We start from the raw sequence: 72,089 nt of genomic DNA, 5'->3' as shown, positions 1-72,089 counted from the left end.
GCAGCTTATTGATATTCTGATGCAGGTTTATAATGTTTGGGAGCAGCTTATTGATTTCCTGATGCAGGTTTATAATGTTTGGGAGCAGCTTATTGATGTCCTGATGCTGGTTTAAAATGTTTAGGAGCAGCTTATTGATTTCCTGATGGTGGCTTAAAATGTTTATGAGCAGCTTTTTGATGTCCTGATGCAGGTTTAAATGTTTAGGAGCAGCTTTTTGATGTCCTGATGGTGGTTTAAAATGTTTATGAGCAGCTTATTGATATCCGGATGCTGGTTTATAATGTTTGGGAGTAGGTTATTGATGTCCTAATGCAGGTTTATAATGTTTGGGAGCAGCTTATTGATGTCCTGATGCTGGTTTTTAATGTTTGGGAGCAGCTTATTGATGTCCTGATGTAGGTTTAAAATGTTTAGGAGCAGCTTATTGATTTCCTGATGGTGGCTTAAAATGTTTATGAGCAGCTTTTTGATGTCCTGATGCAGGTTTAAATGTTTAGGAGCAGCTTTTTGATGTCCTGATGGTGGTTTAAAATGTTTATGAGCAGCTTATTGATATCCGGATGCTGGTTTATAATGTTTGGGAGCAGCTTATTGATGTCTTGATGTTTTAACATGTTTAGGAGCAGCTTATTGATGTCCTGATGCAGGTTTACAATGTTTGGGAGCAGCTTATTGATTTCCTGATGCAGGTTAATAATGTTTGGGAGGAGCTTATTGATTTTCTGATGCAGGTTAATAATGTTTGGGAGCAGTTTATTGATGTCCTGATGCTGGTTTATAATGATTGGGAGGAGCCTATTGATTTTCTGATGCAGGTTTATAATGTTTAGGAGCAGGTTATTGATGTCCTGATCCAGGTTTAAAGTTTATAGGAGCAGCTTACTGATGTCCTGATGCAGGTTTATAATGTTTAGGAGCAGCTTATTGATGTCCTGATGCAGGTTTATAATGTTTAAGAGCAGCTTATTGATGTCCTGATCCAGGTTTAAAGTTTATAGGAGCAGCTTACTGATGTCCTGATGCAGGTTTATAATGTTTAGGAGCATTCTACTATCTTCTGTTGCAGGTTTATAATGTTTGGGAGCAGCTTCTTGAAGTCCTGATGCAGATTTCTAATGTTTGGGAGCAGCTTATTGATGTCCTGATGCTGGTTTAAAATGTTTAGGAGCAGCTTATTCATGTTCTGATGCAGGTTTATAATGTTTGGGAGCAGCTTATTGATTTCCTGATGCAGGTTTATAATGTTTGGGGGCAGCTTATTGATTTCCTAATGGAGGTTTATAATGTTTGGGAGCAGCCTATTGATTTCCTGATGCAGGTTTATAATGTTTGGGAGCAGCCTATTGATTTCCCGATGCAGGTTTATAATGTTTGGGAGCAGCTCATTGATGTTCTGATGCAGGTTTATAATGTCTGGGAGCAGCTTACTGATTTCCTGATGCAGGTTTATAATGTTTGGGAGCAGTTTATTGATGTCCTGATGCTGGTTTATAATGTTTGGGAGCAGCTTATTGATGTTCTGATGCAGGTTTATAATGTTTGGGAGCAGCTTATTGATTTCCTGATAAAGGTTTATAATGTTTGGGAGCAGCCTATTGATTTCCTGATGCAGGTTTATAATGTTTGGGAGCATTTTACTATGTTCTGATGCAGGTTTATAATGTTTGGGAGCAGCTAATTGATTTCCTGATGCAGGTTTATAATGTTTGAAAGTAGGTTATTGATGTCCTGATGCAGGTTTAAATATTTAGGAGCAGCTTGTTGATGTCCTGATGGTGTTTAAAATGTTTATGAGCAGCTTATTGATATCCGGATGCTGGTTTATAATGTTTGGGAGCAGTTTATTGATTTTCTGATGCAGGTTTATAATGTTTGGGAGCAGTTTATTGATGTCCTGATGCAGGTTTATAAGGTTTGGGAGCAGCTTAGTGATGTTCTGATGCAGGTTTATAATGTTTGGGAGTACGTTATTGATGTCCTGATCCAGGTTTATAATGTTTGGGAGCAGCTTTTTGATGTCCTGATTTAGGTTTAAAATGTTTGGTGGAGTTTATTGATGTCCTGATGCTGGTTTATAATGTTTGGGAGCAGCTTTTTGATATACGGATGCTGGTATATAATGTTTGGGAGCAGCTTATTGATGTCTTGATGTTGGTTTAAAATGTTTAGGAGCAGCTTATTGATGTTCTGATGCAGGTTTATAATGTTTGGGAGCAGCTTATATGTCCTGATGCAGGTTTATAATGTTTGGGAGCAGCTTATTGATGTTCTCATGCAGGTTTATAATGTTTGGGAGCAACTTATTGAAGTCCTGATGCTGGTTTATAATGTTTGGGAGCAGCTTATTGATGTTCTGATGCAGGTTTATAATGTTTGGGAGCAGCTTATCTATGTTCTGATGCAGGTGTATAATGTTTGGGAGCAGCCTATTGATTTCCTGATGCAGGTTTATAATCTTTGGGAGCAGCTTATTGATGTTCTGATGCAGGTTTATAATGTCTATGGAGCAGCTTATTGATTTTCTGATGCAGGTTTATAATGTTTGGGAGCAGTTTATTGATGTCCTGATGCTAGTTTATAATGTTTGGGAGGAGCTTATTGATGTTCTGATGCAGGTGTATAATGTTTGGGAGCAGCCTATTGATTTCCTGATGCAGGTTTATAATCTTTGGGAGCAGCTTATTGATGTTCTGATGCAGGTTTATAATGTCTATGGAGCAGCTTATTGATTTTCTGATGCAGGTTTATAATGTTTGGGAGCAGTTTATTGATGTCCTGATGCAGGTTTATAATGTTTGGGAGCAGCTTATTGATGTTCTCATGCAGGTTTATAATGTTTGGGAGCAACTTATTGAAGTCCTGATGCTGGTTTATAATGTTTGGGAGCAGCTTATTGATGTTCTGATGCAGGTTTATAATGTTTGGGAGCAGCTTATCTATGTTCTGATGCAGGTGTATAATGTTTGGGAGCAGCCTATTGATTTCCTGATGCAGGTTTATAATGTTTATGGAGCAGCTTATTGATTTTCTGATGCAGGTTTATAATGTTTGGGAGCAGTTTATTGATGTCCTGATGCTGGTTTTTAATGTTTGGGAGCAGCTTATTGATGTCCTGATGTAGGTTTAAAATGTTTAGGAGCAGCTTATTGATTTCCTGATGGTGGCTTAAAATGTTTATGAGCAGCTTTTTGATGTCCTGATGCAGGTTTAAATGTTTAGGAGCAGCTTTTTGATGTCCTGATGGTGGTTTAAAATGTTTATGAGCAGCTTATTGATATCCGGATGCTGGTTTATAATGTTTGGGAGCAGCTTATTGATTTCCTGATGCAGGTTAATAATGTTTGGGAGGAGCTTATTGATTTTCTGATGCAGGTTAATAATGTTTGGGAGCAGTTTATTGATGTCCTGATGCTGGTTTATAATGATTGGGAGGAGCCTATTGATTTTCTGATGCAGGTTTATAATGTTTAGGAGCAGCTTATTGATGTCCTGATCCAGGTTTAAAGTTTATAGGAGCAGCTTACTGATGTCCTGATGCAGGTTTATAATGTTTAGGAGCAGCTTATTGATGTCCTGATGCAGGTTTATAATGTTTAAGAGCAGCTTATTGATGTCCTGATCCAGGTTTAAAGTTTATAGGAGCAGCTTACTGATGTCCTGATGCAGGTTTATAATGTTTAGGAGCAGCTTATTGATGTCCTGATGCAGGTTTATAATGTTTAGGAGCATTCTACTATCTTCTGTTGCAGGTTTATAATGTTTGGGAGCAGCTTATTGAAGTCCTGATGCAGATTTCTAATGTTTGGGAGCAGCTTATTGATGTCCTGATGCTAGTTTAAAATGTTTAGGAGCAGCTTATTCATGTTCTGATGCAGGTTTATAATGTTTGGGAGCAGCTTATTGATTTCCTGATGCAGGTTTATAATGTTTGGGGGCAGCTTATTGATTTCCTAATGGAGGTTTATAATGTTTGGGAGCAGCCTATTGATTTCCTGATGCAGGTTTATAATGTTTGGGAGCAGCCTATTGATTTCCCGATGCAGGTTTATAATGTTTGGGAGCAGCTTATTGATGTTCTGATGCAGGTTTATAATGTCTGGGAGCAGCTTACTGATTTCCTGATGCAGGTTTATAATGTTTGGGAGCAATTTATTGATGTCCTGATGCTGGTTTATAATGTTTGGGAGCAGCTTATTGATGTTCTGATGCAGGTTTATAATGTTTGGGAGCAGCTTATTGATTTCCTGATAAAGGTTTATAATGTTTGGGAGCAGCCTATTGATTTCCTGATGCAGGTTTATAATGTTTGGGAGCATTTTACTATGTTCTGATGCAGGTTTATAATGTTTGGGAGCAGCTAATTGATTTCCTGATGCAGGTTTATAATGTTTGGGAGCAGCTTATTGATGTCCTGATGCTGGTTTAAAAAATTTAGTAGCAGCTTATTGATGTTCTGATGCAGGTTTATAATGTCTATGGAGCAGCTTATTGATTTTCTGATGCAGGTTTATAATGTTTGGGAGCAGTTTATTGATGTCCTGATGCAGGTTTTTAATGTTTGGGAGCAGCTTATTGATGTTCTCATGCAGGTTTATAATGTTTGGGAGCAACTTATTGAAGTCCTGATGCTGGTTTATAATGTTTGGGAGCAGCTTATTGATGTTCTGATGCAGGTTTATAATGTTTGGGAGGAGCTTATTGATGTTCTGATGCAGGTGTATAATGTTTGGGAGCAGCCTATTGATTTCCTGATGCAGGTTTATAATCTTTGGGAGCAGCTTATTGATGTTCTGATGCAGGTTTATAATGTCTATGGAGCAGCTTATTGATTTTCTGATGCAGGTTTATAATGTTTGGGAGCAGTTTATTGATGTCCTGATGCAGGTTTTTAATGTTTGGGAGCAGCTTATTGATGTTCTCATGCAGGTTTATAATGTTTGGGAGCAACTTATTGAAGTCCTGATGCTGGTTTATAATGTTTGGGAGCAGCTTATTGATGTTCTGATGCAGGTTTATAATGTTTGGGAGCAGCTTATCTATGTTCTGATGCAGGTGTATAATGTTTGGGAGCAGCCTATTGATTTCCTGATGCAGGTTTATAATCTTTGGGAGCAGCTTATTGATGTTCTGATGCAGGTTTATAATGTCTATGGAGCAGCTTATTGATTTTCTGATGCAGGTTTATAATGTTTGGGAGCAGTTTATTGATGTCCTGATGCTGGTTTATAATGTTTGGGAGGAGCTTATTGATGTTCTGATGCAGGTGTATAATGTTTGGGAGCAGCCTATCTATTTCCTGATGCAGGTTTATAATCTTTGGGAGCAGCTTATTGATGTTCTGATGCAGGTTTATAATGTCTATGGAGCAGCTTATTGATTTTCTGATGCAGGTTTATAATGTTTGGGAGCAGTTTATTGATGTCCTGATGCTGGTTTATAATGTTTGGGAGGAGCTTATTGATGTTCTGATGCAGGTTTATAATGTTTGGGAGCAGCTTATTGATTTCCTGATGCAGGTTTATAATGTTTGGGAGCAGCTTATTGATGTTCTGATGCAGGTTTATAATGTTTGGGAGCAGCATATTGATGTCCTGATGCAGGTTTCTAATGTTTGGGATCAGCTTATTGATATTCTGATGCAGGTTTATAATGTTTGGGAGCAGCTTATTGATGTCCTGATGCAGGTTTATAATGTTTGGGAGCAGCTTATTGATGTCCTGTACTCATGCTCCTGGATACCACAACGTTTTTGCTCCAGGGACTGAGACATTTCTCACAATTGAACTGCCAGAGAAGGGAATGGAGAAATCTTCCCATTCCCACGCCTCACACAATTCATTGAGCCTTTTATGGGCCCACGAGTAGCAGGATAGTGTAAGCCCACTCCTCCCGGCGATAGGTCCAGACCTCCCACAGCAGTCAATGGCCTGTTAGATCCAGAGACAGGGACAGGAGCCAAACTTGATAACGAAGCCCTTGCTGGAGTCAGCATAAGCACCGCCGTCGCTGACACAGGGAATCCCAGCGATGAAGGTGCAGATAGATCAGGCACCAGTGCAGCGAAGGTATTCTTATTTCAATCTGCTCCGAACCTCTCGCAGTCACTCCCTGTCGCTGCCTTCGGTTTCCACGACTTGTAACCAGCGCCGATTGCAACATTCTTCTAGCTGTTCTCCATCTACTTCATTACAGGATGGAGGAGGAGAAGCAGATGGAGATGACTTCCTTGACAGGCAAGTTCCAGGTAGCAGAGGCCATTCGGATAGGGACAGATGACAAGGCCGGGAAACATCCATCAGGCCCGAGCGGCGTCCAGCTATAGGAGTTGAGAACTTAAAAGTTCCTAGTTGCGTTTTACCCATAAATTCGCACAGAATTGACATTTCTTTGCTAAGCATAGTCACCATAGTCACCAATTGCCGCGTTGGAACTCCGGATTGTCAATTTGTCCCCGACAAGAGCGTAATATACAGCCACTACACCTCTGGAAATGTTCATTAGCTATTCCAGGCGAAGCAGGCTCTATTGCAACCTTGCTGGCTAGTTGGTAGCAGGACGCGCGCACTACCCTCTGTAGCGCCTTGTGGTAGGCTGCCGAGCAGTTATCATACCAAGTGGTGATGCAGCCAGTCAAGGTGCTCTCAATGGTAAAGCTATAGAACTTTTTGAGGATCTGAGGGCCAAATCTTTTCTGCCTCCTGAGGGTGAAGAGGCATTGGCGTGCCCTATTCACGACTGAGTTGGTGTGTTTGGACCACAATAGGTCCCTAGTGAGGTTGACTCAGAGAAACCTACACCTCTCAAACCCCTCTACTACAGACTCATCGATTTGAATGGGGGAGAATTTGGCCTTCCATTTCTTGTAGTCCACGATAAGCTCCTTTGTCTTACCCACGTTGAGGGAGCGGTTGTTGTCCTGGCACCACACTGCCAGGTCTCTGACATCCTCCCAATCGGCTGTCTCATCTTTGTAGGTGAAGAGGCCTACCACCGTTGTCGTCGGCAAACTTAATGATGATGTTGGAGTTGTCCCTTGTGTCTGTGCTCTTGTAGAATACGGGTTGAGGGGTGGAGATGATGTAGTTATTTATTCCTTGTCCACAAACATTCGACCAACCATCAGAGATGATTGAAAAACAGTCTGCTTTCTCTATGATTTGCTTGACCTTCATTTGAATTCTGTTGAACTCTGCATCCAGCAAATTATTAGATAAAGCTTGTCTGGTTGGAGGGGTGTATGCTGGTCAAAGAACATTCAGAAATCTCTTCCTATACATATTGCCTGTGAGCATCAGAGCTGAACCAATTGCATACACAGCAAGACATTCATCTGCATTTCTCTGACTACGTTCCTCCATTGAGTAAAAAAAACTTCAGATTCCAGGAGGACCGTGAGCTGTTGCCATCGATAAGGTGTTTGATTCATCATTTTCATAATTTTTTGGGGGCGGCAGGGTAGCCTGGTTGTTAGAGCGTTGAACTAGTAACCGGAAGGTAGCAAGTTCAAACCCTCGAGCTGACAAGGTACAAATCTGTTGTTCTGCCCCTGAACAGGCAGTTAACCCACTGTTCCTAGGCCGTCATTGAAAATAAGAATTTGTTCTTAACTGACTTGCCTAGTTAAATAAAGGTAAAATAAAATTCAACTCGAATAGAAGTAGAGGGACTTTTGTCAAAGGTTGCTTGTTGTGAGCGCTGAGGGAACTTTATGCACTTGGCTAGATGATTCTGCATCTTTGTTGCATTCTTCACATAAATCAAATAAAATCACATTTTATTTGTCACATACACATGGTTAGCATATGTTAAAAACCTCTTATGGATAGGGGAGACGCTAGCGTCTCAACTGGCCAATTGCCAGGGGAAATGCAGAGAGCGAGATTCAAATAGAATGCTATAAAATTCAAATTTTCATTAAATCACTCATGTACGATAGTCAATTAAAGCTACACTCGTTGTGAATCCAGCCAACATGTCAGATTTTAAAAATGCTTTTTGGCGAAAGCATAAGAAGCTATTATCTGATAGCCTGCACCAGCAGTAAACAAAGGAGCTAGCATAGGAGGCGCTATACAAAACGCTGAAATAAAATATAAAATATGCATTACCTTTGACGAGCTTCTTTTGTTGGCACTCCAATATGTCCCATAAACATCACAATTGGTACTTTTGTTCGAATAATTCCGTCCATATATATCAAAAATGTCCATTTATAAAGCGCGTTTGATCCAGAGAAAGACAGCTTACAAAAACGCAACGTCACTACAAAATATTTCAAAAGTTGCCTATAAACTTGGTCAAAATATTTCAAACTACTTTTGTAATACAACGTTAGGTATTTTTAAACGTTAGTAATCGATCAAATTGTAGACGGGGCAATCTGTATTCAATACAGGAACGAAAACAAACCAGCACTGCTGTTCACGTCTTGCGCAACTCACAAAAGTGTCCCCAGTTCCGAGTTGGCCTTCTTCTTCATAGAACAAAGGAATAACCTCAACCTCAACCATATTCCAAAGACTAGCAACATCGTGTGGAAGCGGTAGGAACTGAAAATGGGTTCCTATTAAATATCCAATGGCAAAGACAAAATAGTGAACAGAGAGGAGGCAAACAAAAAAAAATCTGAACAGTTAGTCCTCGGGGTTTTGCCTGCTACATAAGTTATGTTATACTCACAGACATGTTTCAAACCGTTTTAGAAACTTCAGAGTGTTTTCTATCCAAATCCATGAATGATATAAGATATGCATATTCTTGGCATGAGTAGCAGGAAGTTGAAATTGGGCACGCTATTTATCCAAAAGTGAGTGTAGCGAAATGCTTGTCCATCTAATTCCGACAATGCAGTAATAACCAACGAGTAATCTAACCTAACAATTCCACAACTACTATCTGATACACACAAATGTAAAGGGATAAAGAATATGTACATAAAGATATATGAATGAGTGATGGTACAGAACGGCATAGGCAAGATGCAGTAGATGGTATAGAGTACAGTATATACATATGATATAAGAAATGTAGGGTAGATAAACATAAAGTGGCATAGTTTGAAGTGGCTAGTGATACATTTTTACATACATTTCCATTATTAAAGTGGCTGGAGTTGAGTCAGTATGTTGGCAGCAGCCACTCAAATGTTAGTGGTGGCTGTTTAATTGGCTGACTCCGACCACGGTAAAGGAGGTGCAGCGGTTCTTAGGGTTTGCCAATTACTACCGGAGGTTTATCCTGGGCTTTGGCCAGGTGGCGACCCCTATCACCTCACTGCTGAAGGGGGGGCCAGTGCGTTTGCAGTGGTAAGCAGAGGTGGACGGAGCTTTCCGTCGTTTGAAGGCGCTGTTCACCGACGCGCCAGTTTTGGCGCATCCAGACCCTTCTTTGACATTCATAGTTGAGGTGGACGCATCCGAGGCTGGGGTTGGAGCTGTGCTCTCCCAGCGCTTGGGTACGCCACCGAAGCTCCGCCCCTGTGCTTTTTTTTGTTGAAGAAGCTCGTGCCAGCGGAGCGGAATTATGATGTGGGGCCATGGTTAAGGCCCTGAAGGTGTGGAGACACTGGCACCCTTTCCTCATCTAGACTGACCACCGTAACCTGGAGTATATCCGATCAGCTAGGAGACTGAATCCTCGTCAGGCAAGGTGGGTCATGTATTTCACCCAATTTCGTTTTACGATCTCGTATCGACAAGGTTCCCTCAATACTAAGGCCGACGTGCTGTCCCGCCTATATGGCACTGATGACCAGTCCATCGATCCTACTCCCATCATTCCGGCTGCCAAGCTGGTAGCACCGGTAGTATGGGAGGTGGACGCAGACATCGAGCGGGCACTATGGGAGGAACTTGCACCTCAACAGTGCCCGGAGGGTCGGAGGTACGTGCCGCTCGCTGTTCGTGATCAATTGATTCGATGGGCTCATAGTCTACCCTCGTCAGGTCACCCGGGTATTTCGAGGACGGTGCGAAGTCTTAGAGGAGTCTTCTCGAAGTCTTCTCGAAGTCCTGCCGTCTTATCCCGTTGCCCGGTCTTCCTGCGGCCCTACAGACTGCGGAGGCACTGTTCACCCATGTCTTCCGGCCCTACGGGGTGCCCGAGGATATCGTTTCTGATCAGGTTCCCCAGTTTACATCCCGAGTATGGAAGGCGTTTACGGAGCGTCTGGGGGTCTCGGTCAGCCTGACCTCGGGTTATCACCTGGAGAGTAATGGGCAGGTGGAGAGAGTGAACCAGGAGGTGGGTAGGTTTCTGTGGTCGTATTGCCAGGACCGGCCAGGGGAGTGGGTGAGATACATCCCCTGGGCAGATATGGCCCAGAACTCACTAAGCCACTCCTCTACCAACATGTCACCGTTTGAGTGTGTGTTGGGGTACCAGCTGGTTATGGCACCATGGCATCAGAGCCAGACCGAGGCTCCTGCGGTGGAGGAGTGGGTGCAGCACTCTAAGGAGACCTGGAGAGCCGTCCAGGAGTCATTGCGTCAGTGGAGTGGACGGCAGAAGAAGAGCGCTGACCGTCACCGCAGTGAGGCCCCCGTGTTTGCACCGGGGGACAGCGTCTGGCTCTCGACCCGAAACCTGCCCCTCCGCCTGCATTGCCGGAAGCTGGGTCCGGAGTGAGTAGGGCCATTTAAAGTCCTGAGGAGAATAACAAGGTGTGTTATCGATTGTTACTCCCTTCGTATTATCATATTAACCCCACGTTTCATGTGTCTATCCTTAGGCCGGTGGTAGCTTGTCCCATGCAGGAAGGTGAGGTTCCGGAGGTCCCTCCGCCCCCTCTGGACATCAAGGGGGTCCCCGCATACACGATAAGGTCCATCCTGGACTCCAGACACCGGGTGAGGGGCCTGCAGTACCTCGTGGACTGAGAGGGGTACGGGCCGGAGGAGAGGTGCTGGGTCCCGGTGGGGGATACATTGGAACCAACTATACCAAGGGAGTTCCATCGCCTACATCCGGATCGCCCTGCGCCTCGCCCCCCGGTGTCGGCGCGCTGCGGGAGCCGCTGTCACGAATTCCACCGAAGGTGGCTCCCCTTCCTGTTCAGATGGCGCTCGGCGGTTGTCGTCACCGGTCTACTAGCTGCCACCGATCCCTTTTTCCTTTGTTTTTGTCTAATTGTTTTCACCTGTTCCTTATTGGGGTTTTGGGATGGGTGTTATTTAAGTTAGTTTTGCTCACTGGTGTTTGTGCGGGCTTGTTGTTATTGTTACATTTGTGGTGTATCGTTGTCTTTTGGGTTTTCGCTGTCCGGGTTTTGTAACTAAGGTTTTGGGTTTGTTTGCACTTGTGTTTAGGGCTTCACCCATGTTTGGACCTGTTACTTTGTAGAGGACATTAAAGCGTTTTTTCCCGTTTACTTTTGCTCTCTGCGTCTGACTCCACCCCCATCACTCACCCACCGTTACAACAGGCAGCAAAATATTGTGTAGAGGACTTCTAACGGGTCTACCCCTGTTTTTTTTAAATATTTTTTTGTAATATGTATATATATATTTTTTTTTATTATATATTTTTTTTGTGTTAGAATTGCTTTTTGATATGTTGTATATAGTTATTTGCACTGTTGTATATAGTTATAGGTAATTTCACCAATTCGGCCATTTGGGAACATTTGGGCAACTTGTGTGGGACACCTGGGTGACTTCATGCTATATGTCATGCACCTCACCCATTCCTGAAGTTATCCGTCTGAAATCAGTTTGCACACCTACAGTTGCCCTCTTGTGTTATCCATCAATGTGGCTATTCTTGTACATGTGAAAGATGATGCTACAACAATAAAAAACAGAAAACGTATGCTCTTTCTTTCTCTTTTCTTCCAACAGATCTGTGTTATATTCTCCTACATTCAATTAACATGTACACAAACTTCAGAATGTTTCCATTCAAATGATACCAAGAATATGCATATCCTTGCCTCTGGGGCTGAGCTACAGGCAGTTAGATTAGGGTATGTCTTCAGGCGGAAATTGAGAACAAGGGATGCAGCCATAACAAGTTATTTTAGTTTGGTCAGGGCGTGAGTTGGGGTGGGTAGTCAATGTTCTTTTTTCTATGTGTTTGGCCTAGTAGGGTTCTCAATCAGAGGCAGGTGTCGTTCGTTGTCTCTGATTGAGAATCATACTTAGGTAGCCTTTTCCCACCTGTGTTTTGATTATTTTCTGTTTATTGTTTACAGCCGCAAACAACTTTTCTCTTTTAATTGGATATTATTTTCATCCAGCTCCTGTGAAAAGTTTGGATTCATCATGTGTGATGACCATTGAATGAAAGATGTCAGTGGCTGAGTAGGAAACCTACAGTGCCTTGCAGAATTATTCATCGCCCTTGGCATTTTTCCTAGTTGGTTGCATTACAACCTGTAATTTAAATGGATTTTTATTTGGATTCCATGTAATGGACATACACAAAATAGTCCAAAATGGTGAAATGAAATAAATTACTTGTTTAAAAAAGAAACCATGTATTCACCCTCTTTGCTATGAAGCCCGTAAATAAGATCTGGTGCAACCAATTACCTTCAGAAGTCACATAATTAGCTTAAGTCCACCTGTGTGCAATCTAAGTGTCACATGATCTCAGTATATACAGTGGGGCAAAAAAGTATTTAGTCAGCCACCAATTGTGCAAGTTCTCCCACTTAAAAATATGAGAGAGGCCTGTAATTTTCATTATAGGCACACTTCGACTATGACAGACAAAATGAGGGGAAAAAATCCAGACAATCACATTGTAGGACTTTTTATGAATTTATTTGCAAATTATGGTGGAAAATAAGTATTTGGTCAATAACAAAAGTTTATCTCAAGACTTTGTTATATACCCTTTGTTGGCAATGACAGAGGTCAAACGTTTTCTGTAAGTCTTCACAAGGTTTTCACACACTGTTGCTGGTATTTTGGCCCATTCCTCCATGCAGATCTCCCCTAGAGCAGTGATGTTTTGGGGCTGTTGCTGGGCAACACGGACTTTTAACTCCCTCCAAAGATTTTCTATGGGATTTATTTTTCTAATTTTGTCTGTCATAGTTGAAGTGTACCTATGATGAAAATTACAGGCCTCATCTTTTTAAGTGGGAGAACTTGCACAATTGGTGGCTGACTAAATACTTTTTTGCCCCACTGTATATGCACCTGTTCTGAAAAGCCAACAGAGTCGGCAACACCACTAAGTAAGGGGCACCACCATGAAGACCAAGGAGCTCTCCAAACAGGTCAGGGACAAAGTGGTAGAGAAGAATCACTCTTTTTCAAACAAGCATTGCAGAGCTGGCTACAATTTCAATTTCTTCACCCTGAAAAGATAGAACAAATATTATGGCTGAACTCAAATGTGCTGGTTGATAAAATACCTGTATATATGTTTGAAAATTGTATTTTGTTCTTAAATGATATTGTAAATTGGAATGGTAGAGTTATGGCCTTCATGTAGTTCAGAATTGTACAGGAAGGTCTGCTGAATCCAAGAGTACAACCAATTGATTATAGCATTACCCCAAAAATGCAGGAGGCAGGAGGCAGTGGGAGGAGGTGGTGGCTGAATATAAATAGCATATCTAGGAAAGTATACCAGTTTCATTTGAGGACCAGGATGTTGACAACTGTGCCATACAGATTGCAAAATAGTTGGGAAGAGAATTTTGATGTACCGATTCTATGAGTTGATACTTAAAAAAAAATGTTTAATCCAAGATGGCGTAACAGTCTTTGACCTGTTGTGTCCCCTTGTATATATCGTTTTACATATTTTTCGTCGCCTATCCTTTAAAATATTTTGCTAAACCTCAACATCTAAATACTCTCCTGCAACCCGCCTCACCCAGTGTGGCGAAAATCTGCTTTTTTTCCCTAAAGTATTTATATTTACTTTGGATCTGGAATCCCTCAACTGAAGCTAGCCAGCTAACTACCAGCTACCAGTCAGCAAACCATTGCCAGCGGTCATCAGCTAACCTTCAGCTCGGAAAGCTCTCGCCAGTTGGAACAACGTGACTCTCACCAGAGCATAACGGACCTGTTATTTTTATCCCCGGATTCCTACCGCAAACTGAACATTTTCATCTGGATGTTCACAACTAGCTAACCTCAATCCCGGATGACTACTCCTGGCTAGGATACAGAATCAATAGACCATTTATTTTGGTTTTGCCCTCAGGTAGCCTGTTTCTGGTCTCCGTTCTAGAATGGCTGAAAATGCATTGATCTAAAATTGACCCTAGAAATAGTACTGTAGGAGATCTGGAGGGACCGGGTCAGTCAATTACTAATACTCTTAGTAAAAGTATTTATCTTCAACTCTGTGGAATCTATGTGGATTCTATTTGATTAGATGGATTGAAATTGAATCATCACAGCATAGTTGAAAGATATGTGTTGCGTAGAAACCCGAAGTGGGTGGCCAGCAGAGATAGATGGGATGGGCTGAGCAAAGCAGAGGGTTGGGATGTGGAATTGGAGACAAGTCACTGTGCGGGAGATAGAATGATGGTCAAAGATAAAAGTCTAAATAAAACATAATAATAAATAAAAAAGTATGTTTGAATGACACTGATGGGCAGTGTTTTTACAACTGATGCCGGTTTGCCTGAGGCTGATGTCGTGCAGGTGTTTGTACACATGCATATACACACACTCTCATTCAAATAAACACATACAAGAACACACACACACACACACACGTAATAGCGCCAGACATGCACACAAACATATACAGTTGGCATTGCTGTTATTATTTTAGTTGTCCTTCAAATCAAATGTATTTATATAGCCCTTCTTACATCAGCTGTGCTCAAAGTGCTGTACAGAAAGCCTAAAACCCCAGCCTAAAACCCAAAACAACAAGCAATGCAGGTGTAGAAGCACGGTGGCTAGGAAAAACTCCCTAGAAAGGCCGAAACCTAGAGAGGAACCAGGTTATGAGGGGTGACCAGTCCTCTTCTGGCTGTGCCGGGTGGAGATTATAACAGAACATGGCCAAGATGTTCAAATGTTCATAAATGACCAGCATGGTCAAATAATAATAATCATGTCCTAATGTCCTTTGTTTTAAATGTATTCATTATTATTTATTTTTTTGCAATGTTTGCTGTTTTCTTCTGTCTTTTTTCATTTTTCTCTTTTGTTCATTCTCTTGGTTGTTGGTGCATTGGGGGGTTCTTGGGGGTGGGAAAAATAATTGTATTTTCTTTTTTTCTTACTTCGTGGAGGGAGGGACTGTGGGAGGGGTCTCGAATGGTTGAGGGACAGTTTTGGGGGAACTGTGGGGTGATCTTGGAGGGTTCGGGTTCACATTTCTGGCCTGGTGGGAGATCTATCAATGCGCCCTTAAGCAGGGCATTGACCCTGGATGCTTCTATGTGTCGCTCTAATTGGGAGTCTGTTGTATGACTGGTGTGATGTCGCTGAGTGGCTTCACTGCAACAATATTGTATGTTTTGGATATTCAATAAAATAAAACAAATGTAAAGGTTGTGGAGAAGTACAGAGCAGGGTTGGGTTATAAAAAAATATCAGAAACTTTGAACATCCCACGGAGCACTATTAAATCCATTCTAAACAAATTGAAACACTATGGCACCACAACAAACCTGCCAAGAGAGGGCTGCCCACCAAAACTCACAGACCAGGCAAGGAGGGTATTAATCAGAGAGGAAACAGAGAAACCAAAGATATCCCTGAAGGAGCTGCAAAGTTCCACAGCAGAGATTGGAGAATCTGTCCAAAGGACCACTCCACAGAGCTGGGCTTTACAGAAGAGTGACCAGAAAAAAGCCATTGCTTATTTAAATAAAAAAATAAACAAACATGTTTGGTGTTCGCCAAAAGACATGTGGGAGACTCCCCAAACATATGAAAGAAGGTACTCTGGTCAGATGACACTAAAATTGAACTTTTTGGCCATCAAGGAAAACGCTATGTATGGTGCAAACCCAACATCTCTCAACACCCCGAGAACAACATACCCACAGTGAAGCATGGAGCACAGCATCATGCTGTGGGGATGTTTTTCATCAGCAGGGACTGGGAAACCTTTCAGAATTGAAGGAATGATGGATGGTGCTAAACAAAGGGAATTCTTGAGATAAACCTGTTTCAATCTTCCAGAGATTTGAGACTGGGACGAAGGTTCACCTTCCAGCAGGACAATGACCCTAAGCATACTCAAGTGGTTTAAGGGGAAATTTAAATGTCTTGGAATGGCTTAGTCAAAGCCCAGACCTCCTTCCAATTGAGAATCTGTGGTATGACTTAAATATTGCTGTACACCAGCGGAATGCATTCAACTTGAAGGAGCTGGAGCAGTTTTGCCTTGAAGAATGGGCAAAAATCTCAGTGGCTAGATGTGCCAAGCTTATAGAGACATACCCCCAAGAGACTTGCAGCTGTAATTACTGCAAAATGCGTCTCTACAAAGTATTGACTTTGGGGGTGGTGATGAATAGTTATGCACGCTCTTGTGTTCTGGTTTTTTTGGTCTTAGTTCTTGTTTGTTTCACAAAAAAATAATATTTTGCATCTTCAAAGTGGTAGACATGTTATGTAAATCAAATGATACAAACCCCAAAGAATCCATTTTAATTCCAGGTTTTAAGGCAAAATATGAAAATGTGAAGGGGGGTGAATACTTTCCTAAGCCACTGTATTTAGAAAAACATCAAGTTGTTAAGAAAACATGGTTTTGTTAAATAAATAATCTCCCACTGTCCTCCCACTGAATCCATTGTCTGTGGTGCTGAATTTGATGTTAATATTTGGGTGTTTGTTTAACTTTACAATTCTTCAAAGTCACCATACAACTTATTAATTCACGTGACTCTTTCTGCTAATGCCAGCTGTTTTGCCCATAATTCCCGCTGTCAAAATAGCAACAATATTTCTGACACATCCACAATGCAAAAGTTTTACATTTGCATTTGTGGAAGATGCTCTTCTGTAGCTGTTGGGTGTTGCCCTTCTCATTGAGTCATCAGCGGGAGCAAGCTGAAGGTGAATGTGATGGGCCAAATTTAATGCTCCATTATGCAAATTGATCCTCTCAATTGACCATCACTCTCATAATGAGTGGGAGTCTTTATAAGTCTCTGGAAAAACATCAGCCTAACGTTTGGAGAGATAAAATTAATGTCTGAGTGAAAGCTTAAAGAAATGCCCGGGATGGGACTGCCGCAAATGATGCATAAAGGCAGCTAGCTAATGGTTGCCTTGGCGACACACTAGACAAATCACTTTTAACTCACCTGTTATCTCTTCTTAGAGAGTTGTAAATGAGAAACGATAATCTTATTATTCAATCTGAGCGTTACATGCAGCAACAATGTTATTCTACTCTACCAGATTATTTTTTCAAGACAACTGAGGCTTAAATAGATAATACTGCGGTCAAACACTGCATATGAGTAAATTGAGTTTGATTCCCTTGTTTAGGGGACATGTTCGACACATAGATCCTAGATGATGCCAAGAATGGCGGGACATGCTTGAGTCTCCCCAGGAACAGCCTGGTAAACCCCATGATATGGGGGAATTCATTTTGTCAGAGCATAATTGAAATTATTGGTCCTTCTCACATCTCCTTGGATTACGATGATGCATTATCAGCTGTGACTGCTGTTTACAAGGCATTTATCAGCACATGTCGACATAATGTGATGAATTCCACTGATTGGCACTGCCATGTCACAGCTGAGAGGGAATGCCGACTTGGACAGGAAGCATGCTGAAAAACTGGTAATATCCTCCATTAGAGATTGTACATACACAGATTAGCCCTTAATTAAATATATCATTGTTAGGCCAGTAGTGAGATTGACTTTGTCTTAAATTGAATAAACCGTGATGAAATGGGGAGTATAAAGATAACTAGGGCAGGATTGTGGAATTGTATACATGGTTGGGTATGTACACCATAATAAATAATTCCAACATTGTATCAATTAGCCTATTCCAGGCCCTCAGTTTCGTGCACCAGTGAGCTTGGGACAGACAGCTGTTTTTGCGCAAGGGAAAGTGTTCAGGTATTTTATGATGTTTCCATTAGATCATCAGATCATGATATTTACAGTTGAAGTCGGAAGTTTAAATACGTTTAGCCAAATACGTTAACTCAGTTTATCACAATTCCTGACATTTAATCCCAGTAAAAATTCCCTGTTTTAGGATCACCACTTTATTTTAAGAATGTGAAATGTCAGAATAATAGAAGAGAGAATGATTTATTTATTTATTTTATATCCATTTCATTTTTTATTTCTTTCATCACATTCCCAGTGTGTCAGAAGTTTACAAATACTCAATTAGTATTTAGTAGCATTGCCTTTAAATGATTTAACTTGGGTCAAACATTTCGGGTAGCCTTCCACTAGCATCCCACAATAAGTTGAGTGAATTTTGGCCCATTCCTCCTGACAGAGGTGGTGTAACTGAGTCGGGTTTGTAGGCCTCCTTGCTCGCACATCCATTTTCAGTTCTGCCCACACATTTTTTATAGGATTGAGGTCATTGGCTTTATGATGGCCACTCCAATACCTTCACTTTGCTGTCCCTAAGCAATTTTGCCACAACTTTGGAAGTATGCTTGGGGTCATTGTCCATTTGGAAGACCCATTTGCGACCAAGCTTTAACTTCCTGACTGATGTCTTGAAATGTTGCTTCAATATATCCACGTAATTGTCCTTCCTTGTGATGCCATCTATTTTGTGAAGTGCACTAGTCCCTCCTGCAGCAAAGCACCCCCACAACATGATGCTGCCACCCCCATACTTAAACGGGTTGGGATGGTGTTTTTCGGCTTGCAATCCTCCCCCTTTTTCCTCCAAACATAACGATGGTCATTACGGCCAAACAGTTCTATTTTTGCTTCATCAGACCAGAGGACAAAAAGTACAATCTTTGTCCCCATGTGCAGTTGCAAACCGTAGTCTGGCTTTTTTATGGCGGTTATGGAGCAGTGGCTTTTTTCTTGCTGAGCGGCCTTTCAGGTTATGTCGATTATAGGACTCATTTTACTGTGGATATAGATGCTTTTGTACCTGTTTCTTCCAACATCTTCACAAGGTCCTATGCTGCTGTTCTGGAATTGATTTGCATTTTTGGCAAAGTAAGTTCATCTCTAGGAGACAGAAAGCGTCTCCTTCCTGAGCGGTATGACGGCTGTGTGGTCCAATGGTGTTTATATTTGCGTACTATTGTTTGTAATGATGAACGTTGTACCTTCAGGCATTTGGAATTTGCTCCCAAAGATGAACCAAACTTGTGGAGGTCTACCATTGCTTTTCTGAGGTCTTGGCTGATTTATTTAGATTTTTTTCCCATGATGTCAAGCAAAGAGGTGCTTAGTTTGAATGTAGGCCTTGAAATACATCCAGAGGTTCACCTCCAATTGACTAAAATTATGTCAATTAGCCTATCAGAAGCTTCTAAAGCCATGACATAATTTTATTGAATTTTCCAATCTGTTTAAAGGCACAGTCAATTTAGTGTATGTAAACTTCTGAACCACTGAAATTGAAATACAGTGATATGTGTGTGAAATAACCTGTCTGTAAACAATTGTTGGAAAAATGACTTGTGTCATGCACAAAGTTGATGTCCTAACCGATGTCCTAACCGCCAAAACTATAGTTTGTTAAGCACGGCCTTGACGTAGTCACCCTCCATTACCACCCCCGAAGTGGAAATGCGATAACCCAGGAAGGAAACGGCTCGTTTGGAAAACTCCCATTTCTCGGCCTTCACGTACAGGTCATGCTCCAGCAGTCACCCAAGAACCTTGCGCACCAGAGACACATGCTCGACGCGTGTAGCGGAGTAGATCAAGATGTCGTCAATATACACGACTACACCCTGTCCGTGCAGGTCTCTGAGAATCTCATCAACGAAGGATTGAAAGATGGCTGGAGCATTCTTTAACCCGTACGGCATGACGAGGTACTCAAAATGACCAGATGTGGTACTAAACACGGTTTCCACTCATCTCCCTCCAGAATATGCACCAGATTATACGCGCTGAACCACCAGTCGCGAAGTGAAGTTTGTCCCTTGGTCCGTCAGGATTTCATCTGGGATTCCTACACGAGAGAAGAGCTGAAAAAGAGCACTGATTATTTTTGGAGTGGTTATGGAACGGAGTAGGAAGGCTTCTGGGAACCGGGTGGCATAGTCACAGATCACCAATATATACTTGTAACCTGGGCCACTCTTCTCCAAGGGTCCAACAATGTCCATTGCAATTCTCTTGAATGGGGTAGAGATAACTGGCAGTGAACATAGAGGAGCCCGGTCAGACCTACGGACAGCACTGGTTTTCTGGCACTTGGGGCATGATTTGCAGTAGGTTTGTACATCAGTATACATGGAGGGCCAAAAGAAACGGGAGCCTAAGATAGGTCTTATGTTGCCCTAGTTGACCTGCCCATGGAACTGTATGTGCAAGGTGGAGAACAAGTGGTCTACAGGTAGATGGCACCAGCAACTTCCTGCTATCTGCCTCTGACCCAAGGTAGAGTATGTGGTTGTCTACTGTGTAAATCCCCCCCACGTGAAGATTGACCCCAGCTACGGCCTTGTCAAACAAACATTTCAAGGTTGCATCAGACTTCTGCAGTGTAGTAAAATTTTGCGGAACATCCCATTGCACCTCTAACCCAGACACATCAGCAACAGGTACAGTTGTTCCCACATACTTCTCAAGACGCCGCTGGCGGCGTGACTTTATGGGTCTCCCCTCGCACAGACTATCACACAAGTCAGGCAGAGGTTGTAAACCAGATTTGGCCTGGGCATGAGTGACAACTGAACATGAGACCTGAACATCAGACCGGCAAACTGGCTGCTCATATAGCTGACCCCCCCACACTTCCCAACAGATCAGAGAGTACAGGCACATCCTTCCCCGAAATCTTCTCAAAAGGTAGCTTCTCCATTTCCCGACGTTGAGGAGGTATTTCTGACCCTGAATCTCCACTGTGAGTTCAGCTGTGGGCTGCTGTGACTGGTCACCATGGACACATTGGATCAGTGTCTGGTGACCGTAATCAATGTCATTAACAGGTACATTACATTTTCTGATCAACGACAGGGAACTGCCGGTGTCAATCATTGCAGTAAGACTTTTACCATTCACTTTTACAGGTACCAAGCCTGACCCTTCCCAAGTCTGTCTATTCTGAACACCATCCCCCTATCTGGGTACATAACAGTAACCTGAGAGCTTGGATTTACATAGCGGACACATTGAAGCTTTGTGCCCCTGCTGCCGGCAGTAAAAACAGGTCATACCCCTCCCATCAGAGCAAACTGCATGATCCCTTACCTCCCTCCTCCCAGACACATAACACCCAGAGTTACCTCCACCCTCTCTGGCATCACTGATGTCCCTTGTGTCTCAGACTCCTTGGAGCTGGTGCTGCAGGTCGTGGTGGGCCCGCTATACGTGCATTAAGGTACTGCAGTGCAAGCTTGGCTGCCATAAGCCCGTCCTTGGGCTCAGGTTCGAATGTCATGTGGTAGAACTTGTAGAAGTTGCTCGAGGATGATGACCTCACCGATTTCGTCCTGTGTCTTTTCCTCCGGTCGAACCCATCGTCGGTAGAGACCCTTAAGGCAGTGGTACGTCTCTGTCGGCGACTCACCCGATGGTGTCGATGCAGCTCTGAAGCATTGACGGTAGGTCTCTGGGGAGATGTCGAACTTCACCAGCAGCGCCTCCTTCAAGCCCTTGTAGACGTTGGACAGCCCCTCATCCATTGCTGTGTAAGCCACTAAGACCTTGCCCGTGACCAATGGGACAAGCCTGCAGGCCCACTCTACCTCCGGCCACTGCCACGTCTTGGCCATGCGCTCAAACCTCAGCAGGTAGTTTTCAATGTCCTCTCTGCTGGTATGAGGGCATCTTTGACTCCTTCCTCAGGAATGCTGAAAGATGGACGTTAACACTGCTGGACTGGTCTCCTGGTGCTGGGGTTGGCCTCATTACTGCTTGGGGAGCCTGCCGTGGAGTTGAAGTCCCTACTGCGTTGAGCCTTTGCCGTCCTGGTGTTGGCAGACCCAATCTTGGGTTCTCAATAACGAGTTCCGCTTGGTGAGGAGCTGTGAGGACAGATTGGCGTAGAACCCGTAACTCCTGCTTGAGGTCTTCGTCCATCCTCTCAAGGCAGGTGAACAGTTGCTGGAAAAGGGCTACCATTGTTGGGTGTGGTTCTGGTCCCCGAACTGCTCCTTCAGTCAGCTGGTCTTTTCTGGCTGTATCTGCTGGTTCAACCGCTAGCTCAAACGGTTCTGGTTGTGTGTGGCCCCTCGGTCGGGCTCCTAGTTTCTCATACTTGACCTCTTCTTCACCAGACGAGTCCATGGTATTTTACCCCGGTTCAACTTCAGGTACCTTTTCTGACAGTTGATGCTGCTGCTGAGAACGCAATCCTGTACACATTCCTTTACCTCTCTTGTTGGAATTCACTGATTTGCGGTGCGCCATCCCACCACTGCCACCATATGTCACGTAGAGTAGGCCAGAAGGCTATACTGGAAAACCTAACCTCTATCAAAATAAAAAGATGGCGGAGCGGCAAATGTTCTTCTGTGCAAGGGTGTTTATTTACAAAGTGATTCCGGAACAAAACCACCAGTACTGCCATCAAACATATACCTTATGGGACAGCTAAAAACAATGCTGCCCCATTTACAGCTCAATCCAAAATGGCCTCTCCATGAACTGAAAGAGAGGCACCTTTTGTAGGGCTAGCCCCTCCCCTCAGAACAATTAACACCAATTAATTAAGCAATGACCTTGTCAAACCTACATTTTCCATTAACTAAACATACTAAAGTATATACATTGCAACATGTTTATGAAACAATATCACAACATAACATTTACAAAATTACATCACTACTGACAGTGTCTTTCAATATGAACATTTACATTAATGAGCCATTTGGGACAGGCACTACAAAGTCAGCCCAATTCCCTTAGCTCGGGTCCTTATCCAGCATACCCGGAAGGTACAGAGATAGAGAGGAACAGAACAAACAAACAAACAAAGCGCTCATCCACAACATAGATACAGAATGGGCAAAAAAGTATTTAGTCAGCCACCAATTGTGCAAGTTCTCCCACTTAAAAAGATGAGAGAGGCCTGTAATTTTCATCATAGATACACTTCGACTATGACAGACAAAATGAGAAAAAAAATTCCAGAAAATCACATTGTAGGATTTTTAATGAATCTAGGGGGCTGAAATTCCACAACATACGGTGATCGCTACATAAATAGTCATATTAAACATTCATCTAAATACAAGTGTCTCACATGTATCGAAAGCCTAGAATCGTGCAAATCCAACTGTGTTGTCAGATTTTAAAAAGGATTTAATGCGAAAGAATACGATGCGATTATCTGAGCATAGAGCCCCATAAAAAAATGTTTTTTTAACTAGCACAGGCGTAACATAATCACAAACTGCATTAAAGTAAATGGTTTACCTTTGACGATCTTCGTCTGTTTGCAATTCCAATGCTCAATGTTACACAATGAATGATCTTTTGTTTGACCAAATCCGTTTTTATAGCCTAACACGAAAACATTTTGTGAACCGCTTGTGTCGTGAATTCCGTCTCATTCCATTTTCGATTACACATTCTAGGTAAATAACCCACACAGAACGTGACTTTTCCAGTCATGTTTGGTTTCACTGCAATCAACTGGTTTGTTTGTAACACAATCAAACCTGATGGGCCATTTCGCGGGACGTATTGACTGAAAGAAACCAATTTGAAGACAAAAAGTCATGACATCATTGTGCACCAATGATTTGCCCGCTGTTTCGTTGATTGACTGTCTTTTAACCTAATGACCACTGATCATCTTGAAGTCTAGCTGAGTAGATAGCCAATGAGCTGAGCTAAACGGCAAGAAGCACATATTACGCACTGCATTGTTTGGTGAACGAGCAGATTCAGCTATTTATATATCAATCATTATGGTTACTAAGTCAGGGAAAGCTAAATCTAAGTCTAGATGCCCTAGGACCATGCGTCAGGACAACCTGGCATGATGACTCCTTGCTGTCCCCAGTCCACCTGGCCTTGCCACTGTTCCAGTTTAAACTATTCTGCCATTTTTACTCTTGAGGTGCTGTCCTGTTGCACCCTCTACAACCACTGTGATCTCCACCCGGCACAGCCAGAAGAGTACTGGCCACCCCTCATAGCCTGGTTCCTCTCTAGGTTCCTTCCTAGGTTTTGCCTTTCTAGGGAGTTTTTCCTAGCCACCGTGCTTCTACACCTGCATTGCTTGCTGTTTGGGGTTTTAGACTGGGGCTATATAAATATATTTGATTTGATAGAGGACTGAGGGTCTTCCAAATATTGAAAGTGTGTAAATAGTTAACCATGTTATTTTGTAAATGTATATATATATATTTTTTCATATTTTTTTAATCAATAATTTGTTTGGGGGGGGGGGGGGTGTTAGAATACCATTTTGCTCGATGCCCACTCTAGCCGGCCGATACGAGGCGCTGCGATGTTGCGCACCGGGCTATGCCTGCGCATTGGGGACACCGTGCGCCTCACGGCACGGGGCGGTCCACCTCTCTCCACGGTAAGCACGGGGAGTTGGCTCAGGTCTCCTACCTGACTTAGCCACACTCCCCGTGTGCGCCCTCCCCAATATATTTTTGGGGCTGCCTCTCGTCCCTGTTGCGCTGCCACGTTCGTGTTGCCAACTCCATTCTCCTGTAACCCTCCTTGCACTGCTCCAGAGAATTCCAGGCGGTCTCCAGCACTCTCCCTGGGTCGACCAACCATCTCTCTATTTCATCGCATGTTGTCCTCTCCTCGAGATAGCGCTGCTCCTTACCACGCTGCTTGGTCCTTGGTTGGTGGGTGATTCTGTAACGATCGTCGTTGGAATGAGACCAATACAAAACAATAAAGTGAAAGACGAAACGACCATGAAACATTCCTGTCTGGTGAAGACACAAAACAGAGGTGGGAAAAGGCTACCTAAGTATGATTCTCAATCAGAGACAACGAACGACACCTGCCTCTGATTGAGAACCCTACTAGGCCAAACACATAGAAAAAAGAACATAGACTACCCACCCCAACTCACGCCCTGACCAAACTAAAACAAACACATAACAAAGGAACTAAGGCCAGAACGTGACAGCGGCTTCCAAATGTGATATAAAACTTTAATATGCCAATTGCCTTACTGCCAAGATCAGCTTTTGGTGGGTCTTAAATATCCATACATGTGTTGCATGAAATTGGCATTTTGACACGATTTTAAGAAATTACTACACCTTCCACCTCAGCGCAAGGGTTGGAAAATAGCAGTGCCGACTTTTACAAGCCTAAATTGCCAATGAGCGTGCGTTTAACTCTGCCTTAACGCCAGCCAAAAATAGAGCCCTCACTGTGATCCAGAACTATTGGTTGAATATCTAGCCATTGGCATTGTCTATCCATTTTCTGGCTCTCAACACATTGGGTTTTATTTTCAAGGTGATAATGGAGTCCTGCCATCTCCATGTTTAATTGTGGCACATACTGTATAGTGTTTGTGGACACCGTTCAAAGGAGTGGATTTGGCTATTTCAGCCATATCCGTTGCTGACAGGTGTATAAAATCATGCACACAGCCATACAATATCCATAGACAGTAGACCTTACTGAAGAGCTCAGTGACTTTATATGTGGTATTGTCATTGGATGACACCTTTCCATCAAGTCGGTTCGTCAAATATCTACACATCTAGAGCTGCCCTGGACAACTGTAAGTGCTGTTATTGTGAAGTGAAACGTCTAGAAGCAAACACTGCTCAGCTGCAAATTTGTAGGCCACACAAGCTCACAGAACAGGACCGGCGAATGCTGAAGACCGTAAAAATCTTCTGTCCTTGGTTGCAATACTCACTACCGAGATCCAAACTGCCTCTGGAAGCAATGTCAGCACAACAACTGTTCATCAGGAGCTTCATGAAATGGATTTCCATGGCCGAGAAGCCTAATATCACCATGCGCAAAGCCAAGCGTTGGCAGGAGGGGTGTAAAGGTCAGTGCTATTGGACTCTGGAGCAGTGGAAACGAGCTCTCTGGAGTGATGAATCACACTTCTATCATGACTCAGGATATGACCCAGATGCAGACACAGGAGGTGGATAGTACAGTTCTCATAATATTTATTTTACAAGGGGACAGGCCAAGCAGGTTGAGGGCAGGCAGAGGTCAGTAATCCAGTGCAAAGTCAATGAGGTACAGATCGGGAGGCAGGCAGGCTCAGGGCAGGCAGAATGGTCAGAACCGGGAAGACTAGAAAACCGCAAGTAGAAACACTCGAAAGCGGGAAAACACGCGGTAAGACTTGATGGGACAAGACAAACTGGCAACAGACAAACAGAAAACACTCATATAAATACACAGGGGACAATGGGGACAAATGGGAGACACCTGGTGGGTGGTGGAGACAAGCACAAGACAGGTGAAACAGATCAAGGCATGACAACTTCATCATCTGGCAGTCCGACAGATGCCAGGAGAACGCTACCTGCCTGAATGCATACTGCACACTGTAAAGTTTGGTGGAGGAGGAATATTGGTCTTGGGCTGTTTTCATGGTTTGGGCTAGGCCCCTTAGTTCCAGTGAAGGGAAACCTTAATGATAAAGCATACAATTACATTCCAGAATATTCTGTGCGTCCAACTTTGTGGCATCAGCATGACAAAGCCCCCGTGCACAAAGCGATGTCTATATAGAAATGGTTTGTTAAGATCAGTGTGGAAGAACTTGACTGGCCTGCATAGAGCCCTGACCTCAACCCCATCTGACACCTTTGGGATGAATTAGAACACCGACTGCAAGCCAGGCCTAATCGCCCAACATCAGTGCTCGACCTCACTAATGCTCTTGTGGCTGAATGGAAGTCCCCGCAGCAACGTTCCAACATCTATTGGAAAGTCTTCCCAGAATAGTGGAGGATGTTATATCAGCAAAGGGGGGACCAATGCCCATGATTTTGGAATGAGATGTTCGACGAGCAGGTGTCCACATACTTTTGGTCATGTAATGTATGTTGAACATTTACAATAGATTGTATTTTGTGGCTGAGACAGAACAGCTTGATTTATTCTATGTTGGAGAACTAAAAAAGTATGCTAAATTTTTTATAATTTGTCTCACTAAACAAATTAAATACAGCGTTTAATTGATCAAATATTTTTATGCGATATGATCATCCATTTACATTATCCCGATTACATTGTTAATTGTGAATAACTTCCTTAAAAGCTACCAATGGCCGACCTTCGACATCCAGCAGGTCATTTTGATTAACACCACACCAGGAAATCAAACCCAGTTCTTAAGATATTAGTAAAACCTTTTAGAAGGCATGTCAGTGCTTAAGCACCTGTGACAAATTTCATCCAAGGAGTGGCTCAGGCGCGGGCGTGATTGATGTGTGAGGGCTCTGAGTGGCAGCCGGGACATGAAATAGAGCCATCAATGCTCTGCTCTCCAAAAGGCTTCTGATGTTGGGAAGTTTCCTCTGGAGAAAGACAAAATGAAGGAGACACTTCCTTCAGAAACAGTCTTTGTTTACCAGCCGGTATGTCTTTGACACAGCTGGTGAGGCCAGGCGGTTGGTGGAAGAAAGCTAATGAGCTCAAATAGAACACTGATTTTTACTGGCAGATTGTTATTCTCATGGTCGAACATGCAAAGTCGAGCTATGGCAGATTGATCAAATGCATAAGACTTTAGAATCACTTGACTCTCTGCTGTAATTTGTGTAATCATCTAAGTTAGTTAGTGGCTAGGTTCAATTCCTCTCCTATCCTGATATTTACGGACAGTGCATCTTTGGAAAATTGAGACTTTGTCTTCAATGATTGGCAAGGAGGAAACTTTAATTCCCATGAACCCTTCCTACCAAAGGCCACCAGCTGGTCTGTTGGCAGCCAATCAGCTGAGGACAGAGATAGGCATTGAAAAAAGCACTGCAATTTAAAGAACATTGTATAAAAGGAAGGCAAGAGAACTTTAAAATCAGGTGTGCTAAAATGTTTTAATCTCCTGAGAAATATTGTGTGAAGCCTTTTTGGAATGTTTTATAATTGTACTTTATCACAGGATCAAAGTCTTTGATGTAATTTGGCATTTTGAAGAGGAGGCTTTGTATTGTCTGGTGACAGTGGAAGTTGGACTAATGGAAGCTCAATTCAATAAACAGTTTACCTATTTTTCATTGGAAACATGGTGAGTTTCATAACTACCTGTCGTAAAATCTGAACCTCAGCTGCACCACATGTTAAAGTAGTTCTGCAACAAGTGTCTGAATAGAAAGGAACTGCTGCTTAATGTAAATAGTTTCTAATTCTTGTGTCATGAAAGATATATTTTATTTTATTTAACCTTTAATTTGGCAGTGAAGTCATACTGAGACTAGGGTCTCTTTTACAGATTAGCCCTGCATAAATACATCAAACATATACAATATACACAATTACAAAACATATTAAGAAAAATACACATCTATCAACAGAGGTATCCGATCATTACTCTGACTGTGAGGTATCATTCTCTGTGGCTGACTTGAGAAAGACATTTAATCGTCTAAACCTTCGCAAGGCTCCCGGCCTAGACGGCATCCCTGGCCACGTCCTCAGAGCATGCGCAGACCAGCTGGCTGGAATGTTTACTAACATTTTCAATCCCTTCCTATCCCAGTCTGTTGTCCCCACTTGCTTAAAGATGGCCACCATTGCTCCTGTACTCAAGACAGTGAAGGTAACTGAACTCACTTCTGTCACCATGAAGTGCCTTGAGAGGCTAGTCAAGGATCATATCAACTCCACCTTACCCGACAACTGAGAGACACTGTAATTTGCATACCGCCCCAATAGATCCACAGATGACACAAAAGCCATCACACTGCACACTGCCCTATCCCGTCTGGACAACATTAAGAATGTGGTTCATTGACTACAGCTCGCACTTCAACATATTATAGTTCCCTCCAAGCTCATCATTAAGCTTGGGGCCCTGGGTCTGAACCCCGCCCTGTGCAACTGGGTTCTGGCTTCCTTACAGGCCTCCCCCAGGTGGTGAAGGTAAGCAACAACACCTCCACTATGCTGATCCTCAACACAGGGGCCCCACAAGGGTGCATACTCAGCCCCATCCGGTACTCCCTGTTCACCCATGACTGCGTGGCCACATGTCTCCAACTCAATCATCAAGTTTGCAGACGGCACAACATTGGTAGGCCTGATTACCAACAATGACGAGACAGCCTACAGGGAGGAGGTGAGGGCCCTCGTGGAGTGGTGCCAGGAAAATAACCTCTCCCTCAATGTCAACAAAATGATGGAGCTGATCGTGGACTTCAGGAGACAGCAGAGGGAGCACCCCCCCATCCAAAATCGGCAGGGCCGCAGTGGATAATGTGAAAAGCTTCAAGTTCCTCAACGTACACATCACTGACAATCTGAAACGGTCCACCCACACAGAAAGTGTGGTGAAGAAGGCGCTTAGTGCCTCTTCAACCTCAGGATACTGAATAAGTTTGGCTTGGCAATGTACCTTTTATATTTCTGTGTATTGTTAGATATTACTGCAATCATTTCTCTACACCTGCAATAACATCTGCTAAATATGTGTATGCAACCAATAATATTTTATTTGATTTGAACTGACCAAGGATGCACAAGAAAATCTATTTTCAGAGACATAAACACAAGAAAATGCTGCTCTCTCCTTACATAAAAAGGCCAAACCACCTTTTGATACAAAACACAATGGTGAGTTCTATAACCATCACCAGTAATAAACCTGAGGGCACAATGGAAAACAGCATCTAGTGGTTTAAGTGCAAAAGCTGCTGCATGCATATAGATAATATCCTCATAATCTATAATAGACTTAAAAATTGCCTGGATAATTTCCTTCCTATTTACCAAAGTCAGACATGCTTTGCTTCTTTAACAGAGACCAACATTGAACTTCAACTTCTTTACCATCTCAGTGACATGTTTTTTAAATGACAGTTTGTCATCAAGTCAGATACCAAGATATGTGTAAAAAGGAACTCGCTCAATTTATGTACCATTCAAATTAGTCATTACAAATTAATTACAATATAGGTTATGAGACTTCGGAAAAAAGCATGCATTTAGTTGTTTACATTTAGCACTAACTTTAGATCCAATAGTGCTAGATCCACTGCTTGAAAATCAAGATTAAAATGTGAAATGGCTTGGCCAACTGATGGAACAAATGGAATACAATACTGTATCATCTGCATACAAATTGATATATATATTAGAGGTTGACCGATTATGATTTTTCAACGCCGATACCGATTATTGGAGGACCAAAAAAGCCGATACCGATTAATCGGACGATTTTTTAAATGTTTTATTTATTTGTAAATTAAACAATTACAAAAAAACTGAATGAACACTTATTTTAACTTAATATAATACATCAATAAAATCAATTTAGTCTCAAATAAATAATGAAACGTGCTCAATTTGGTTTAAATAATGCAAAAACAAAGTGTTGGAGAAGAAAGTAAAAGTGCAATATGTGCTATGTAAAAAAGCTAACGTTTAAGTTCCTTGCTCAGAACATGAGAACATATGAAAGCTGGTGGTTCCTTTTAACATGAGTCTTCAATATTCCCAGGTAAGAAGTTTTAGGTTGTAGTTATTATAGGAATTATAGGACTATTTCCCTCTACACCATTTCTATTTCATTAACCTTTGACTATTGGATGTTCTTATTGGCACTTTAGTATTGCCAGTGTAACAGTATAGCTTCCGTCCCTCTCCTCGCTCCTCCCTGGGCTCGAACCAGGATACAACGACAACAGCCACCCTCGAAGCAGCGTTACCCATGCAGAGCAAGGGGAACAACCACTCCAAGGCTCAGAGCGAGTGACGTTTGAAATGCTATTAGCGCTCGCTAACTAGCTAGCCATTTCACTTCGGTTATGCCAGCCTCATCTCGAGAGTTGATAGGCTTGAAGTCATAAACAGCGCAATGCTTGACGCACAACTAAGAGCTGCTGGCAAAACGCCCGAAAGTGCTGTTTGAATGAATGTTTAGAGCCTGCTTCTGCCTACCACCGCTCAGTCAGATACTTAGATACTTGTATGCTTGTATGCTCAGTCAGATTATATGCAACGCAGGACACTCAGGATAATATCTAGTAATATCATCAACCATGTGTAGTTAACTAGTGATTATGATTTATTGATTGATTGATTGATTTTTATAAGAAGTTTTTTATAAGAAGTTTAACTAGCTAGCAACTTACTGCATTCACGTAACAGTCTCCTTGTGGAGTGCAACGAGCGAGAGGCAGGTCGTTATTGCGTTGGACTAGTTAACTGTAAGGTTGCAAGATTGGATCCCCGAGCTGACAAGGTGAAAATCTGTCGTTTTGACCCTGAACAAGGCAGTTAACCCACCGTTCCTAGGCCGTCATTGAAATTAAGAATATGTTCTTAATTAACTGACTTTCCAAGTTAAATAAAGATGAAATAAAGGTGTAATAAAAAAAATACTGATTTCCGATTGTTATGAAAACTTGAAATCGTCCCTAATTAATCGGCCATTCAGATTAATCGGTCGACCTCTAATATATATACAGTGGGGTGAACAAGTATTTGATATACTGCCGATTTTGCATGTTTTCCAACTTACAAAGCACGTAGAGGTCTGTAATTTTTTATCATAGGTACACTTCAACTTTGAGAGACGAAATCTAAAACAAAAATCCAGAAACTCACATTGTATGATTTTTAAGTAATACATTTGCATTTTATTGCATGACATAAGTATTTGATCACCTACCAACCAGTAAGAATTCCGGCTCTCACAGACACGTTAGTTTTTCTTTAAGAAGCCCTCCTGTTCTCCACTCATTACCTGTATTAACTGCACCTGTTTGAACTCGTTACCTGTATAATAGACACTTGTCCACACACTCAATCAAACAGACCAACCTCTCCACAATGGCCAAGACTAGAGAGCTGTGTAAGGACATCAGGGTTAAAATTGTAGACCTGCACAAGGCTGGGATGGGCTACAGGACAATAGGCAAGCAGCTTGGTGAGAAGGCGCAATTATTAGAAAATGGAAGAAGGTCAAGATGACGGCAATCACCCTCGGTCTGGGGCTCCATGCAAGATCTCACCTCGTGGGGCATCAATGATCATGGGGAAGGTGAGGGATCAGCCCAGAACTACACGGCAGGACCTGGTCAATGACCTCAAGAGATCTGGGACCACAGTCTCAAAGAAAACCATTAGTAACATATTACGCCGTCAGGGATTACAATCTTGCAGCGCACGTAAGGTCCCCCTGCTCAAGCCAGCGCATGTCCAGGCCCGTCTGAAGTTTGCCAATGACCATCTGGATGATCCAGAGGAGGAATGGGAGAAGGTGATGTGGTCTGATGAGACAAAAATATACCTTTTTGGTCTAAACTCCACTCGCCGTGTTTGGAGGAAGAAGAAGGATGAGTACAACCCCAAGAACACCATCCCAACTGTGAAGCATGGAGGTGGAAACATCATTCTTTGGGGATGCTTTTCTGCAAAGGGTGACTGCACCGTATGGAGTGGAGGATGGATGGGGCCATGTATCGCAAGATCTTGGCCAACAACCTCCTTCCCTCAGTAAGAGCATTGAAGATGGGTCGTGGCTGGGTCTTCCAGCATGACAACGACCCGAAACACACAGCCAGGGCAACTTAGGAGTGAATCCGTGCGAAGCATCTCAAGGTCCTGGCGTGGCCTAGCCAGTCTCCAGACTTGAACCCAATAGAACATCTTTGGAGGGAGCTGAAAGTCCGTATTGCCCAGCGACAGCCCCGAAACCTGAAGGATCTGGAGAAGGTCTGTATGGAGGCGTGGGCCAAAATCCCTGCTGCAGTGTGTACATACCTGGTCAAGAACTACAGGAAACGTATTATCTCTGTAATTGCAAACAAAGGTTTCTGTACCAAATATTAGGTTCTGCTTTTCTGATGTATGAAATACGTATATCATGCAATAAAATGCAAATGAATAACTTAAAAATCATACAATGTGATTTTCTGGATTTTGTTTTAGCTGCCGTCTCTCACAGTTGAAGTGTACCTATGATAAAAATGACAGACCTCTACATGATTTGTAAGTAGGAAAACCTGCAAAATCGGCAGTGCATCAAATACTTGTTCTCCCCACTGTATATATATGTTTTTTTACACTACCATTCAAATGTTCAGGTTCACTTAGAAATGTCCTTGTTTTTGACATAAAAGCGCATTTTTTGTCCATTAAAATAACTTCAAATTGATCAGAAATACAGTGTAGACATTGTTAATGTTGTAAATAAAGGCTGATTTTTAATTTCTGGGGCGGCAGGGTAGCTTAGTGGTTAGAGCGTTGGACTAGGAACCGGAAGGTTGCAAGTTCAAACCCCCAGCTGACAAGGTACATCTGTCGTTCTGCCCCTGAACAGGCAGTTAACCCACTGTTCCTAGGCCGTCATTGAAAATAAGAATTTGTTCTTAACTGACTTGCCTAGTTAAATAAAGGTTAAATAAAAAAAATAAAAAAATAAAAAAAAATAACTTATGGCTGGGGGCAGTATTGAGTAGCTTGGATGAATAATAGAACATCTTTGGAGGGAGCTGAAAGTCCGTATTGAGGTGCCCAGAGTAAACTGCCTGCTCCTCAGTCTCAGTTGCTAATATATGCGAAGTATGAGTATATTTGGATAGAAAACACTCTGAAGTTTCTAGAAATGTTTGAATGATGTCTGTGAGTATAACATAACTCATATGAGTTAGGGCAAAAACCTGAGAAAAAATCCAACCAGGAAGTGGGAAATCTGAGGATGGTCGATTTTCAACTCATTCCCTATTGAAGATACAGTGGGATATTGGTCATGTTGCACTTCCTAAGGCATCCACTAGATGTCAATCGTCTTTAGAAACTTGTTTGAGGCTTCTAATGTAAAGGAGGGGCTCATAAGGGCTCTTTGAGTCAGTGGTCTGGCAGAGTGCCACAGGCTCGTGACGCTCATTCACGTGAGAGGTAGCTCTCGTTCCATTGCTTTTCTACAGACAAAGGAATTCTCTGGTTGGAACAATATTGAAGATTTATGTTAAAAACATCCTAAAGATTGAGTCTATACATCGTTTGACATGTTTCTACGGACTGTAACGGAACTTTTTGACATTTCGTCTGCTCCTAGTGAACGCGCTTCGTGACTTTGGATTTGTTTACAAAACGCGCTAACAAAAGTAGCTATTTGGACATGAATGATGGACATTATCGAACAAATCAAACATTTATTGTTCACTTTCACTGGCTGTTGTCATATCGATCCCATTAACGGGATCTCAGCCCTAAGAAGTTTTTAATGGAATATCTACATAGGCGTACCAGAGTCCCATTATCAGCAATCATCACTCCTGTGTTCCAATGGCAGGTTGTGTTAGCTAATCCAAGTAGATAATTTTAAAAGGCCAATTGATCATTAGAAAACCCTTTTGAAATTGTGTTAGCAGAGCTGAAAACTGTTGTTCCGATTAAAGAAGCAGTAAAACTGGCCTTTAGACTAGTTGAGTATCTGGAGCATCAGCATTTGTGGGTTCATTTAAAGGCTCAAAATGACCAGAAACAAATAACTTTCTTCTGAAACTTGTCAACCTATTCTTGTTCTGAGAAATTAAGGCTATTCCATGCGAGAAATTGCCAAGAAACTGAAGATCTCGTACAACGCTGTGTATTACTCCCTTCACAGAACAGAGCAAACTTGCTCTAACCAGAATAGAAAGAGGAGTGGGTGGGCCCCGGTGCACAACTGAGCAAGAGGACAAGTACATTAAATCAAATCAAATCAAAATCAAATCAAATTTATTTATATAGCCCTTCGTACATCAGCTGATATCTCAAAGTGCTGTACAGAAACCCAGCCTAAAACCCCAAACAGCAAGCAATGCAGGTGTAGAAGCACGGAGGCTAGGAAAAACTCCCTAGAAAGGCCAAAACCTAGGAAGAAACCTAGAGAGGAAACCCAACGCCAACCCAGACAGGATGACCACATCAGTGACTCAACCCACTCAGGTGACGCACCCCCTCCAGGGTCGGCATGAGAGAGCCCCAGTAAGCCAGTGACTCAGCCCCTGTAATAGGGTTAGAGGCAGAGAATCCCAGTGGATAGAGGGGAACCGGCCAGGCAGAGACAGCAAGGGCGGTTCGTTGCTCCAGAGCCTTTCCATTCACCCTCCCACTCCTGGGCCAGACTAGACTCAATCATATGACCCACTGAAGAGATGAGTCTTCAGTAGAGACTTAAAGGTTGAGACCGAGTTTGCGTCTCTGACATGGGTAGGCAGACCGTTCCATAAAAATGGAGCTCTATAGGAGAAAGCCCTGCCTCCAGCTGTTTGCTTAGAAATTCTAGGGACAATTAGGAGGCCTGCGTCTTGTGACCGTAGCATACGTGTAGGTATGTACGGCAGGACCAAATCAGAGAGATAGGTAGGAGCAAGCCCATGTAATGCTTTGTAGGTTAGCAGTAAAACCTTGAAATCAGCCCTTGCTTTGACAGGAAGCCAGTGTAGAGAGGCTAGCACCGGAGTAATATGATCAATTATTATTTTTTTGGTTCTAGTCAGGATTCTAGCAGCCGTATTTAGCACTAACTGAAGTTTATTTAGTGCTTTATCTGGGTAGCCGGAAAGTAGAGCATTGCAGTAGTCTAACCTAGAAGTGACAAAAGCATGGATTAATTTTTCTGCATCATTTTTGGACAGAAAGTTTCTGATTTAGAGTGTTTTAGAGTGTTTAGTGTTTAGAAACAGATGCCTCACAAGTCCTCAACTGGCAGCTTCATTAAATAGTACCCTCAAAACACCAGTCTCAACGTCAACAGTGAAGAGGCGACTCCGGGATGCTGGCATTCTAGGCAGAGTTGCAAAGAAAAAGCCATATCTCAGACTGCCCATTAAAAATAAAAGATTAAGATGGGCAAAAGAACACAGACACTGGACTTAGGAACTCTGCCTAGAAGGCCAGCATCCTGGAGTCACCTCTTCACTGTTGATGTTGAGACTGGTGTTTTGCGGGTACTATTTCATTCTCGCTCTAAAAACTCCTGTGGTTTATTTTTCAAATTGGCATGTTTTGTTTCTCAATGTCTGAGCAAGGGTAAAGGTTTCATCGAGTTGTGAGATAGTACTTTTGCACATATAACACACTGTGGCTGAGTAAAGGCACTACTCCCAATATAAGTGAACCACAAATCAATGTAGTTCTCATTATATTTGCACATCTTCGATGGTCCAACGTCCTTGCTTGTTGTTCGTTGCTTTCCCGGGTAAGGGGGCAGAAGCTCTTCGACTGCATCAGATACACAACTGTCAGTGTCCATGCTAGCTGGGTGAACATCAAATGTAGAATTACTGATGCTAGCATTGGATGTGCTCGTGGAAGAAGAACAACTTATGTCGTCAACAGGTGCAGGTGTAGTATTGCTGTAGTACGAGGGCCTTACTTTTTAAAAAACTATTTATCCATTTTTGAGCAAACGGAATGAGCAGCAGCTACGTTTGGCTACATACGGAGCCTTAGTAGAATTTCCACGAGCGTAACGGTTAATTTGATTGGATGTTAATTATTTGACTAGGCTACCTGAATTTGACATGGTGATGTTATTTCGCTGAACACTAGATGGTGTTATTTTATTGAAATTGAAACAAGGCTACTCATGTGAGAAAAAAACTTCTCCCAAATGTATAGCCCCATTGGAAAATATAAATGGACTGTTTGAAAATTTGAAGAAAAATAATTTATTTAAAAAAACAAATTTTTATTTGGCGTAGCCCCGACGGCATTACGCCAGTTTGGTAATACCTGGTATAGAGTACAGTTTATACATATGAGATGAGTAATGCAAGATATATTATTATAGTGGCTAGTGTTTAATTTCCTTAAAGTAGCCAGTGACTCCTAATCTATGTCTATAGGCAGCATACTCTGATGTGCTGGAGATGGCTGATTAGCAGTCAGTGGTGTAGTATAAAATAAAATACAGTATATTAATATGAGATGGGTGATGCAATATGTAAACACAATTTAAAAATGACTAAGATACAGTAGAATAGTGTGGAGTGCAGTTTATACATATGAGAGGAGTAATGCTAGATACGGAAACATTATTAAACTGGCTAGTGATCCATTTCTAAAAGTGGCCAGTGATTTCTAATCTATAGGCAGCCACCACTGATGTGCTAGTGATGGCTGTTTAGCAGTCTGAAAGCCTTGAGATAGAAGCTGTTTTTCAGTCTCTCGGTCTCAGCTTTGATGCACCTGTACAGACCTCGCTTTCTGGATGATAGCGGGGTTAACAGCCAGAGGCTCGGGTGGTTGATGTCCTTGATCTTTTTGGCCTTTCTATGGCATCGGGTGCTGTAGGTGACCAGGAGGGCAGGAAGTTTGCCACCGTTAATGCATTGGGCAGACCGCACCACCCTCTGGAGAGCTTTGTGGTTGTGGGCGATGCAGTTGCCGTACCAGGCGGTGATAAAGCCTGACAGAATGCTCTCAATTTTGCATCTGTAAAAGTTTACGTTTTTTTTTTGCCTCCTGAGGTTGAAGAGGCTCTGTTGCTTCACCACACTGTCTGTGTGGGTGGACCATTTCAGTTTGTCAGTGATGTGTACTCTGAGGAACATGAAGCTTTCCACCTTCTCAACTGCGGTCCCATCAATGTGGATAGGAGGGTGCTCCCTCTGCTGTTTCCTGAATTCTACGATCATCTCCTTAGTTTTGTTGACATTGAGTGAGAGGTTATTTTCCTGTTACCACACTCCAGGAGCCCTCAACTCCTCCCTGTAGGCTGTCTCATCATTGTTGGTAGTCAAGCCTACTACTGTTGTGTCATCAGGGAGTACAGGAGGAGGCTGAGCACGCACCCTTGTGGGGCCCCAGTGTTGAGGATCAGCGAAGAGGTGTTGTTTCCTATCTTCACCACCCGGGGGCGACCCATTGGGAAGTCCAGGACCCAGTTGCACAGGGCGGGGTTCAGACCCAGGGCCTCGAGTATGTGATGATGAGCTTGGAGGGTACTATGGTGTTGCATGCTGAGCTGTAGTCAATGAATAGCATTCTTACATAGGTATGCCTCTTGTACAGATGGGATAGGGCAGTGTGCAGTGTGGTGGCGATTGCATCGTCTATGGATCTATTGGGGCGGTAAAAAAATAGAAGTGGGTCTAGTGTGGAAGGTAAGGTGGAGGTGATATGTTCCTTGACTAGTCTCTCAAAGCACTGCATGATGACAGAGGCGAGTGCTACTCATAGTCATTTAGTTAAATTACCTTTGTTTTCTTAGGTACAGGGACAATTGTGACCATCTTGAAGCATGTGGGGACAACATAACAAAATGTGTAAAAAGTCAAGGGGTCTGAATACTTTCCGAATGCAATGTATCTGCCTCAATTACCTTGAATCCCTGCACACATCGACTCAGTACTGGTACCCCTTGTATGTAGCGAAGTTTTCGTTACTCATTGTGTTTTCCTTTCCTATTATTTTTCTATTTTCCTTCTCTCTGCATTGCTGGGAAAGGCTCCTAATTGAGGGTTTTACTGTTAGTCTACACCTGTTGTTAATGAAGCATGTTGGCATGTGAACTAAAATTTGATTTAACTTATTAATGAATAATGAAAAATGCATGATAAATAAATGTGGATATGTGACGGGTAAATAGTTTGAGACATGTCGATTCGTAATCCAATCAGAAATCTGTTAACTAAAAATGGCACATGTACGTAACGTAGTTTTCGTTGTGTGCTTTGCAAATATTCTTGACTTTGCCTGTAACCAATGCATCAGGGGAGTGGTCATTTTCAAAGCTGTCTCCTGTCTAAAACAGACTAAGATCAACAACAACAAAAAATAACTGACACCCACTCTTTGACTCAAAGGAGAGCTAGTGCACGAATTGTTGAGAGTGAATTGTTTGTTAAAGAACGTAAGTTTAACCTATTTGTTTCATATATTTTATTTTGGAGGGGGGGGGGGTTACCGACGGCCTGTATAGGTCTGGAAAAATACATCAGTTATTGCCTCTTTATTTTTTACTCTACTGCCTGTAAATCGTTATCTCTGTTGCTATGTCTCTTCTCATAGAGGCTTTTGAGAAAAGCATTTTGTGCGCTGCAGGAGCTGTACTTACACTGCCCTCTTCCGGAACAATGTGGACCAACTGGAGTTATAATGCAACAATTGTTTACTCAATGAGGACTATAGAGAAGAAGTGGCTACTCTTAACAAACAGATTAAGACCTTGCATAATCTTTCGGGGAAAGCATCCCCACCTACCTTCTCCTTCTTTACGCTACACGCAGGATGCCCTTCCGATGTGTTGAAAGTATCACCGCCATGTCAACAATCATTGACTGAATGGCCAATGCCTTCCTGGATCCCTCCCCGAAGAAATCTCCCACTTCCCTTGAAAATGGAGCAGGACCGTTGCTTCTGATGGATTAGGTGGATGATATGGTCACCATTCCTGCTGGCCAACGAGGGAAGAACTTCACCCGCCATAGTTGAAATGGAGGGAAGCGGTCTGTGGCTAGAAGGGCTTCCTTGGCGTTTGGTACCCCGACCCAAATCCAGTTGTCGGACAGCTTTGCCTTCGTGGCTTCAGTGGTTTCAGCACTATCCTGCCACCTTCCCAGGGGGATTCTCCCTCAGATTCTGCCTTGGACTCGGATCACCGGACCTCAAGGGTGCCTGACATACCGGCTCTTCCATCAGCCACTATTGTGCTTTGTACCCGGCTCGAGGGGCAAAAACTTCTGGATCCCCTCTACCATCTCACCAACCGTTATACTCGGGTCAACTCTATGGTGAGAAACACCTCAGTTCCCAGGGAAAAAACCTTGCACTATCGTGGGGCTCGGGTTCAGGACATCACTAGGCTGCTTCCTACCATTTTACACATGGGCTATCGCTGTTGTAATACATGTGGGATCTAATGACAATAGGATGGCTAGCACGGAGTGACGATGAGAGAGGTTGCATCTCTGGAGGCGCCAGTTAAGCTGGGTGCAGTCTCCACATATGTGTGGGGTGGGACAAAGGCGCTATCTGAGGCATGTTGAGCAAGACTAGGGGCTCCACAGTAAAATAAAACAATGAGACCTGCCCTAAACAACAGTATACAATGCATATTGACATTAGAGAAAGGCATAAGTAATAACAGGTGTTGATTTGGAGAGCTAAGACAACAACGGCTGAGACAACAACGGGTTAACAGCTAGGACAACAGCAATGGGTATATGGCAATGAACGGGCAGAGAGGGTCAGTTAGCTACACACAGGGCCTGAGTTTGAGGCTGCGGCAGAAAGATAAACAAAATGAAGTACTGTTTTAATAGAGAGTCCAGCAGGCATCGGCTGTGTAGCTGAGGAATCATAGGGTCCAATGAGCAGCACTAGATGAAGCAGTGAACAGTTCAGTACTCGATTACAACGTTGAGCGAGTGGGAGACACAGCATTCAGGGAGTTAGCAGGCCGGGTCTAGCAGATGGATCATCACCAAACATCCACAACGCAGAGACCGGTTGAGAGCACATCGGCCGAGTTACGTCAGCAGACCAGTCGTTTTGGATCGGCGGGGCTCCATGTCGACAAATTGTCCAGGCCAATTGGCAAGAGAAGTGATGGGTCTAGCTCGGGGCTAACTGGTGCATGCTTCTGGACAAGGGCGTTAGCCACAATAGCTCCTCCGTAGCAACTATTTAGCTGTGAAGATTCGGTGAATGGTCCAGAGCTTGCGGAAGGAATCCAGTAATGTAGTGGAAAAAAGCAGTCCGATATGCTCAGGGCTGGTATCGCGCTGTGCAGACTGGCATGTATTATCCAGGCTATCCAGGCTAAAGCGGCAGGAGTCCGAGCTAAAGGTAAAGACCACTAGCAGAGGCTAACAATGACTAAATAGTTAGGAGCTAATTAGCTGGCAAGCTTCTGATGGAGGTTCCAGTTATAAGGTCTTAAAAAAGTAGCTGGTCTGTGCCACATTGGGTGAGGTGGGATGCAGGAATGTATATTTATTTTGAAAATGGAAAAATGAGATTGAAATGTATACAAAACAATGGGACGAAAACAAACACATCTTACTGCTGCGCCATCTTGGATCCAGTTGAGGCATAGGCCCAATGGTTCAGTTCTAGGCAATCTTGTATGTGTTCCAATTCAAGCCAACCTCATGGTATTTCCTGGCAGGGGGTTACCAGTTGAACATGGCATCTTTGTATTTGAAACTGTCTGATATGAAATCCTGCAGCTGCAGCCTTGACAGCCTCTGGTCCCAAACATTTTGCTTCAGCTGTCTACATGTTTGAAAGGATAATCTCTGAACATTAATCTCATCCCACTAGAGGGAGTCATTAACCTCTCTGGGATATTCGGGATGGTGGCAGCCAGTGACACAGCCAGTGAAAGTGCAGGGCGCCAAATTCAAAACAACAGAAATCCCATAATTAAAATTCCTCAAACATAAAAGTATTTCACACCATTTTAAAGATAAACGTATTGTAAATCCAGCCACAGTGTCGGATTTCAAAAAGGCTTTATGACAAAAGCACACCAAACGATTATGTTAGGTCAGTACCTAGTCACAGAAAAACACAGCCATTTTTCCAGCCAAAGAGAGGAGTCACAAAAAGCAGAAATAGAGATAATGTTAATCACTAACCTTAGATGATTTTCATCAGATGACACTTATAGGACTTCATATTACACTATGCATGTATGTGTTGTTCGATAAAGTTCATATTTATATCCCAAAAATCTCAGTTTACATTGGCGCGTTATGTTCAATAGTTCCAAAACATCTGGTGATTTTGCAGAGAGCCACATCAATTTACAGAAATACTCATAATAAACATTGCTAAAAGATACAAGCATTATGCATGGAATTTTAGATATACTTCTCCTTAATGCAACCGCTGTGTCAGATTTCAAAAAAAGCTTTACCGAAAAAGCACACCATGCAATAATCTGAGTACAGCGCTCAGACAACAAAGCAAGCAATACAGATATCCGCCAATTTGTGGAGTCAACAAAGTCAGAAATAGCATTATAAATATTAACTTACCTTTGATCACTCCCAGGAATCCCAGTTCCACAATAATTTATGTCCAAATACCCCCTTTTTGTTTGTGCGTTTAGCCCAGTAATCCAAATGCTCAATGCGCGATCGCTTAGTTCAGACGAAAAGTCAGTTATATTACAGTTCGTAGAAAGATGTCAAACGAAGTATATAATCAATCTTTAGGATGTGTTTATCATAAATCTTCAATAATGTTTCAACCGGAGAATTCCTTTGTCTTCAGAAATGCTACGGAACGCAAGCTAACTCTCACGTGAACGCGCATGGTCAGCTCATGCCACTCTGCCAGACCACTGACTCATTCAGCTCCCATTCCCCCCTCCTTCAGAGTAGAAGCATCAAACAAGGTTCTAAAGACTGTTGACATCTAGTTGAAGCCTTAGGAAATGCAATTTGACCCCATAGACACTGTATATTCGATAGGCAATGATTTGAAAAACTGCATACCTTAGATTTCCCCTTAGATTACATACCTCAGGTTTTTGTCTGCCATATGAGTTCTGTTATACTCACAGACATCATTCAAACAGTTTTAGAAACTTCAGAGTGTTTTCCATCCAAATCTACTAATTATATGCATATTCAAACATTTAGGACTGAGTAGCAGGCAGTTTACTCTGGGCACCTTTTTATTCAAGCTACTCAATAATGCCCCCCAGTCACAAAGAAGTTAACAGACTCACATACTTTATTTTAATTGTAACCCTTTGATGTCTATGATGTACTAATTGCTTTGCTAAAGATTGATATTAAACAAACAAAGGGGCTGATGCACTTGATCCCTTCCTTTTGCAGCGCTCTGCCCCACTTATTGAACAAAAGAGTTCCAAACGGCCTCTGGAAGCTACGTCAGCACAAGAGCTGTTCGGAACTGGGTTTCCATGGCTGAGCAGCCACACACAAGCCTAAGATCACCATGCGCAATGCAAAGTGTCGGCTGGAGTGGTGTAAAGCTCACTTCACCATCTGGCAGTCCGACGGACAAATCTGGGTTTGGTGGATGCCAGGAGCATGCTACCTGCCCGAATGCAAGGTGCCAACTGTAAAGTTTGGTTCGGACTAGACAGTTCTAGACAATTCTGTGCTTCCAACTTTGTGGCAACAGTTTGGGGAAGGCCCTTTTTTTCTGCATGACAATGTCCCCATGCACAAAGAAAGGTCCATACAGAAATGGTTTGTTGAGATTGGTGTGGAAGAACTTGACTGGCCTGCACAGAGCCCTGACCTCAACCCTATTGAACACCTTTAGGACGAATTGGAATGCCGACTGCGAGCCAGGCCTAGTCACCCAACATCAGTGCCCAATTTCACTCATGCTCCTGTGGTTGAATGGAAGCAAGTCCCTGCAGCAATGTTCCAAAATCTATTGGAAAGCTTTCCTAGAAGAGTGGAGGCTGGTAAAGCAGCATTGGGGGAATAATGGGTGCATGATGCCCCTGCTTGAATGTAACACTTTTCTCAATCCCTTTTAAATGTCACGCACAAAAGACAACATCTGTGAGTATTTGCTCATCACAGCTCTGGATCCATACCATTAGCATAAACGGAGAATCACTTATTTCTCCCCTGATGGAGTTGATTATGCAGAGACAATAAAAGCTGACGTGAAGCAGGGAAAGCCATAATTACATGATGACCTGATTCACCTTTTCTCCAACACAAGCACACACGTGCCTTGCAGGTATTTTTGGGGTGAACCCATAATTACCTGATAAGAAACAAGGAAAGAAAATATATTCTTAACGCAAGTTCACACACACACACACACACACACACACACACACAGACACACACACACACACACACACACACACACACACACACACACACACACACACACACACACACACACACACACACACACATTATTGTCTTTTGAGGATGACTTTGAAGGTTCCCTTTTCTGTCCCAGAGCATAAAACAACCCTGGTAATAATGTTGAAATGCTTGGTATCACTCAGATATCACTGCAAGATCAGAAAACATTTTGTCAACCCCTCTCCCATTCCACAGTCAGCTTTGAAGTGTTTGCCTCTAAGGAATAATGAGGATCAAGGTCATTTGGGATGATTTAGGAGCGAACACACACACACACACACACATTGTGGACTGCAGTCTCATTTGCGGTGTTTGATTTGTTGATTCTGGTCATAATTATACAGGCTGGTCATAATGCTTAATGACAGTGTATTTTATAGAAATTATTGAAAATATGATGAGAGAATAAGCATGACTGTATACAATTAATTACAACAACAACAAAGGATTTAAGAAACAAACTTTAAAATGAAAGGAAACTTCTTTGCAGAACAAAATAAGACATTTTGGTTTTGACACTGATGTAGGTGTCATAACCAGCCATAAAATAATGCAATATATGTCACAACAGGTGTAAATATATGGTCATGTGTTATGACGCTGGGTGTCAAGTAAAGTGTTACCCATTAACATATACTTTTCAAAAGAATCAACAGTATCAACTAAAATTCTTTGCACTTTGCAATTTCCCACACATTCAATACCTTCCACAATTTTCTTGACATTACGTCAAACTAGCTGGCTACAATTGTGTCTGACAATTTGAGGACTCCTGACAAGTCAAAAGAGACAGACAGACAGACAGACAGACAGACAGACAGACAGACAGACAGACAGACAGACAGACATACATACATACATGATACATGATGTTGAGATGATTTAGAAATCTATCACACCACCAGATGACACTGTTGCTATGTAGACCCATAGTCCCCATCATAAGTATAGATGTTACATGTTTCAACAACTCAAGATATAAATCACATTCTAGATGGAAGGTAAATGGGAATATGTTTTCATCATCTTTAATTGTGGTTATTAAATATGTTGAAAGGCCTCTTATTTACATTATAGTATGGCTATATGGCTAACAATTCACTCTCTAATGACCTCAGTTGTAATGATAAGTTTGGCAATTGTGATTGCTGGCGATGATCCTCCTGTTTAATTATAATAATTGTGCAGCAAACGGAAGTCTGAGACATAATCATTGAACGAAACACCTTTGAATTCAGACAGACAAAGAAGACTCTCACCAGGATTCCATACAGACAAATTCAGTCAGTTACATAAAGAGAAATGCAGTTCCATAGAAATTCATCATCCCGATGTTCTACCGCCTTTCTTTAAGCACCATTAAAGCCAGGTAATAGAATGTGTTTGCCCATGTCAGATTTCTCTCTAACCTTTGTATAATAGGCCACCGGCCCCTCCGTCAGCCCGTTCTCACTGTAGACCTTCGTCTTTTCTTGTTATTACCTTTTTATCTGAGAATGTGCTCATAAATGCACACTGCCCATGAATGCACTTTCTGTCATAAACTCAGGAGCTACATCCATTCAAACATCTACTGCTGCAACATGGCTGTCCTTGGTGACACTGATGGCCTTTCGTATTAAAATACAGCACACAATTAATTCAGACGTTTTAATTGTGCACGTCTTACAGTAATACCTCTCTGAGCCTGGCATGGGCGAGAAATCAGGAGCGGGATTGCTGGAGAGTGGAGAGTGTCTCACATTACACCATCACAGATGATGATGCCTTTGATGAGTTCATCACGATGAGGATCTCTAATGAGTTTGAAAAGCAACTGTATGGTTGCTCAGGCTTGCTGACAGCAATAAAAGCCCAGGATACTTCCTGTGGCGACACTTTAGATGTCAGGGTTTGACAGCTGTTCCATGCCGCATTCATGCACACTCTTCATGTGCTAATCAATTCAGAGGATCAATAATTTAGCCTCAGTCATTTTAGGCAGGGCTCTGTTCCATTTTTTATTGTAACACTGTAATGTATCTATGTGCTGCAGTCAATCTTGGATACTATATCTTATCCATTTAGCTTGTTATCCTCACCATGAAATAACATACAAAGGTTGAAATGTTAACAGCAATATCCTGGCTAATTCCCATGGGTCTTGAAGGAGGGATTCACAATACTGCAAAGGAATACGGGATGAGAGGATAGTACAGGGCAAAGTGTTCCTGGAGGTGGGGGTTCTATAAGAGAAGCAGTAGTTGTCTTGTGACGTCATGTGAGGCTATTTTTGGTACATTTCAATATATGGATGTGATTGCTGCATTCCAAGCAATCTGCATGTAAATAATCTCAGATAATCCTCCCCTCGACATTCCAAAATGTATTTCCCAAGACAACTGCAGTCACATGCATGGCCACAGATTTGCAGGGACTGGGTCAGCAGTACCTGACAGAACATTTTGTGTGCCTATTAGCTTGACACATCATAATGCCCATGTGTGAGATTGTCACAAGTGCCGTGCCAAAGGGAACACACTGCAGTCGGTGGGATATCTTAATTACAAACCTATAAATAGACAACTCTTGCTAGCCTACTATGAATACTGGGCAGGACAGATTTTATGGGTAGAGTAGCCAATCAATGCACTTGATACTAGTCTAGGCCCAGCAGGAGCCATGTAGCACAGACTAACAGGAATCGCACCAGATTCATGCTTATGGACAGCAGGGAGGTGGGGTCCTTTGGGTGTTTTGACCCCCATTTCCTGAACCACAGTGCTTGGATGGATCACATCAATGGAGCTCTAGTGAACTGCCGATAGGCTGTGAGGGAGGAGGCTGAGAGGGCAATGATAGCTGAGAGGACAATGATGATCATACATAGTGTGAGAATGTGATCAAGTGTATAACTCTAGATCAGAGGGGCATGTCTGAATACCTAGGAAACAACGTATCTCACACAGTGCTGTCTTTCGACACTGTTGACCATTCATTACTAATTAGTCTGAAATTGGCCTGGGTCAGGCAGCCTCATGGATGGACAACTATCTAGCAGGCAGGACAAAAAAGTGTTTCTTCTGATGGTGTTAAGCCAGGTTTCCTTGATATTACTAAGGGTGTCCCATAGGGGTCGATCTTGGGCCCTGTACTTTTTACTGTCTATATAAAAAACATTGGTTTGTCTGTAGGAAATTGTAACCTCGATTTGTATGCGGAGGATACTGCTGTGTATTCTGTTTCCCCTTCTGTTGACAACCCTACGGAAGAAAACAGCATAGACCAGCATAGGCTGGTGACCAGCTTTCGTTGTGTTTTCGCTGGTGACCAGCACTAAGCGTATACCAATTTTTTATTTATTTTAAAAGCCCTTTACATTTAATTCAGCTGGAGTCATGCTTTTTGCGATCCGCGGAAATAACTTGACGACCACAAAATGTAAAATCCTGTAAAGTTATTAAGATAAACCTGCAACCTCGATGTCAACAGAGCTTTGTGCTTATTATCAGATGTATTAGGTTACAAAATGAATTATATTTTATAAGGAAGTGAAATGTCATCACTAATGTGCATTTTCATCCACTCTGCCTACACCCTAGCATATGCTGGTCACCCGCAAAACCAGCCTTAAGTCACATTATGCTGGCTTGCAAAGTGATGTGTAATTCCTATTGGAATCCTGCCTGAGTATATATTTTGTATTTATATTTATTATGGATCACCATTAGCTAAATTAAGGCACTTATACAATTTTAAAAACATTACAACACATTGTGTGCCCTCAGGCCACTACTCTACTACCACATATCTACAGCACCAAATATGGCATGTCATCGTGTGTGTGTGTCTTCATAGTCTCTGCGGTTCCATAAGGAGTAATTGTATCTGATTGTACGGCTTTCATGAGTTCCTTGATGTAGAGTTCCATGTAGTCATGGCTCTATGTAGTACTGTGCTCTTCCCATAGTCTGTTATGGACATGAGGACTGTGAAGATGGTGTTGGAGTCGTGCCTGGCCGTGGAGTCATGAGTGAACAGGGAGTACAGGAGGGGACTGAGCACGCACCAATGATGGGCTCCTGTGTTGAGGATCAGATTGGCAGATGTGTTGTTAACTAACATTACCACCTGGGGGCGGCCTGTCAGGAAGTCCAGAATCCAATTGCAGACGGAGGTATTTAGTCCCATGGTCCTTAGCTTATCGATGAGCTTTGAGGGCACTATGGTGTTGTAGTCAATGAATCGCATTCTCACATAGGTGTTCCTTTTGTCCAGGTGGGAAAGGGCAGTGTGGAGTGCAATAGAGATTTCATCATCTGTTGGGGCGGTATGCAAATTGGAGTGGGTCTAGGGTTTCTGGGATGATGGTGTTGACGTGAGCCATGACCAGCCTTTCAAAGCACTTCATGGCTACAGACGTGAGTTCTTCGGGTCGGTAGTCATTTAGGCAGGTTACCTTAGTTTTCTTGGGCACAGGGAATATGGTGGTCTGCTTAAAACTTGTTGGTATTACAGACTCGGACAGGGAGAGGTTGAAAATGTCAGTGAAGACACTTGCCAATTGGTCAGCGCATGCTCTCAGTACACGTCCTGGTCATCCGTCTGGCCCTGCGGCCTTGTGAATGTTGACCTGTTTAAAGGTTTTACTCACAGCGGCTGCGAAGAGCATGATCACACAGTCTTCCGGAACAGCTGGTGCTCTGATGCATGTTTCAGTGTTATTTGCCTTGAAGCGAGGATAGAAGTAATTTAGCTCTGGTGTAGTATGATTCGATCTTAGTCCTTGTATTGAAGCTTTGCCTGTTTGATGGTTTGTCGGAGTTCATAGCAGGATTTCTTATAAGCTTCTGGGTTAGAGTCCCGCTCCTTGAAAGCTCTAGCCTTTAGCTCAGTGCGGATGCTGCCTGTAATCCATGGCTTCTGGCTGGGGTATGTATGTACGGTCACTGTGGAGATGACGTCATCGATACACTTATTGATGAAACTAATGACTGATGTGGTGTACACCTCGATGCCATCGGAGGAATCCGGGAACATATTCCAGTCTGTGCTAGCAAAACGGTCCTGTAGCTTAGTATCTGCTTCTTCTGACCACTTTTTTATTGATCTAGTCACTTGTGGTTTCTGCTTAGATTTTTTGCTTGTAAGTAGGAATCAGGAGGATATAATTTTGGTCAGATTTGCCAAATGGAGTGTGAGGGAGAGCTTTGAATGCATCTCTGTGTGTGGAGTATAGGTAGTCCAGAGTTCTTTTTCCTCTGGTTTTCCTCTGGTTTAACATGTTGATAGACATTTGGTAAAACAAATTTAAGTTTCCCTGCATTAAGTCCCCGGCTACTAGGGGCTCAGCTTCTGGGTGAGCATTTTGTGGTTTGCTTATGGCGGAATACAGCTCATTCAATGCTGTCTTAGTGCCAGCCTCTGACTGTGGTGGTATGTAAACAGCTACAAAGAATGCAGATGAAAAGTCTCTCGGTAGGTAGTGGGGTCTACAGCTTAACTTGTTATGGCTGCAATCCCGTTAACGGCATAAGTGTCATCAACAACCGCTGAATAGCATAGCGCTCGCTACATTCAATGAATATTTAAAAAAATATATATATTCATGAAATCACAAGTGCAATATAGGAAAACACAGTTTAGCCTTTTGTTAATCCACCTGTAATCTCAGATTTTGAAATTATGCTTTACAGCGAAAGCAATCCAAGCATTTGTGTAAATTTATCCATCGCTCGACAAAACATTAAGTACACTTAGCCTCGAATAGCTCGGTCATGAAAATCAGAAAAGCAATCAAATTAATCATTTACCTTTGATGATCTTCGGATGTTTTCACTCATGAGACTTCCAGTTACACAACAAATGTTCCTTTTGTTCCATAAAGATTATTTTCATATCCAAAATACCTCCGTTTGTTTGGCGCGTTATGTTCAGAAAAGAGCGGTCACGACAACGCAGTGGGTGGAGACAAGCACCTATCTTTGTGCTTGTCTCCACCCCCTCCAGGTGTTGCCCATCTTCCCCATTATCCCCAGTGTATTTATACCTGTGTTCTCTGTTTGTCTGTTGCCAGTTCGTCTTGTCTTGTCAAGCTTACCAGTATACATCATTGGACGCGTCTCCTGCCTGATGCCATGCATGGTTGCCCGGCTTAGTTTGACAATGTAATCCAGACTGGTGTTTTCTCTAAAACCTTAGCTAATATACTCAAATTCCACTGATTTCAAAACTCGTCCCTCCAGAAAGTGGAGAACATACACAATGTTAGCTAGCTTAACAGTACACTTTAACTTTAAATTAGGTTTATGCAGTTTTACTAAGCGATATATATATATATATATATATATATATATATATATATATATATATTTGAAAGCCGCGTTCAACACGATTACCTAAACATACTGACCAGCTCCAATAGACAGAACCATGCTATATGGTAGACCAATCCAAACTCATCTCTCGGCATGACCAGCCCACTCATTATCTCAGCGGGAAGGTTGCTTGCTTTTTCTGTGGCTAAACCAACTAGGCTCATAATTTAACCATTTTATTCGTATTTACAGATGGCATACACGTTTTATATACAGACATATTAAAGATCATGTGCATTTCTGCCTCAAAAACACATTTTGATAAAATCTTTTTTTATATCCGAACAGCTCTCCTGTGAAGTCACGACTTGCGACATAAGCCTAGTTTCCTGAATCAGGTCACATATGGATGTGTGTCTCTATGTCTAATTTAAAAATTATTTATGAAGATGACTAGATGAAGATGACTTAAAGAACCCCATGGAGTGATACATCAACAAAACAATCAGCCTTTGAATTTCAACGACAACCTTGGTGCACTCAGCAATACGAGTGCAAACAGGCAGCAGATCGTTTGTGTGGTCCTTGAATGACAAGTCAGAGTCAAGTGACCAGTGGGAACAGATGGAGCAGGTCTAGAGGGGGCTCTGATAAACTTCAGCTGTGCCCGACATAGCTCTCCTCCGAGAGGTGATTCTGGCAAAGTCACAGACACCCACGTATACACTCTCCGCCCATCCACCTGCCTGTGCGCTGCCTTGACACACAGAACAAACGCTGGGCAGTCACGATCAGCTCTGTCCGAGTGATTTTTGCTGGTGCACCTCACACTTGTCTTCGACAGGGGCCCTCTGACAATCTTGTGACGAAAATCACGGGAGCTCAGCCCGGCTGTTACGGAGAGGGCTAGCTACAGGCCACTGATGAGCAGCCCTCACTCTCTGTGACCACACTCTCAGCCTTCCTGAACTTTTCTCTGCACCAAAAATATATGGGGATGCCAGCAACCCACAATCTGTCACCTATAGGGACTCGCTGTCATTTTTAATCAGAAGATGATAGGATCGGATTGGTAGACAATATTTAGCCTTGGGTAAACAGCCTTGCTCACAGAGCTACACAGGAGTGTGATTTGTGGATATAATGTTTATGAGAGTGGGAAACACTGTTGGGAGAGCAGTTAACACAAGGCAGAGCTGTGTTTCTGTTGGAAAGCGGTCTCTGGAGTCCTTGGGGTAAGCACAGCTTTGTGATTATCTAGACAAAAATACATCAAAGCATATATGTGTAAACAGTGATAGAGTCCAATTATGGGAGAGTTTAGAGACAAAGCCAATATGTTGAGCAATTTCTGGTTTCCCACCCTTCATGCTTTCCAAAACTCATACCAAGGGGATGGAGATTTGGTAGACAGCAAAAGAGGGCTGGATGCTCAATATAATACGAATGATATTGAACAAATACAGAAAATGAATTATTTAATTTAAGACGGTAGATTTCATACCTAATCAGGCAAGGCGAGTGGAGGCTCCTCAGATGAGGAACGGGAGGACCATCCTCTTCAGTGAACTTCATTAAAGATTAAGTTATTTTTTAAACATGTAAAAAGTTATCCTTTTTAGATAAAACTGTACTAAATATATTCACATTTCACCAAATAATTGATTAAAACACATGGTTTTGCAAGGAAGGTCTACAGTCGCCTCAACAGCACTCTGTAGGGTAGCACCATGGTGTAACCGGAGGACAGCTAGCTTCCATCCTCCTCTTGGTACATTTACTTCAATACAAAACCTAGGGGGCTCTTGGTTCTCACCCCCTTCCATAGACATACACAGTAATTATGACAACTTTCCGGAGGACATCTTCCAACCTATCAGAACTCTTGCAATATGGACTGACGTGGTCCACCCAATCACAGCATCAGAGAATGAATCTAGTACTGAAAGCATAAGCTACAGCTAGCTAGCACTGCAGTGTATAAAATGTGGTGAGTATTTGACTAAAAGAGAGAGAAAGAAAACGGTTTTCAAAAATGAAGAAGCAAGAGAGAGCGTGTCATTTTTTTTTCAGTTTCAGCTAGAAAATGCAACTGGCTAGTTAAGCCTACTCAAACACCCAGCTCAAACAGTGGGATGCTATGTTAGTTAGCTGGCTATGACAATCCAAAACAACACTGGAACTCTTCCAGGTCAAGGTAAGCTTTAGGTGTTATTATTTTATTGCCACTGAGGCTGCTGGTGTAACTGCTTACTGACTAAACACTAACGTTACTGCATGATTGTAGCAGGTTTACTAACGCATTAGATATATTGTCTATGTTGACTATGGCATTACTTTAGCTAACATGGGGACAACGATGTAGGCTGTGTGTAGTGGTTATGACAAGGTTTGGCTTGGAAAGTTTTTTTCGCCTAGTCACATACAGCTGATGTGTTGTGCATTGAAATCAAATAAAATGTATTTATAAAGCTCTTCTTACATCAGCTGATATATCAAAGTGCTGTACAGAAACCCAGCCTGAAACCCCAAACAGCAAGCAATGCAGGTGTAGAAGCACGGTGGCTAGGAAAAACTCCCTAGAAAGGCCAAAACCTAGGAAGAAACCTAGAGAGGAACCAGGCTATGAGGCGTGCCGGGTGGAGATTATAACAGAACATGGCCAAGATGTTCAAATGTTCATAAATGACCAGCATGGTCAAATAATAACAATCACAGTAGTTGTCGAGGGTGCAACAAGTCAGCACCTCAGGAGTAAATGTCAGTTGGCTTTTCATAGCCGATCGTTGAGAATATCTCTACCGCTCCTGCTGGCTATAAAGGAAGGGAAAAGGTGAGAGAAGGGGAGTGCATAGAGGCAAGAAGGAACGCAACGTGGTGTTTACGTGTGATCAGGGCTATATTCAGTCTGCCGATTCTGTTGAAAAACATTTCTTTAAAGGAAGCCAACGAAACAGGGATAAACATATTTGAATTTGTCCAATAGAAACTCTTGTTTGCAACTGTTGGACTAATGATTACAACGTAGGTAAACTAGATGCAGGCAAGAGTGTGCAAGGCGGTATTGAATGTGTCACTGTCACTAGTAGCCTGAACCTGTTAATATTACAGTGAACTGGGTGAATAGAATATGAATGACAGTCATCCAATATGCTGTTATAGAATTAAGGCCATGTTCATGAAAAAAAAGTGTCCTCCCTCATCATAAACAGCACTGACCACCACTGAGCAAAGCTGATGAGTATTGTATTTCTTTCATCTCTGCCAACCTATCTACCTGTGCCAAAACTTGATTAGGTCCCATGGCTTTTAAATGAATCCGGCTGAAAGCAAAACTTTGGTTTGAAACATATCTTTTGTACTTGAGATGCTGGCCTCAGGAAAAATAAAGAATCCCTGGAGCACTGTGTAATAAATAACACTCAGAAAGACAGCAACTACTTCATGTTTACCTCACTGATGCTAATCGCTAATTAATGTGTTAGATAAAGCTGGGTTAGGTAGTCATCTACCAGACCCTGCCCATGAGAGGCTTCCCAGACTCCATGCTGATGTTCCTCGTAGGCACAGATCTAGGCTCAGATTTCCCTTCCCGTCACCCTAACCCTAAATAACCCCAATGAGGTAAATAGTAAAACTATTACTATAGCGCCTCTTCTCTCCGCAGCTGAAGATATTTGGCATGACGCCTCCGATCCTCAGGAACTTCTACAGATGACTATTTAGAGCTTTCTGGCTGGCTGCTTCACCACCTGGTAAAGCAATTGCACCACCTTCGATCACAGGGCTCTACTGATGGTGGTGCTGGGGGCCCAGTACATCACTATGGCCGAGCTCCCAGCCATTGAGGACATCTATACCAGGCGGTGTCTGAGGAAGGAATTGTCAAAGATTGTTATGCCTGCTACCGTCTGGCAAGAGGTAAGACTGCTGAACAGCTGTTCAATGGCTGACTACCTACACCCATCTGCACTGACTCTGTATATAGGCAGACACTCATATTCTCATGTGTACTTGTTTTTATTTATCTTGTGGATTTATTTTATGATTCAGTATTACTGTATTGTTGTGGAAGTAAGCATTTCACTGTACTCTTTACACCTGTTGTATCCTGTGCACGTGCCAATTACAATTTGATATTTGTTTACTCCTAGATCTAACACCACCAATGGGGTATTAGGTTGGAAGGACAAAATCTCTCTCAAAAAATAGTACAGTTAGGGCACCGTGTTGGGATACAAAAATGACAAAATACAGAATGTACCATGATCGCACATGGTACTGTTCGATATTTTTTATGGTTGATTGCGGATAATCTAGTATAATGGTACTTTTTAGTACCAAATATTTTGAATATAAAGGCGCAATCATTGGGGGCATGGCTTAGTGGGAGCGTGGCTTTCAGTTAGTTATTTTTGGTCACCGTGAGAAGAAGTGTTGTACTAGTTTAACTGGTCTATCGTTATGTTCAATACATTTTGATTATATCCTCTCCAGTTCTGAAGTCTTTATTAAGACTTACAAAGAGTATGTGATAATTAAGAGTTGTAATTAATATTGTAGTGTCCTTAAGCAAACAATGAGCAACCTAGTCAAGAGGGTCTAACCTCTTGGTGTAATGTTTAAGGTGTTGGCTTGACAGTTGCTGGACCCAGGTTCGAGTCCTGGTCAGGGTTACCCCCTGCATTTGCTACATTTGTGTCAGAAGTGGGACGGTGGAGAGGTGTGTTAACATGAGGGACTTGGTATAAGGAAGAGGTACATTTTTGCCACTTGAAAGGAACAAATGGGTTTGTCACTGGTGCTACCCTAAAAAAAGCCAATTTAAACCTTTTGGCTATTTTAAGGTACAAAACCGTAAGGGTACGCTCTATGTACCTATAACCTATAACTAAGGGTACCACTACAGTGAAAAACGTTTGTACCCCTTTAAGGACAATTCGGTACCATTTTTTCCTGAGGGTACATTGGAGCTCAAACAGAGGGATGCTATGTTAGTTAGCTGGCTATGACTATCTAAAACAACACTGGAACTCTTTCAAGTTAAGGTAAGCTTTTGGTTTGATTAATATATTGCCACTGAGGCTCCTGGTGTAACTGCTTACTGACTAAACACTAACATTACTGCATGATTGTAGCAGGTTTATTAACACAGTGACGAGCGTTTGTACACGTTAAGGACAATTCGGTACCTTTTTTTCCTGATTGTACATTGGAGCTGATTGATGAAAAGTGAATAGAAATGCTCTACCACTCTGGAGTAATACACTTTGCTGATCAACTGAGCTGTAATTATGGGGTATGATGTCTCTCCTCTTCACTATTTCCTGGTCTGTGTGTCAAAGCCAGCCTATACTGTAGCCTTGCTGTGTCCCATTTTCCTGATAAAGGCAGATTGGTTGGGAACTCTCCCAGCCTGACTCTAGCTGAATAATATCTGTGAGCCCTCGCTGTGTGCCTCTAGGGGATTATGTTTCAATAGTAACCTGCGAGAGCAAAGGTTGTGGAAGTAATTAAAACCAAATATTGAAGAATTGGCACACAGTCCAGGGGTGAATTTCCAGATCAATGCAGGCCGAATGGAGGATTCTGTTGCCTGGCTGGGGCGCCCTGTGCCCCCCCACCACACAGAGGAAGTCAAATAGAGCAATACAACCATCATCAGCCTCACACAGCACTCTTTTCACAGGGAGGGAGAAGCTTGCCTAATGCATATTAGAGTGAAATGAACTATTATACCTTGCATGATCATGGCTTTGCAGTGTACACTTAGCTAGTAAACAACAGTTTTCCTCATTTTATTGTGTTAAAGCCCGGATTTAAAATGGATACAATTGTGTTTGTTTTGTCACTGGCCTACACACAATACTCCATAATGTAAAAGTGGAGTTGTGTTTTCCAATATTTCCGATTCCCTTAACAGAACATCTGTGTCTCCTATAAAACATCTGGGTCACTTAATTGAGTTTGATTTGTTACGCAGAAATGATTTGATATTGAGAAAAAAAACTATGAAATAACACATGGAAACATGTAGTAAGCAAAAGCGTGTTAAACAAATAAAAATATATTTTACTCCCGAGTTGCACAGCGGTCTAAGGCACTGCATCTCAGTGCAAGAGGTATTACTGCAGTCCCTGGTTTGAATCCAGGCTGCATCACATCCGGCCATGATTGGGAGTCCCATAGGGCGGCACCGTCCGTGTTTGGCAGGGCTAGGCCATCATTGTAAATAATAATTTGTTCTTTAATGACTTTTTATGCATTGATGACTCCTTTGCACTTTTTTGGCATTTTCTTAACCAGCTTCACTTGGAATGCTTTTACAACAGTCTTGAAGGAGTTCCCACATATGCTGTGCACTTTTTGGTTGCTTTTCCTTCACTCTGCGGTCCCAAACCATCTCAATTGGGTTAAGGTCGGGTGATTGTGGAGGACAGGTCATCTGATGCAGCACTCCATCACTCTCCTTCTTGGTCAGATAGCCATTACACATCCTGGAGGTGTGCTGAGTCATTGTGCTGTTGAAAAACAAATTATAGTCCCACTAAGTGCAAACCACATGGGATGGCGTATCGCTGCAGAATGCTGTGGTAGTCATGATGGTTAAGTGTGCCTTTTATTCTGAATAAATCACAGACAGTGTCACCAGCAAAGCACCCCCACATCATCACAACTCCTCCTCCATGCTTCACGGTGGGAACCACAAATGCGGAAATCATCCGTTCACCTTCTCAGCTCCTGGCGGTTCGAACCAAATATCTAAAATTTGGACTCGTCAGACCAAAGGACAGATTCCCACCAGTCGAATGTCCTTTACACGTGTTTCTTGGCCCAAGCAAGTCTCTTCTTCTTAAAGGTGTCCTTTAAGTAGTATTTTTTTGTGTGCAGTAATTCAACCATGAAGAACTGATTCACGCAGTCTCCTCTGAACAGTTGATGTTGAGATGTGTCTGTTAATTGAACTCTGAACTATTTATTTTGCCTGTAATTTCTGAGGCTGGTAACTCTAATGAACCTATCCTCTGTCACAGAGGTAACTGTGGGTCTTCCATTTCTGTGGCGGTCCTCATGAGAGCCAGTTTCATCATAGCGCTTGATGGTTTTTGCGACTGTACTTGAAGAAACTTTCAAAGTTCTTGACATTTTCCAGATTGACTGACCTTCATGTCTTAATGCAACGATGGACTGTCGTTTCTCTTTGCTTATTTCAGCTGGTCTTGCCATAATATGGACTTGGTCTTTTACCAAATAGAGCAATCTTCTGTATACCACCCCTACCTTGTCACAACACAACTGTTTGGCTCAAACGCATTAAGAAGGAAAGAAATTCCACACATTTACTTTTCAAAAGGCACACCTGTTAATTGAAATGCATTCCAGGTGACTATCTCATGAAAGCTGGTTGAGAGAATACCAAGAGTGTGCAAAGCTGTCATCAAGGCAAAGGGTTGCTACTTTGAAAAATCTCAGATATTTGTTTAACATTGCTTACTACATGATTCCATATGAGTTATTTCATAGTTTTGATGTCTTCATTATTATACAATGTAGAAAGTATTAAAATAAAGAAAAACCCTTGAATGAGTAGGTGTGTCCAAACTTTTGACAGTTACTGAAGATCGATAAATGGAAGAGCAAGACATAGTAGCTTAAGCTACTACCTATCCAAACTACCTCAACGCCCTATCATCTGAAGCTGTGGAAGCCAATCGCCAAAGAATCCAGATCCCTACATTTTATTTGTTTTTTGTTTTTAAAGCAACTTTGGGATTCTGTTTGTAATGAAAAGTGCTATATAAAATAAGAATTATAGTAATAATAATAATGATAATAATAATAATTATTATTATTATTACCTAATCACATTGGAAGTCTTTACGGAGTTTTGCGTTTCTTTCTTTATGGGTTTGACATTTTTTACAAAAGCGGCAGTGCTACTTGCTAACAATAACCCACTACAGCTTGGTTGGGTTCATTAGGGCATACAACGGAAAGAAATGTAAAACGTTTTGCAACAGAAAACAGAAATGAACACAACCCAGGTTCCTTTCACAGCTCCCCTTTGATGCTAACATAGCTGTATCAAATGCATTTACAAAACTCATGCACTGCAAATTCTATATCAGAATTTGAGATGTGACCAATTGAAATAGTGTTAAACTAACACTTTTCAAAGTGTTCACAAACTAAAACTTCTAGAGTGTTGGTCCCTAACACCATGGGTGTTGCAAATTCAGACTTAAATTAACACTTTAGAGTTAGAGTTGATGCTGTAAAACTTTTTTAGTGTTAGGGAATAACACATCTAGTTGTGTTGAACATTGTAGGTTGTAAAGCCTTATTTGCATATTTCCCAGCATGCCTTTCAAGTCCTGAAGCCTTCACAAAGTGACGGCGTAAGGGAATGTGCTTGAATTAAAGGTGCTACACATGTAATATCCGAGAACATCCATAATATAGCGGCAGTAATAGTGGAATAATAGAAATTTACACAATTACTTATCCGCCAGGGTTGTGAATGGCTGTGATATTCACCTATTGATTTATCCCACCAGAGCGGCATCTGTTGTCAAAATGGGAAATCTGTTTGACTTTGTGAATGTGTTACCTAGTGGAAATTGTGTGAAGATGCCAATGTAGAAATTGTTTTGTAATTTCCTGGTTCAATTCTACACTGTTTACTCAGTTTCAGTTTACGTAAGAAAACAAGTACTGAATAGTGTACGAAATCATTGTATTTGATTTTATTTGTCACATGCACTGAATACAACAGCTGTAGAGCTTACTGACAAGCCCTAAACCAACAATGCAATTTTAAGTAAATATTTACTAACTAAACTGAAGTTAAAAGAAAAAGTTACACAAAATAGTCAGAATAGTAATTTGATTAACTGTTCAGCAGTCTTATGGCTTGGGGGTAGAAGCTGTTATGGAGCCTTTTGGAACTGCCATTTGCCCAGGCTGTAGCAGTGTGAACAGTTGTTATTAGGGTGGCTGGATTTTAAGGGCCTTCCTCTGACACTGCCTGCTAGAGGTCTTGGATGGCAGGAAGCTTTGCCCGAGTGATGTATTGGGCCGTATGCACTACCCTCTGTAGTGTCTTGTGGTCTGATGCTGAGCAGTTGCCAAACCAGGCGGTGATAAAACCATTCAGGATTCTCTCGATGGTGTAGCTGTAGAACTCTGTGAGGATCTGGGGATCCAATGCCAAATCGTTTCACTCTCCTGAGGGGGAATAGGCGTTAGTATAGTTTGTTGGTGATGTGGACACCAAGGAGCTTGAAGCTCTTGACCTGCTCCACTACAGCCCGTCGATTGGGGCGGCCTCCTTTTCCTGTAGTCCACAATCATCTCCTTTGTCTTGATCACATTGAGGGAGAGGTTGTTGTCCTGGCACCACACTGCCAGGTCTCTGACCTCCCTATTGGCTGTCTCATCATTGTCGGTGATTAGGCCTACCACGTTGTGTCGTTGGCAAACTTAATGATGGTGTTGGAGTCGTGCTTGGCCACGCAGTCGTGGGTGAACAGGGAATACAGAAGGGGACTAAGCACACACACTGAGTGACCCTTGTGTTGAGGATCAGCATGGCACATGTGTTGTTGCCTACCCTCTATTTGCAGAGAGAGGTGTTTAGTCCCAAGGTCCTTAGTTTAGTGATGAGCTTTGAGGACACTATGGTGTTGAACGCTGAGCTGTAGTCAATGAACAGCATCCTCACATAGGGGTTCCTTTTTTCCAGGTGGGAAAGGGCAGTGTGAAATGCAAATTGGAGTGGGTCTAGGGTTACTGGGATGATGGTGTTGATGTGCGTCATGACCAGCCTTTCAAAGCACGTCATGGCTACAGACACGATTGCTATGGGTCAGTAGTCATTTAGGAAGGTTACCTTGCCGTTCTTGGGCACAGGTACTATGGTGGTCTGCTTGAAACATGTAGGTATTACAGGTTGACAGTCAGGGACAGGTTGAAAATGTCAGTGAAGACACTTGCCAGTTGGTCAGCGCATGCCCTGCGTACACGTCCTGGTAATCCATCTGGCCCTGCGGACTTGTGAATATTGACCTGTTTAAAAGTCTTACTTCCATCGCCTACAGACAGTGTGATCACACAGTCGTCCGGAACAGCTAGTGCTCTCATGAATGCTTCAGTGTTGCTTGCCTCGAAGCGCACATATAATTAATTTAGCTCATCTGGTAGGCTCGTGTCCCTGGGCAGCTCCCGTTTGGACTTCCGTTTGTTGTCCATAATAGTTTGCAAGCCCTGCCACATCCGATGAGCGTCAGTGGGATTCAATCTTTTTCACGAGTCCGACCGAGGGTGGCTCCCCTTCCCGGTCGGGAAGCGCTCGGCGGTCGTCGTCACCGGCCTATTAGCTGCCACTGATTGTCTTTCCTCTCCCTCCTTGTATGTTTATTGGTAGCACCTGTTTGTGATGATTAGTTGGGCTTTATTAGACAGCCGGCCCGCCTGTTTGTTGTGCGGGATTAATTATTGTAACTTTCGGCTCTGTAGTAGAGGAACGTGTTTGTTCCTGGTCGTGTATTTCAGTTGTACATTTTTCATTCCCCGTGTTTGGGGCCGTTATTATTGTGAGCACCCTGTGGTGCGTTGGTGCATTAAAGAGCACCGCATTGCACTCTCTTTCTCCTGCGTCTAACTCCACACCCACGACACCCGGAGCATTACAATGGATTCTGTTTGGGGTATGAATGTACGGTCACAGTGGGAACAATGTCATCGATGCCCTTATTGATTGAGCCTGTGACTGATGAGGTATACTCTCCAATGCCATCATTTATTTATTTTATTTAACTTTTATTTAACCATGAAGGGCTAATTGAGATTAAAATCTATTTTTCAAGAGCACCCTGGCCAAGATAGGCAGAACCAAGTCATTACAAATAAATTACTGACAGAAAACATGAAAAACTACAAGTAATCTAGTAAAAGCCAATGAATTCACAAGAGTATAAAACAGCAAATTAAAAACATTGACAGGTCAGGGAATCAGCCTCAAAATTCTTCATCAGTGATTTAAAAACACATATCGAGACAAGTTCTTCCAGTTTATAAGTATTTTGTAAGGTGTTCCATGACGATAGCGCAGAGTACATAAAAGCCAGTTCGGACATTTGGAACAGTTAGCAAGATAAAGTCCAGCGAACGAAGAGAGTACCCACCACATTTCTGAACAATAAAAATGCACAAATAAAAAGGTAGTAAACCCGAAAATGGCTTTGTAATTAAAAGTATACCAGTGATTGAGCCTACGGGTGATCAGATTAATTCCCAGAACATATTCCAGTCTGTGCTATCTAAACAATCATGTAGTTTAGCATCTGCGTCATGCGAGTCAATGATACTTTCTGCTTTAGTTTTTGCTTGTAAACAGGACGATATAATTATGGTCAGATTTAACAAATGGAGGGCAAGAGAGAGCTTTGTACACATCTCTGTGTGTGGTGGTCTTGAGTTTATTTTCTCATGGTTGCACGTGACATGCTGGTTGAAATTAGGTAAAACTGATTTAAGTTTTCCTGCATCTAAATCGCTATGAAATATGTTTTCAATAACAAACATTTGATTTTTACAGCTGTTTGAAGCTGGGGGACCAAAATCAAAAATAAAAGTCTCCACCATGTTACTGGGAATGGGATACGGGAGAGGGGTAGATTTATTTTGAATGCAGCCTCGTGCTGTTGCAATTCAGCTAGCTTCAACATAGGGGAACATTATGAGAAATTCTAGGTGTAGCACCTTTAAAAAGAAACCCTTCAGTATACATTCCTATATCATACATTTCATGAGGCATTTAGTTATGGTCTAGTTATCCTAAAAATCTTGGCTCATGGACCAAATCTTACATGCAAGTCACAATCTTGGCCCATGGACCAAATCTTACCTGCAAGTCACAATTTGCTGGTTTGTGAAGTGATTACAAATTCCTACCGGAATCCAGACAAAGGGACGACATCCAACAATTTGAATATTTTATCACCCACAACCTGCATTCAGAATGATTGCTATGGTGAAGGGCTTGACAAACAAGACCACCTACACAATCTAAACTGGAACAACCATCTAATTAATGGGTGCAATAAATCAAATCGTTTACAGATTGGATTAGTTCAGAATTGTTTCAGTTATTTATATTTGATCTTTATACTATAAGATCAATGAATCAATGTGCATGCAGAAACATAGATATTAAAACAAGCTATTAAAAAATATCTACCTGGATCAAAGCATTCTTGGAAGAATGACAATGAGTCCCCTACCATGTTGATTCCACTGTGATTCAAATAACACTTCATTTCTTCACTGCATGGGGTGTACATTTCAGTCCCACTGGTTTTAACCCCACTAGAATCATCACTCATAACACGTTTGACCTTTTAAAACCAAGATTTTAACACTTGCAAATTTGCTGTGTGGAAAAACAAATGTTTTCTTTCTCCAATTTACAGGTGGAAAAAGTAAAACTATTCAGGGTGATCACAATATCCAAATGAAATAAAGTGTTATTGCTTAGTGTTAGCTTTATTTATGATGACTGTTCCTGACTGAGGTGATAATAACTATCTCTTATTAGAGAAATATGTCAAGGGAAAAGAAATGCAGTGGGTCTTGGAAATGCAAATCCAGTTCCAACTTTAAATTACATACAGTGGCTTGGGAAAGTAGACACCCCCCTTGACAATTTTTCCTATTTTGTTGCCTTACAACCTGGAATTAAAATGGATTTTGATGCACTTATTGTGCATAATTTGCTTTACACAACATGCCTACCACTTTGAATAGGCTTGATTACCAACAACGATGAGACGGCCTACAGGGAGGAGGTGAGGGCCCTCGGAGTGAGGTGTCAGGAAAATAACCTCACACTCAACGTCAACAAAACTAAGGAGATGATTGTGGACTTCAGGAAACAGCAGAGGGAACACCCCCCTATCCACATCGATGGGACAGTAGTGGAGAGGGTAGTAAGTTTTAAGTTCCTCGGCGTACACATCACAGAAAAACTGAATTGGTCCACCCACTCAGACAGCATCGTGAAGAAGGCGCAGCAGCGCATCTTCAACCTCAGGAGGCTGAAGAAATTTGGCTTGTCACCAAAAGCACTCACAAACTTCTACAGATGCACAATCGAGAGCATCCTGTCGGGCTGTATCACCGCCTGGTACGGAAACTGCTCCGCCCACAACCGTAAGGCTCTCCAGAGGGTAGTGAGGTCTGTACAACGCATCACCGGGGGCAAACTACCTGCCCTCCAGGACACCTACACCACCCGATGTCACAGGAAGGCCATACAGATCATCAAGGACAACAACCACCCGAGCCACTGCCTGTTCACCCCGCTATCATCCAGAAGGCGAGGTCAGTACAGGTGCATCAAAGCTGGGACCGAGAGACTGAAAAACAGCTTCTATCTCAAGGCCATCAGACTGTTACACAGCCACCACTAACATTGAGTGGCTGCTGCCAACACACTGACTCAACTCCAGCCACTTTAATGATGGGAATTGATGTAAAATATATCACTAGCCACTTTAAACAATGCTACCTAATATAATCTTTACATACCCTACATTATTCATCTCATATGTATACATATATACTTCTCTATATCATCTACTGCATCTTTATGTAATACATGTATCACTAGCCACTTTAAACTATGCCACTTTGTTTACATACTCATCTCATATGTATATACTGTACTCGATACCATCTACTGCATCTTGCCTATGCCGCTCTGTACCATCACTCATTCATATTTCTTTATGTACATATTCTTTATCCCTTTAAACTTGTAAAGGTAGTAGTATAAGGTAGTAGTTTTGGAATTGTTAGTTAGATTACTTGTTGGTTATTACTGCATTGTCGGAACTAGAAGCACAAGCATTTCGCTACACTCGCATTAACATCTGCTAACCATGTGTATGTGACAAATACATTTTATCTGATTATGCAAAATATGTTTTATTGTGAAACAAACAAGAAATAAGACAAAAAAAAGAACACTTAAGTGTGCATAACTGTTCGAAGTCAATACTTTGTAGAGCCACATTTTGCCGCAATCACAGCTGCAAGTCTCTTGGGGTACGTCTCTGTAAGCTTGGCACATCTAGCCACTGGGATTTTTACCCATTCTTTAAGGCAAAACTGCTCCAGCTCCTTCAAGTTGGATGGGTTCTACTGGTGTAGAGAAAACTTTAAGTCATACCACAGAATTTAATTTGGTTTGAGGTCTAGGCTTTGACTAGGCCATTCCAAGACATTTAATTAAATGATTCCCCTTAAACAACTTGAGTGTTGTGTTAGCAGTATGCTTAGGGTCATTGTCCTGCTGGAAGGTGAAGCTCCGCCCCAGTCTCAAATCTTTGGAAGACTGAAACAGGTTTTCCTCGAGAATTTCCCTGTATTTAGCCCCAGCCATTATTCCTTCGATTCTAACCAGTTTCCCAGTCCCTGCCAATGAAAAACATCCCCACAGCATGATGCTACCACCACCATGCTTCACTGTGGAGATGGTGTTCTCGGGTGATGTTCGAGGTGTTGAGTTTGTGCCAGACGCCAGTAGCGTTTTCCTTGATGGCCAAACAGCTCAGTTTTAGTGTCATCTGACCAGAGTACCTTCTTTCAAATGTTTGGAGAGTCTCCCACATGCCTTTTGGCGAACACCAAACGTGTTTGCTTATTATTGTCTTTAAGCAATGGCTTTTCTCTGACCACTCTTCCATAAAGCCAAGCTCTGTGGAGTGTACGGCTTAAAGTGATTCTATGGACAGATACTCCAATCTCCTTTTTTTCTATAACCCAATCCTGATTTGTACTTCTCCACAAGTTTGTCCCTGACCTGTTTGGAGAGCTCCTTAGTCTTCACGGTGCCGCTTGCATGGTGGTGCCCTTGCTTAGTGTTGTTGCAGATTTTGGGTGTATATTTACTGAGAAGTAATTGGTTGCACCAGATCTTATTTAGGGGCTTCATAGTTAAGGGAGTGAATACATATGCACACACCAATTTTCGTTTATTTTTTAGATTTTTTTTTTTTTTCAATTCACTTCACGAATTTGGACTATTTTGTGTATGTCCATCACAGGAAATCCAAATAAAAATATATTTAAATGACAGGTTGTAATGCAATAAAATAAGAAAAACTCCAAGGGGGATGAATACTTTTGCAAGGCACTGCATAACTCATTGGAGGGGTTATCGGCAGCTTGAGTCATGCCTGAACAATTATGTGAAAACATATTTTTAATAGTAATGCTATTAAAGGGAAAGATATAAAATATAATAAAAGGTTATATACAGTGAGCTCCAAAAGTATTGGAAACAGTGACACATTTCTTGTTGTTTTGGCTCTGTAGTCATGATAGAATGACTATGAGGTTAAAGTGAAGACTGTCCACTTTAATTTGAGGGTATTTCATCTATATGGGGTGAAGCGTTTAGAAATTACAGTTTTTGTACACTGTCCCCCCATTTTAGGGGACCAAATTGTATTGGGACAAATTCACTTATCTGACCCGTTTCAGGAAACTAGGCGTATGTCGTGGGTCACTACTTCATACGAGCCATTTGAACTTAATCTTTTTTTTAATCAAAATGCTTATTTTTGGCAGAAATGCCTTCTCGAACTTGTGAACTTTCATGTACCTTAATAACAAACTTGTATGCCATCTGTAAATACAAATACAATTGTTAAATTACGAGCCTAGTTGTTTAAGCCACAGAAAAAGTCAGCTACTAATTTTATTGACTCGAGAGTCATGATTTGTTTTTCTAAGTGACTCCTTAAACTTCTTAATGCTGATGTGCTGTTTGTTGCTCCTTGGCTATCTGCTAAACTTATAGGCTCTGAGCCGCCAAAGCCTCCCACCATTAGTTCTGACAAATTGAAAACCCTAGTCATTGGCGACTCCATTACCCGCATTATTAGACTTAAAAAGATTAATCCAATGATCTTACACTATTTACGAGGCGGCAGGTCTACTGACGTAAAGGCGAAACTGAAGATGGTGCTGGCTTATGCTAAAACTGGTTAGCGTAGACAGTGTAGGGATATTGTTATCCACATCATCACCAACGATGTTTGGATGAAACAGTCAGAGGTCACCAAGTGCAACATAGCTTAAATCGCTGGTTGAAAACTGTTTTCTGCCCCTCCCAAAACATGGAATGTGTAGATAATTGGGACTCACCCAGAAACAGGACCACGCCTGGCCTACTGAGGAGTGATGGACTCCATCCTAGCTGGAGGGGTGCTCCCATCTTATCTATTAATGTAGGCAGGGCTCTAACTCCTCTAGCTCCACAATGAGATAAGGTGCAGGTCAGGTAGCAGGGTGCAGGTCAGGTAGCAGGGTGCAGGACAGGCAGCAGGGTGTAGGCCAGCCTGCAAGCTTAGTGGAGTCTGCCACTAGCATAGTCAGTGTAGCCAGCTCAGCTATCCCCAATGAGACTGTGTCTGTGCCTCGATCTAGGTTGATCAAAACAAAACATGGTGGTGTTCACCTTAGCAATATCACTGGAATAAAGACCTCCTCCAGTCCTGTCATTATTGATAGAGATTGTGATATCTCACAAGTCAAGATAGGGTTACTTAATGTTAGATCCCTCACTTCCAAGGTAGTCATAGTCAATTAAATAATCACTGACCATAATCTTGATGTGATTGGTCTGACTGAAACATAGCTCAAGCCTGATGAATTTACTGTGTTAAATGAGGCCTCTCCTCCTGGTTACAGTAGTGACCATATCCCCCGCGCATCCCGCAAAGGTGGAGGTGTTGCTAACATTTGACAGCAAATTTGAATAACAAAAATATAATAAATGACTGCATTATCATCTTTTGAGCATCTAGTCATGAAATCTATGAAATATACTAATCACTTTTTATAGCTACTGTTTACAGGCCTCCTGGGCAGGGTACAGCATTCCTCACTGAGTTCCCTGAATTCCTATCGGACCTTGTAGTTATAGCAGATAATATTCACATTTTTGGTGACTTTAATATTAACTTGGAAAAGTCCACAGACCCACTCCAAAAGGCTTTCAGAGCCATCAACGACTGTGGGTTTTGTCCAACATATCTCCAGACCTAGTCATTGCCACAGTCATACCCTGGATCTGGTTTTGTCCAGTGGATTAAATGTTGTGGATCTAAATGTTTTTCCTCATAATCCTGGACTATCGGACCACCATTTTATTATGTTTGAAATCACAACAAATAAACTGCTCAGACCCCAATCAAGGATCATCAAAAGCTGTGCTTTAAATTCTCGAACAACCCAAAGATCCCTAGATGCCCTTCCAGACTCCCTCAACCTACCCAAGGACGTCTGAGTACAAAAATCGGTTAAACACCTAACTGAGTATCTTAATTTAACCTTGTGTAATACCATAGATGCAGTCACACCCCCAAAAACAAATATAATTTGTCACAAGAAATATGCTCCCTGGTATACAGGAAATACCCAAATCCTGAAGCAAGCTTCCAGAAAATTGTAACGAAATGGCACTGCAGCAAACTAGAGTCTTCCGACTAGCTTGGAAAGACAGTACCGTGCAATATCGAAGAGCCCTTACTGCTGCTCGATTGTTCTATTTTTCCAGCCTAATTGAGGAGAATAAGAACAATCACAAATATACAGTGCCTTGCGAAAGTATTCGGCCCCCTTGAACTTTGCGACCTTTTGCCACATGTCAGGCTTCAAACATAAAGATATAAAACTGTATTTTTTTGTGAAGAATCAACAACAAGTGGGACACAATCATGAAGTGGAACGACATTTATTGGATATTTCAAACTTTTTTAACAAATCAAAAACTGAAAAATTGGGCGTGCAAAATTATTCAGCCCCCTTAAGTTAATACTTTGTAGCGCCACCTTTTGCTGCGATTACAGCTGTAAGTCGCTTGGGGTATGTCTCTATCAGTTTTGCACATCGAGAGACTGAAATGTTTTCCCATTCCTCCTTGCAAAACAGCTCGAACTCAGTGAGGTTGGATGGAGAGCATTTGTGAACAGCAGTTTTCAGTTCTTTCCACAGATTCTCGATTGGATTCAGGTCTGGACTTTGACTTGGCCATTCTAACACCTGGATATGTTTATTTTTTAACCATTCCATTGTAGATTTTGCTTTATGTTTTGGATCATTGTCTTGTTGGAAGACAAATCTCCGTCCCAGTCTCAGGTCTTTTGCAGACTCCATCAGGTTTTCTTCCAGAATGGTCCTGTATTTGGCTCCATCCATCTTCCCATCAATTTTAACCATCTTCCCTGTCCCTGCTGAAGAAAAGCAGGCCCAAACCATGATGCTGCCACCACCATGTTTGACAGTGGGGATGGTGTGTTCAGCTGTGTTGCTTTTACGCCAAACATAACGTTTTGCATTGCTGCCAAAAAGTTCAATTTTTTGTTTCATCTGACCAGAGCACCTTCTTCAACATGTTTGGTGTGTCTCCCAGGTGGCTTGTGGCAAACTTTAAACTACACTTTTTATGGATATCTTTAAGAAATGGCTTTCTTCTTGCCACTCTTCCATAAAGGCCAGATTTGTGCAATATACGACTGATTGTTGTCCTATGGACAGAGTCTCCCACCTCAGCTGTAGATCTCTGCAGTTCATCCAGAGTGATCATGGGCCTCTTGGCTGCATCTCTGATCAGTCTTCTCCTTGTATGAGCTGATAGTTTAGAGGGACGGCCAGGTCTTGGTAGATTTGCAGTGTTCTGATACTCCTTCCATTTCAATATTATCGCTTGCACAGTGCTCCTTGGGATGTTTAAAGCTTGGGAAATATTTTTGTATCCAAATCCAGCTTTAAACTTCTTCACAACAGTATCTCGGACCTGCCTGGTGTGTTCCTTGTTCTTCATGATGCTCTCTGCGCTTTTAACGGACCTCTGAGACTATCACAGTGCAGGTGCATTTATACGGAGACTTGATTACACACAGGTGGATTGTATTTATCATCATTAGTCATTTAGGTCAACATTGGATCATTCAGAGATCCTCACTGAACTTCTGGAGAGAGTTTGCTGCACTGAAAGTAAAGGGGCTGAATAATTTTGCACGCCCAATTTTTCAGTTTTTGATTTGTTAAAAAAAGTTTGAAATATCCAATAAATTTCGTTCCACTTCATGATTGTGTCCCACTTGTTGTTGATTCTTCACAAAAAATTACAGTTTTATATCTTTATGTTTGAAGCCTGAAATGTGGCAAAAGGTCGCAAAGTTCAAGGGGGCCGAATACTTTCGCAAGGCACTGTATTTTTGATACTGTCGCAAAGCTAACTAAAAAGCAGCATTCAACAAGAGAGGTTAGCTTTCACTTCAGCAGTAATTAATCAATCAATCAAATGTATTTATAAAGCCCTTTTTACATCAGCCGATGTCACAAAGTGCTGTACAGAAAGCCAACCTAAAACCCCAAATAGCGTGCAATGCAGATGTAGAAGCACGGTGGCTAGGAAGGTTCCTCCCTAGAAAGGCAGGAACCTAGGAAGGAACCAGGCTCAGAGGGGTGGCCGTGCCAGATTGAGATTATAACTGAACATGGTCAAGATGTTCAAACGTTCATAGATGACCAGCAGGGTCAAATATAATAATAATAATAATAATCTCAGTGGTTGTAGAGGGTGCAACAGGTCAGCACCTCAGGAGTAAATTAGATTTTCATGGGCTATACTCAGCCTTGTCTCAGGGTAGTAAGTTGGTGGTCTGTTGATATCCCTCTAGTGGTGTCGGGATGTGCTTTGACAAAGTGGGTGAGGTTATGTCCTGCTTGGTTGGACCGGTCCAGGAGTATCGTCGGATGGGGCCACAGTGTCCCCTAACCCCCCCCCAGTCTCAGTCTCCAGTATCTATGCTGCAATAGACTATGCACTGGGGGGCTAGGGTCAGTCTGTCATATCTGGTGTAATTGTCCTGTCTTATCTGGTGTCCTGTGTGAATTTAAGTATGCTTCCTTCAATTCTCTCTCTCTCCCTCCCCTCCCGGAGGACCTGAGCCCTAGGATCCATGCCTCAGGACTACCTGGCTGATGACTGCTGGCTGTCCCCAGTCCACCTGGTCATGCTGGTGCTCCATTTTCAACGGTTCTGCCTGCGGCTAGGGAACCTTGACCCGTTCACCGAAGGTGCTACCTTGTCCCGGACCTGCTGTTTTCGACTCTCTCTCTAACACACCTGCTGTCTCGGCTATGAAAAGCCAACTGACATTTACTCCTTAGGCACTGACCTGTTGCACCCTCTACAATCACTTTGATTATTATTTGACCCTGCTGGTCATCTATGAACGTTTCAAAATCTTGAAGAACAATATGTCCTTAAATGGCCATGTACTCCCGGCACAGCCATAAGAAGACTGGCCAACCCCAGAGCCTTGTTCCTCTTTAGGTTTCTTCCTATCTAGGGAGTTTATTTTCTAGCCACCATGCTTCTACATCTGCATTGCTTCTTGTTTGGGGTTTTAGGCTGGGTTTCTGTTTAGGACTTTGTGACAGCTTTTCGTTTGGCCTGCTGGCAGGCCGCAATGAGTCCTACAGCAGGATTGGTACACACTCCACTGGCTCAGCAGCTCCAGAGACGTGCTCCAACATCTCTATATTTAGAATTTTGATCGCCGACAAGGTTTATTTTAGCCATAGTCAGCGCCATTCTAAATCTCCATAGTAACGACTTGCACCAGTTGTTACTTATCGAAGAGAGTGAGGTTAGGTGCGAACAACGAAGACGGCAACAACAAATAGTAATTCAAACATGTATAGCGCCAGGCTGTAGGGATTGGCTCCAAAAAATCCCTTGGTAAGCTAACATTGGCTGCCCAAGGACCAATAACTTTTGAAGAAGTGGCTCCATTTCCTGAAGAGGAAGGACATGCCAAATCGAGCTAGTAAGATCTCTGTCCAGCACTTCGCGGAGGAAGACTTTGCAATGAAGAGAACTTTCGGAGGGGCAACCGGGAGTTTCCAAATGAAAAGAAGTCATAGGACTACGTTGAAACGCTCTCCTTACCCCTCAATTTTCAAGGGTTATGGTGTAAGGGTTACTGAAGGACCATCATCAACATCGCTGACTTTGGAGTCAAGCAATATCCGGACTGAACGGAAGAGGCGATGTGAGTCAATGGGAGAGCCTGAGGTAACGTTAACTGGTCATGAGTCATGACTGTTGTTGGACTAAACTAGCATTAGACAGTGGACAGTTTTGTTGCAACTCTACTTGAAGGTAATAATGGCGCCGGAGGAGATGGCTGCCGTTTTACGGTCCCATAACCAATTGTGCTATTGTGTGTGTTTTTTTGTAACTTATTTTATGTTTTATGTTTCTGCCACCGTCTCTTATGACCGAAAATAGCTTCTAGATATCAGGACAGCAATTACTCACCCCATACTGGAAAGGATTTACTTCGGACACCCGACAAGGCCCTCATGAATAACATACAGCTGGCGGGTTTTACGCTTTTTCAGCAGGATCGAACAGCTGCCTTCAGTAAGACATGGGGTGGCGGTCTGTGTATATTTGTAAACAACAGCTGGTACACAAAATCTAAGGAAGCCTCGAGGTTTTTCTAGCCTGAGGTAGAGTATCTCATGATAAGCTGTATACCACACTATTTACCAAGATAGTTTTCATCTATTCTTCAAGCTGTCTATTTACCACCACATACCGATGCTTGCACTAAGATAGCACTCAATGTGCTGTATACGGCCATAAGCAAACAGGAAAACGCTCATCCAGAGGTTGGAAAT

The sequence above is a fragment of the Oncorhynchus clarkii genome, chromosome 4 (assembly GCF_045791955.1).
Source record: "Oncorhynchus clarkii lewisi isolate Uvic-CL-2024 chromosome 4, UVic_Ocla_1.0, whole genome shotgun sequence".
Classification (NCBI taxonomy): domain Eukaryota; kingdom Metazoa; phylum Chordata; class Actinopteri; order Salmoniformes; family Salmonidae; genus Oncorhynchus; species Oncorhynchus clarkii.
The sequence above is the reverse complement of the archived record's forward strand: the minus strand, read 5'-3'. Positions refer to the sequence as shown.